This window comes from Pristiophorus japonicus, unplaced genomic scaffold, assembly GCF_044704955.1.
Source record: "Pristiophorus japonicus isolate sPriJap1 unplaced genomic scaffold, sPriJap1.hap1 HAP1_SCAFFOLD_497, whole genome shotgun sequence".
NCBI lineage: Eukaryota > Metazoa > Chordata > Chondrichthyes > Pristiophoridae > Pristiophorus > Pristiophorus japonicus.
In genome coordinates, this window is record NW_027254403.1 from 70987 (window position 1) to 141941 (window position 70955).

The 70955-nt window shown below is 52.5% G+C and overlaps 2 protein-coding genes across 2 annotated transcripts; one reads left to right on the forward strand and one right to left on the reverse strand.

The window, feature by feature from the left end:
- Window positions 1-14188: 14188 nt before the first annotated feature.
- emg1 (EMG1 N1-specific pseudouridine methyltransferase) lies at window positions 14189-33934 on the forward strand. Its single transcript, XM_070873508.1, has 6 exons — window positions 14189-14396; window positions 24198-24299; window positions 25750-25891; window positions 28094-28152; window positions 30184-30333; window positions 33035-33934. The coding sequence occupies exons 1-6, from the start codon at window positions 14214-14216 to the stop codon at window positions 33146-33148; spliced, it is 750 nt and encodes a 249-aa protein (XP_070729609.1). The 5' UTR covers window positions 14189-14213; the 3' UTR covers window positions 33149-33934.
- An 11926-nt stretch (window positions 33935-45860) lies between these two features.
- On the reverse strand, window positions 45861-59822 carry LOC139253672 (haptoglobin-like). Its single transcript, XM_070873509.1, has 7 exons — window positions 59818-59822; window positions 56896-56975; window positions 55854-55988; window positions 54697-54771; window positions 51832-51966; window positions 50207-50281; window positions 45861-46624 (listed from the first exon to the last, which is right to left on the reverse strand). The coding sequence occupies exons 1-7, from the start codon at window positions 59820-59822 to the stop codon at window positions 45861-45863; spliced, it is 1269 nt and encodes a 422-aa protein (XP_070729610.1).
- Window positions 59823-70955: the final 11133 nt, after the last annotated feature.

A 70955-nucleotide genomic window follows, 5' to 3' on the forward strand; every position in this document is an offset into this window, starting at 1 on the left:
GGACCAAGACCTAGCTCTGTCAGGCCCGTGTGGTGCCTGGTGTACAACGGTCACCCCACGTTAAAACAATCCACACACAGGCATCTCCCACCCCCTCAACTGGAGTTCAGGACTGGAGCATCGGGTCCTTCATTGCAACATCTGTCAACTCGTGGAAGCAAGTCATCCTCGTTCGAGGGAGCGCCTTATGATGATGATGTATTATCTTATCAACAAGAGCAGACATTGGCGACGAGATTCAACACCGCCTCCAGTGCGCCAGTGCAGCCTTCGGCCGCCTGAGGAACAGAGTGTTCGAAGACCAGACCCTCAAATCCACCACCCAGCTCATGGTCTACAGGGCTGTAGTGATACCCGCCCTCCTGTATGGCTCAGAGACATGGACCATGTACAGTAGGTATCTCACCCCCAGCTCATGGTCTACAGGGCTGTAGTGATACCCGCCCTCCTGTATGGCTCAGAGACACGGACCGTGAACAGTAGGTATCTCACCCCCAGCTCATGGTCTACAGGGCTGTAGTGATACCCTCCCTCCTGTATGGCTCAGAGACATGGACCATGTACAGTAGGTATCTCACCCCCAGCTCATGGTCTACAGGGCTGTAGTGATACCCGCCCTCCTGTATGGCTCATAGACACGGACCATGTACAGTAGGTATCTCACCCCCAGCTCATGGTCTACAGGGCTGTGGTGATACCCGCCCTCCTGTATGGCTCAGAGACATGGACCATGTACAGTAGGTATCTCACCCCCAGCTCATGGTCTACAGGGCTGTAGTGATACCCGCCCTCCTGTATGGCTCAGAGACATGGACCATGTACAGTAGGTATCTCACCCCCAGCTCATGGTCTACAGGGCTGTAGTGATACCCGCCCTCCTGTATGACTCAGAGACATGGACCATGTACAGCAGACACCTCAAGTCGCTGGAGAAATACCACCGACGCTGTCTCCGCAAGATCCTGCCAATCCCCCGGGAGGACAGACGCACCAACGTTAGCGTCCTCGACCAGGCCCAACATCCCCAGCATCGAAGCACTGACCACACTCGACCAGCTCCGCTGGGCAGGGCCACATCGTCCGCACGCCCCCCAGACACGAGACTCCCAAAGCGAGCGCTCGACTCGGAACTCCTTCACGGGCAAGCGAGCCCCAGGTGGGCAGAGGAAACGTTACAAGGGACACCCCCCTCCCTGATAAAGTGCGACATCCCCACCGACACCTGGGAGTCCCCGGGCCCAAAGACCAGTCCCGCCCCTAAGTGGAGGAAGTGCATCCGGGAGGGCGCTGAGCACCTCGAGTCTCGTCGCCGAGAGCGTGCAGAAAGCAAGCGCAGGCAGCGGAAGGAGCGTGCGGCAAACCAGTCCCACCCTCCCCTTCCCTCAACCACTGTCTGTCCCACCTGTGACAGGGACTGTGGCTCTCGTATTGGGCTGTTCAGCCACCTGAGGCCTCATGTTAAGAGTGGAAGCAAGTCTTCCTCGATTCCGATGATGATATTTCTCCTCTGTGTGTGTGTGTGTGTGTAAATGTCTCAGTCTGTGACGGCACTCATTCCTGTCTCTCCTTTCTCCCTCCGATAGTACAATGCAAGGACGACGTGACTTGTGCCCGCCTTGGTTTCAGTGCTTGCTTCAATCTCCAAGTCTACAACATCTGTCCCTTGCTGTGTCAACGCTGCCGTAAGTCGGCCCCTCTGGGGTAGAGAATTCCAAAGATCCACCACCCTCTGAGCGAAGAAATTCCTCCTCATCTCAGTCCTAAATGGCCGCCCCCTTATCCTGAGACTGTGTGACCCCTGGTTCTAGACTCCCCAGCCCCGGGGGAAACACCCTCCCTGTATCTACCCCGTCAAGCCCTGTCAGAATTGTGTATGTCTCAATGAGATCTTCGAAACTCCAGAGAATATCGGCCTAGTCCACTCAATCTCTCCTCATAGGACAATCCCCCCCCCATCCCAGGAATCAGTCTGGTGAACCTTCGCTGCACTCCCTCTGTGACAAGTATATCCTTCCTGAGGTAAGGAGACCCACACTGTGCACAATACTCCAGGTGTGGTCTCACCAAGGCCCTGTGTAACTGGAGTAAGACGTCTTTACTCATATACTCAAATCCTCTTGTAATAAAGGCCAACGTACCATTTGCTTTCTCAATAACTTCACATTTCTCTACATTATATTCCATTTGCCGTATTCTTGCCCACTCAATGAACCTGTCTGTATCCCCTTCAAGCCTTTGCATCCTCCTCAAAACTTACATAGCTTTGTGTCATGAGGCTAACTCGGCAACAGGCCCAGATTGAAGCCTGGGCACTTTCCTGCTCTGTACCCACACACACAAACAAACACACACTGGGCAAGGTTAGGCTAACTCGGCAACAGGCCCGGATTGGAGCCTGTGCACTTTCCTGCTCTGTACCCACACACACACTGGGCAAGGTTAGGCTAACTCGGCAACAGGCCCAGATTGAAGCCTGGGCACTTTCCTGCTCTGTACCCACACACACACACACTGGGCAAGGTTAGGCTAACTCGGCAACAGGCCCGGATTGGAGCCTGTGCACTTTCCTGCTCTGTACCCACACACACACACACTGGGCAAGGTTAGTCTAACTCGGCAACAGGCCCGGATTGAAGCCTGAGCCCTCTCCTGCACTGTACCCACACACACTGGGCAAGGTTCGTCTAACTTGGCAACAGGCCCGGATTGAAGCCTGAGCCCTCTCCTGCTCTGTACCCACACACAATGGGCAACGTTAGGCTAACTCGGCAACAGGCCCGATTGGAGCATGGCCCATAAGAACTTAAGAAATAGGAGCAGGAGTCGGCCATTCGGCCCCTCAAGCCTGCTCCACCATTTAATACCATCATGGCTGATCCGATCAGGGACTCAGCTCCACTTCCCTGCCCGCCCCCTTATCGGTTAAGGAACTGTCTATCTCTATCTTAAATATATTCAATGTCCCGGCTTCCACAGCTCTCTGAGGCAGCGAATTCCACAGATTTACAACCCTCTGAGAGAAGAAATTCCTCCTCATCTCAGTTTTAAATGGGCGGCCCCTTATTCTAAGACCATGCCCCCCTAGTTCTAGTCTCCCCCATCAGTGGGAACATCCTCTCTGCATCCACCTTGTCGAGCCCCCTCATAATCTTATACGTCTCGATAAGATCACCTCTCATTCTTCTGAATTCCAATGAGTAGAGGCCCAACCTCCTCGACCTTTCCTCATAAGTCAACCCCCTCATCCCCGGAATCAACAGAGTGAATATTTTTTCTGTATGCCCATTTCTCTACTTCAACCTTAACCGTGGTTAAGAAATGGCAGGCAGCATTGTTATTTTAAATGGTGAAAGACAGAAAGATTTCAGAGTGCATTTCAATCAAGAATAAATCAGAGACCGAGAGACGGAATGACCTAACCAGATACAGGAGCGTGTGAGAGAGGGGGGTGAGAGGGACCTCCCCAGATACAGGAGTGTGAGAGAGAGGGGGTTAGAGGGACCTCCCCAGATACAGGAGTGTGTGAGAGAGGGGGTTAGAGGGACCTCCCCAGATACAGGAGTGTGAGAGAGAGGGGGTGAGAGGGACCTCCCCAGATACAGGAGTGTGTGAGAGAGGGGGTTAGAGGGACCTCCCCAGATACAGGAGTGTGTGAGAGAGGGGGTTAGAGGGACCTCCCCAGATACAGGAGTGTGAGAGAGAGGGGGTGAGAGGGACCTCCCCAGATACAGGAGTGTGTGAGAGAGGGGGTTAGAGGGACCTCCCCAGATACAGGAGTGTGAGAGAGAGGGGGTGAGAGGGACCTCCCCAGATACAGGAGTGTGAGAGAGAGGGGGTTAGAGGGACTTCCCCAGATACAGGAGTGTGAGAGAGGGGTTAGAGGGACCTCCCCAGATACAGGAGTGTGAGAGAGGGGTTAGAGGGACCTCCCCAGATACAGGAGTGTGTGAGAGAGAGGGGGTTAGAGGGACCTCCCCAGATACAGGAGTGTGTGAGAGGGGATTAGAGGGACCTCCCCAGATACAGGAGTGTGAGAGAGAGGGGGTTAGAGGGACCTCCCCAGATACAGGAGTGTGAGAGAGGGGGTTAGAGGGACCTCCCCAGATACAGGGGTGTGTGAGAGAGGGGGTTAGAGGGACCTCCCCAGATACAGGAGTGTGTGAGAGAGAGGGGTTAGAGGGACCACGCAAGATATAGGAGTGTGTGAGAGAGGGGTTAGAGGGACCTCCCCAGATACAGGGGTGTGTGAGAGAGGGGGTTAGAGGGACCTCCCCAGATACAGGAGTGTGTGAGAGAGGGGGTTAGAGGGACCTCCCCAGATACAGGGGTGTGTGAGAGAGAGGGTTAGAGGGACCTCCCCAGATACAGGAGTGTGAGAGAGAGGGGGTTAGAGGGACCTCCCCAGATATAGGAGTGTGTGAGAGAGGGGTTAGAGGGACCTCCCCAGATACAGGAGTGTGTGAGAGAGGGGGTTAGAGGGACCTCCCCAGATACAGTAGTGTGTGAGAGAGGGGGTTAGAGGGACCTCCCCAGATACAGGGGTGTGTGAGAGAGGGGTTAGAGGGACCTCCCCAGATACAGGGGTGTGTGAGAGAGGGGGTTAGAGGGACCTCCCCAGATACAGGGGTGTGTGAGAGAGGGGGTTAGAGGGACCTTCCCAGATACAGGGGTGTGTGAGGGAGGGGGTTAGAGGGACCACGCAAGATATAGGAGTGTGTGTGAGATAGGGGGTTAGAGGGACCTCCCCAGATACAGGAGTGTGGAGAGAGGGGGTTAGAGGGACCTCCCCAGATACAGGAGTGTGAGAGAGGGGGTTAGAGGGACCTCCCCAAATACAGGGGTGTGTGAGAGAGGGGGTTAGAGGGACCTACCCAGATACAGGGTTGTGTGAGAGAGGGGGTTAGAGGGACATCCCCAGATACAGGAGTGTGAGAGAGAGGGTTAGAGGGATCTCCCCAGATACAGGAGTGTGTGAGAGTGGGGGTTAGAGGGACCTCCCCAGATACAGGAGTGTGTGAAAGGGGTTAGAGGGACCTCCCCAGATACAAGAGTGTGGGAGAGAGGGGGTTAGAGGGACCTCCCCAGATACAGGAGTGTGTGAGAGAGGGGGTTAGAGGGACCTCCCCAGATACAGGAGTGTGTGAGAGAGGGGGTTAGTGGGACCTCCCCAGATACAGGAGTGTGTGAGAGAGGGGGTTAGAGGGACCTGCGAGATACAGGAGTGTGTGAGAGAGAGGGTTAGAGGGACCTCCCCAGATACAGGAGTGTGTGAGAGAGGTGGTTACAGGGACCTCCCCACATACAGGAGTGTGTGAGAGAGGGGGTTAGAGGGACCTCCCCAGACACAGGAGTGTGTGAGAGAAGGGAGCCTCTTGCATCTTGCTAACTCACGATACAACGGGTATATACCAGGAGCGTTCCTGGTCACTGTGGCCCAACAGATCTCCGTTTCTAACACACTACTTCTCTTGACTACAGGTGAGAAACCAAATTCTGACGATGATTGGTTGGAGCCTAGCCAGATGCAAGGACACTTGCCCCTCTAATGGAAGAGCTATGCGACGGGGCAGGTCTGGGGCGGGGGTGGGTGCTTTTGCGTGCAGAAACTATGTCATGTAGTCACTGTTGCATTGTGGGAAACGCATCAGCCAATTTGCGCACAGCAAGCTCCCACACATAGCAATGTGATAATGACCCAGATCATCTGTTTTTTCGTTATGTTGATTGAGGGATAAATATTGGCCCCGGGACACCAGGGAGAACTCCCCTGCTGTTCTTCGAAATAGTGCCCCGGGATCTTTTACATCCACCCGAGAGGGCAGACGGGGCCTCGGTTTAATGTCTCATCCGAAAGATGGTATCTCCGACAGTGCAGGGCTCCCTCAGTACTGCCCCTCCGACAGTGCGGCGCTCCCTCAGTACTGCCCCTCCGACAGTTCGCACTCCCTCAGTACTGCCCCTCCGACAGTGCAGCGCTCCCTCAGTACTGCCCCTCCCACAGTGCGGCGCTCCCTCAGTACTGCCCCTCCGACAGTGCAGCACTCCCTCAGTACTGCCCCTCCGACAGTGCGGCACTCCCTCAGTACTGCCCCTCCGACAGTGCGGCACTCCCTCAGTACTGTCCCTCCGACAGTGCGGCGCTCCCTCAGTACTGCCACTCCGACAGTGCGGCACTCCCTCAGTACTGTCCCTCCGACAGTGCGGCGCTCCCTCAGTACTGTCCCTCCGACAGTGCGGCGCTCCCTCAGTACTGTCCCTCCGACAGTGCGGCGCTCCCTCAGTACTGTCCCTCCGACAGTGCGGCACTCCCTCAGCACTGCCCCTCCAACAGCGCAGTACGCCGCTCCCTCAGTACTGCCCCTCTGACAACGCAGTGCGGCACTCCCTCAGCACTGCCCCTCCGACAGCGCTCCGTCAGCACTGCACTGGGGGTGTCGGCCGAGATTTTTGTGCTCAAGTCCCTGGAGTGGGACTCGAACCCAAAACCTTCTGACTCAGAGGCGGGCGTGCTGCCCACTGAACCACGGCGGGCACTCTAAGTTAGCCTACTGCTCACCCCGAGCACTTGTGTGTGGCTCAGTCCCACACCGGGTGTGTGAGGATCAGGCTAACTCGGCACTAGGCCGGAAATGGAGCCTGGACCTTTCCTGCTCCGTGTGTGTGAAATTCTTCTGCTGTTGAAATCCTGCCTGTTTCTCTGGTTGTAAATCTTGTTGAATTAAAAAGTCCTCCGTTTGTGGAACTAAATCGGAGTCCTGTTTCGTTCTTTCAAACTCGACTGGTGCAAAATTGGTGTTGCCAACTGGTGGGATTTATTCCCTGGAGGTTTCATCGCGTGACCTCTCACCTCCGGACGCCCCACCTGGTCGGATAGCCATTCCCCCCGCCCCCCCCCCAAGAACTGAACGCAGTACTCCAGCTGTGGCCTGACCAGAGTATCCTACAGGGGACCAACTTTTATTTTTGCTACTCTTTTCCTTTATATATTGGATCTCAGGCTGGCAATCAGTAACTAGTGGGGTGTCGCAGGGATCAGTGCTGGGACCCCAACTATTTACAATCTATATTAACGACTTGGAAGAAGGGACTGAGTGTCACGTGGCCAAGTTTGCTGACGACACAAAGATGGGAGGAAAAGCAATGTGTGAGGAGGACACAAAAAATCTGCAGAAGGACATAGACAGGCTCAGTGAGTGGGCAAAAATTTGGCAGATGGAGTATAATGTTGGAAATTGTGAGGTCATGCACTTTGGCAGAAAAAAAATCAAAGAGCAAGTTATTATTTAAATGGAGAAAGATTGCAAAGTGCTGCAGTACAGCGGGACCTGGGGGTTACTTGTGCATGAAACACAAAAGGTTAGTATGCAGGTACAGCAAGTGATCAGGAAGGCCAATGGTATCTTGGCCTTTATTGCAAAGGGGATGGAGTATAAAAGCAGGGAAGTCTTGCTCCAGTTATACAGGGTATTGGTGAGGCCACACCTGGAGTACTGCGTGCAGTTTTGGTTTCCGTGTTTACGAAAGGATAGACTTGCTTTGGAGGCAGTTCAGAGAAGGTTCACTCGGTTGATTCCGGGGATGAGGGGGTTGACTTATGAGGAAAGGTCGAGGAGGTTGGGCCTCTACTCATTGGAGTTCAGAAGAATGAGAGGTGGTCTTATCGAAACGTATAAGATAATGAGGGGGCTCGACAAGGTGGATGCAGAGAGGATGTTTCCACTGATGGGGGAGACTAGAACTAGGGGGCATGGTCTTAGAATAAGGGGCCGCCCATTTAAAACTGAGATGAGGAGGAATTTCTTCTCTCAGAGGGTTGTAAATCTGTGGAATTCGCTGCCTCAGAGAGCTGTGGGAGCCGGGACATTGAATATATTTAAGACAGAGATAGACAGTTCCTTAACCGATAAGGGGATAAGGGGAGCGGGCAGGGAAGTGGAGCTGTGTCCATGATCGGATCAGCCATGATCGGTGGTCCCTCGAACGAGGATGACTTGTTTCCACGAGAGTTCACAGATGTTTCAATGAAGGACCCCATGTTCCAGTCCTGAACTCCAGTTGAGTGGGTGGAAGATGCCTGTGGGTGGATTGTTTTAACGTGGGGTGACCGTTGCACACCAGGCACCACACGGGCTTGACAGAGCTAGGTCTTGGTCCAGTGGCAAGAAACATCGAAACATAGAAAATAGGTGCAGGAGTAGGCCATTCGGCCCTTCGAGCCTGCACCACCATTCAATAAGATCATGGCTGATCATTCACCTCAGTACCCCTTTCCTGCTTTCTCTCCATACCCCTCGATCCCTTTAGCCGTAAGGGCCACATCTAACTCCCTTTTGAAATATCTAACGAACTGGCCCCAACAACTTTCTGCGGTAGGGAATTCCACAGGTTCACAATTATTTGAGTAAAGAAATTTCTCCTCATCTCGGTCCTAAATGGTCTACCCCTTATCCTTAGACTATGACCCCTGGTTCTGGACTTCCCCAACATCGGGAACATTCTTCCTGCATCTAACCTGTCCAATCCCGTCAGAATTTTATATGTTTCTATGAGATCCCCTCTCATCCTTCTAAACTCCAGTGAATAAAGGCCCAGTTGATCCAGTCTCTCCTCATATGTCAGTCCTGCCATCCCGGGAATCAGTCTGGTGAACCTTCGCTGCACTCCCTCAATAGCAAGAATGTCCTTCCTCAGATTAGGAGACCAAAACTGAACACAATACTCCAGGTGAGGCCTCACTAAGGCCCGGTACAACTGCAGTAAGACCTCCCTGCTCCTTTACTCAAATCCTCTCGCTATGAAGGCCAATATACCATTTGCCTTCTTCACCGCCTGCTGTACCTGCATGCCAACTTTCAATGACTGATGTACCATGACACCCAGGTCTCGTTGCACCTCCCCTTTTCCTAATCTGTCACCATTCAGATAATATTCAGCCTTCCTGTTTTTGCCCCCAAAGTGGATAACCTCACATTTATCCACATTATACTGTATCTGCCATGCATTTGCCCACTCACCGAACCTGTCCAAGTCGCTCTGCAGCCTCTTAGCATCCTCCTCACAGCTCACACTGCCACCCAGCTTAGTGTCATCTGCAAACTTGGCGATATTACACTCAATTCCTTCATCTAAATCATTAATGTATATTGTAAATAGCTGGGGTCCCAGCAGTGAACCAAGGATTAAGAACATAAGAACATAAGAAGTAGGAGCAGGAGTCGGCCATACGGCCCCTCGAGCCTGCTCCGCCATTTAATAAGACCATCGTGGGCCTTGCCGACCTGTGCGAGAACATGTCTGCAGGTCGGGGTTATAGAGAGAGCTGGAGCACCGGGCCCTGAAATATCGGGGCGGGGGTTCGACGAATGAGGGTACGGGGTCCAGAAGAGCCGAGGGCCCAGGGGGCAGCACGGGCCCAGCCCACACTGCAATATGTTGCGCGCACTAGGCTCGTGCAGCAGAGCTGGTCTCCAGTCGCCCTGGTTAACCCTTGACCCTGGACCAAGACCTAGCTCTGTCAAGCCCGTGTGGTGCCTGGTGTACAACGGTCACCCCACGTTAAAACAAGCCACACACAGGCATCTTCCACCCACTCAACTGGAGTTCAGGACTGGAACATGGGGTCCTTCATTGCAACATCTGTGAACTCTCGTGGAAGCAAGTCATCCTCGTTCGAGGGACCACCGATAATGGCTGATCCGATCATGGACTCAGCTCCACTTCCCTGCCCGCCCCCTTATCCCCTTATCGGTTAAGAAACTGTCTATCTCTGTCTTAAATATATTCAATGTCCCGGCTTCCACAGCTCTCTGAGGCAGCGAATTCCACAGATTTACAACCCTCTGAGAGAAGAAATTCCTCCTCATCTCAGTTTTAAATGGGTGGCCCCTTATTCTAAGACCATGCCCCCTAGTTCTAGTCTCCCCCATCAGTGGGAACATCCTCTCTGCAACCACCTTGTCGAGCCCCCTCGTAATCTTATACATTTCGATAAGATCACCTCTCATTCTTCTGAATTCCAATGAGTAGAGGCCCAACCTACTCAACCTTTCCTCATAAGTCAACCCCCTCATCCCCGGAATCAACCGAGTGAATCTTCTCTGAACTGCCTCCAAAGCAAGTCTATCCTTCCGTAAATATGGAAACCAAAACTGCACGCAGTACTCCAGGTGTGGCCTCACCAATACCCTGTATAACTGGAGCAAGACTTCCCTGCATTTATACTCCATCCCCTTTGCAATAAAGGCCAAGATTCCATTGGCCATCCTGATCACTTGCTGTACCTGCATACTATCCTTTTGTGTTTCATGCACAAGTACCCCCAGGTCCCGCTATGCTTTGTAATTTTTCTCCATTTAAATAATAACTTGCTCTTTGATTTTTTTTCTGCCAAAGTGCATGACCTCACACTTTCCAACATTATACTCCATCTGCAAAATTTTTTGCCCACTCACTTAGCCTGTCTGTGTCCTTTTACAGATTTTTTGTGTCCTCCTCACACATTGCTTTTCCTCCCATCTTTGTATCGTCAGCAAACTTGGCTACGTTACACTCAGTCCCTTCTTCCAAGTCGTTAATATAGATTGTAAATAGTTGGGGTCCCAGCACTGATCCCTGCGACACCCCACTAGTTACTGATTGCCAAACCGAGAATGAACCATTTATCCCAACTCTCTGTTTTCTGTTAGTTAGCCAATCCTCCATCCATGCTCATATATTACCCCCAACCCCGTGAACTTTTACCTTGTGCAGTTAACCAACACGACTGGAGACCAGCTCTGCTGCATCGACCTGCCTTTGGCCCCCGATCCCTCAGTACCTTCGGTGAACAAAAATCTATCAGTCTCTGATTTAACATAGACAGGCTCAGTGAGTGGGCAAAAATTTGGCAGATGGAGTATAATGTTGGAAAGGGTGAGGTCATGCACTTTGGCAGAAACAAAATCAAAGAGCAAGTTATTATTGAAATGGAGAAAGATTGCAAAGTGCCGCAGTACAGCGGGACCTGGGGGTACTTGTGCATGAAACACAAAAGGTTAGTATGCAGGTACAGCAAGTGATCAGGAAGGCCAATGGTATCTTGGCCTTTATTGCAAAGGGGATGGAGTATAAAAGCAGGGAAGTCTTGCTCCAGTTATACAGGGTATTGGTGAGGCCACACCTGGATACTGCGTGCAGTTTTGGTTTCCATATTTACGAAAGGATATACTTGCTTTGGAGGCAGTTCAGAGAAGGTTCACTCGGTTGATTCCGGAGATGAGGGGGTTGACTTATGAGGAAAGGTTGAGTAGGTTGGGCCTCTACTCATTGGAATTCAGAAGAATGAGAGGTGATCTTATCGAAATGTATAAGATTACGAGGGGGCTTGACAAGGTGGATGCAGAGAGGATGTTCCCACTGATGGGGGAGACTAGAACTAGGGGGCATGGTCTTAGAATAAGGGGCCGCCCATTTAAAACTGAGATGAGGAGGAATTTCTTCTCTCAGAGGGTTGTAAATCTGTGGAATTCGCTGCCTCAGAGAGCTGTGGAAGCCGGGACATTGAATATATTTAAGACAGAGATAGACAGTTTCTTAACCGATAAGGGGATAAGGGGGCGGGCAGGGAAGTGGAGCTGAGTCCATGATCGGATCAGCCATTATCGGTGGTCCCTCGAACGAGGATGACTTGTTTCCACGATAGTTCACATATGTTGCAATGAAGGACCCGATGTTCCAGTCCTGAACTCCAGTTGAGGGGGTGGAAGATGCCTGTGTGTGGCTTGTTTTAACGTGGGGTGACCGTTGTACACCAGCCACCACACGGGCTCGACAGAGCTAGGTCTTGGTCCAGGGTCAAGGGTTAACCAGGGCGACTGGAGACCAGCTCTGCTGCACGGGCCTAGTGCGCGCAACATATTGCAGTGTGGGCTGGCCCCGTGGTGCCCCCTGGGCCCTCGGCTCTTCTGGACCCCGTACCCTCATTTGTCGAACCCCAGCCCCAATATTTCAGGGCCCGGTGCTCCAGCTCTCTCTATAACCCCGACCTGCAGACATGTTCTCGCACAGGTCGGCAAGGCCCACGATGGTCTTATTAAATGGCGGAGCAGGCTCGAGGGGCCGTATGGCTGACTCCTGCTCCTACTTCTTATGTTCTTATGTTCTTAACCCTTGGTTCACCGCTGGGACCCCAGCTATTTACAATATACATCAATAATTTGGACGAATAAATTGAATGTAATATCTCCAAGTTTGCAGATGACACTAAGCTGGGTGGCGGTGTGAGCTGTGAGGAGGATGCTATGAGGCTGCAGGGTGACTTGGACAGGTTAGGTGAGTGGGCAAATGCATGGCAGATGCAGTATAATGTGGATAAATGTGAGGTTATCCACTTTGGTGGCAAAAACAGGAAGGCAGAATATTACCTGAATGGTGACAGATTAGGAAAAGGGGAGGTGCAACGAGACCTGGGTGTCATGGTACATCAGTCATTGAAGGTTGGCATGCAGATACAGCAGGCGGTGAAGAAGGCAAATGGTATGTTGGCCTTCATTGTGAGAGGATTTGAGTATAGGAGCAGGGAGGTCTTACTGCAGTTGTACAGGGCCTTGGTGAGGCCTCACCTGGAACATTGTGCTCAGTTTTGGTCTCCTAATCTGAGGAAGGACGTTCGTGCTATTGAGGGAGTGCAGCGAAGGTTCACCAGACTGATTCCCGGGATGGCAGGACTGACATATGAAGAAAGACTGGATCGACTGGGCTTATATTCACTGGAGTTTAGAAGGATGAGAGGGGATCTCATAGAAACATATAAAATTCTGACGGGACTGGACAGGTTAGATGCGGGAAGAATGTTCCCGATGTTGGGGAAGTCCAGAACCAGGGGACACAGTCTAAGGATAAGGGGTAAGCCATTTAGGACCGAGATGAGGAGAAACTTCTTCACTCAGAGAATTGTGAACCTGTGGAATTCTCGACCACAGAAAATTGTTGAGGCCAATTCACTAAATATATTCAAAAGGGAGTTAGATGAGGTCCTTACTACTCGGGGGATCAAGGGGTATGGTGAGAAAGCAGGAATGGGGTACTGAAGTTGCATGTTCAGCCATGAACTCATTGAATGGCGGTGCAGGCTAGAAGGGCCGAATGGCCTACTCCTGCACCTATTTTCTATGTTTCTATGTTATGCACATTATACTGCATCTGCCCACTCACCCAACCTGTCCAAGTCACCCTGCAGCCTCTTAGCGTCCTCCTCACAGCTCACACCGCCACCCAGCTTAGTGTCATCCGCAAACTTGGAGATATTACGCTCAATTCCATTCGAGCCTGCACCGCCATTCAATGAGTTCATGGCTGAACATGCAAGGGGTATGGAGAGAAAGCAGGAAAGGGGTACTGAGGTTGAATGATCAGCCATGGTCTTATTGAATGGTGGTGCAGGGCGGAATGGCCGACTCCCCGCACCTATTCTCTCTGTTTCGATGTTTCCCAGCACGGGACCAAGACCTGCCCCTGTCGAGCCCGTGTGGTGGCTGGTGTGCAACGGCCATCCCCACGTTAAAACAATCCAACGCACAGGGCACCTTCCACCCTTTAAGATTTAGTTTGGGATCTGGAATGTTCGGTCCTTCACTGAAACACCGGTGAACTCGTCCCCTTTAATTTTGGCCGTGGAAGCAAGTCATCCTCGTGCCGAGGGAGGGCCGAAGAAGATGGCGTCGGGCCGCAGATTGGCCGCGATCGCAGCGACTGGCGCCGCGGACTCGAGGGGCCGACAGGGGCCTGTCGGGCGGCATCCAATTAAAAACTTGGAGCCATGGTTCACCCCCTTTACAAAGATGGCGAGTGGCCCAGCATTGGGGGGGGGGGGGGGAAACAAGGTGCACCTTCACAAAGATGGCGCCCCCTCACAAAGATGGCGCCCCCTTCACCTCGCACTGTGAGTGTGTGCACATATATAATCACTGGCCGACTTGACCAAGATGGCGGACGCCAGCGTTGGGGGAAGGGGGCCATTGAGCGCCTTGACCAAGATGGCCGACGGCCAGCCTCACCCCGGGGGAGGGGGGGGGAAAAGAAAGCAGCACGCCCCTTTACAAAGATGGCCGGCGGGCCCCGCGTTAGAAGACGGGGATCGCCTTGACCAAGATGGAGGAAGGTGACGGTATAACACCGGAAGGAGCGCGTAAAACGTCCGCACCACATCCGGGAAGAAGCCCCCTTTTTTTTTCAAGATGGCGGGCAGCGGCAAGAAGCGGCCGCGGCAGCAGCAGCGGGCTGCAGGCGGCCCGGAGGGTCCGGAGAGCCGGGAGCGGGAGCGGGAGGAGGAGGAGCGGCCGGGGGTGAAGTTCCGGCGGCGGGGGGCCGAGCGGCGGCTGGTGGTGGTGCTGGAGGGCGCGGCGTTGGAGACGGTTAAGGTGAGCGGCGGCAGCAATGGCGGCCGCTTGGGGGGGAGAGAGAGAGAGAGAGAGGGGACGTGATGACGTCATGACGTCAAAGCATTGCTGCTCAAAGCAGGGGAGTTAGCAGAATGTAGGCGAATGATGGGAGTTAGCAGAATGTAGGCGAATGATGGGAGTTAGCAGAATGTAGGCGAATGATGGGAGTTAGCAGAATGTAGGCGAATGATGGGAGTTAGCAGAAAGTAGGCGAATGATGGGAGTTAGCAGAAAGTAGGCGAATGATGGGAGTTAGCGGAATGTAGGCGAATGATGGGAGTTAGCGGAATGTAGGCGAATGATGGGAGTTAGCAGAATGTAGGCGAATGATGGGAGTTAGCAGAATGTAGGCGAATGATGGGAGTTAGCAGAATGTAGGCGAATGATGGGAGTTAGCGGAATGTAGGCGAATGATGGGAGTTAGCGGAATGTAGGCGAATGATGGGAGTTAGCAGAATGTTGGCGAATGATGGGAGTTAGCAGAATGTAGGCGAATGATGGGAGTTAGCAGAATGTAGGCGAATGATGGGAGTTAGCAGAATGTAGGCGAATGATGGGAGTTAGCAGAATGTAGGCGAATGATGGGAGTTAGCAGAATGTAGGCGAATGATGGGAGTTAGCAGAATGTTGGCGAATGATGGGAGTTAGCAGAATGTAGGCGAATGATGGGAGTTAGCAGAATGTAGGCGAATGATGGGAGTTAGCAGAATGTAGGCGAATGATGGGAGTTAGCAGAATGTAGGCGAATGATGGGAGTTAGCAGAATGTTGGCGAATGATGGGAGTTAGCAGAATGTAGGCGAATGATGGGAGTTAGCAGAATGTAGGCGAATGATGGGAGTTAGCAGAATGTAGGCGAATGATGGGAGTTAACAGAATGTAGGCGAATGATGGGAGTTAGCAGAAAGTAGGCGAATGATGGGAGTTAGCAGAATGTAGGCGAATGATGGGAGTTAACAGAATGTAGGCGAATGATGGGAGTTAGCAGAATGTAGGCGAATGATGGGAGTTAGCAGAATGTAGGCGAATGATGGGAGTTAACAGAATGTAGGCGAATGATGGGAGTTAGCAGAATGTAGGCGAATGATGGGAGTTAGCAGAATGTAGGCGAATGATGGGAGTTAGCACGAATGATGGGAGTTAGCAGAATGTAGGCGAATGATGGGAGTTAGCACGAATGATGGGAGTTAGCAGAATGTAGGCGAATGATGGGAGTTAGCAGAAAGTAGGCGAATGATGGGAGTTAGCAGAATGTAGGCGAATGATGGGAGTTAGCAGAATGTAGGCGAATGATGGGAGTTAGCAGAATGTCGGCGAATGATGGGAGTTAGCAGAATGTAGGCGAATGATGGGAGTTAGCAGAATGTAGGGGAATGATGGGAGTTAGCAGAATGTAGGCGAATGATGGGAGTTAGCGGAATGTAGGCGAATGATGGGAGTTAGCGGAATGTAGGCGAATGATGGGAGTTAGCGGAATGTAGGCGAATGATGGGAGTTAGCGGAATGTAGGCGAATGATGGGAGTTAGCGGAATGTAGGCGAATGATGGGAGTTAGCGGAATGTAGGCGAATGATGGGAGTTAGCTGAATGTAGGCGAATGATGGGAGTTAGCGGAATGTAGGCGAATGATGGGAGTTAGCAGAATGTAGGCGTATGATGGGAGTTAGCAGAATGTAGGCGAATGATGGGAGTTAGCGGAATGTAGGCGAATGATGGGAGTTAGCAGAATGTAGGCGAATGATGGGAGTTAGCAGAATGTGGGCGAATGATGGGAGTTAGCAGAAAGTAGGCGAATGATGGGAGTTAGCAGAATGTAGGCGAATGATGGGAGTTAGCAGAAAGTAGGCGAATGATGGGAGTTAGCAGAAAGTAGGCGAATGATGGGAGTTAGCAGAAAGTAGGCGAATGATGGGAGTTAGCAGAATGTAGGCGAATGATGGGAGTTAGCAGAATGTAGGCGAATGATGGGAGTTAGCAGAATGTAGGCGAATGATGGGAGTTAGCAGAAAGTAGGCGAATGATGGGAGTTAGCAGAAAGTAGGCGAATGATGGGAGTTAGCAGAATGTAGATGAATGATGGGAGTTAGCAGAATGTAGGCGAATGATGGGAGTTAGCAGAAAGTAGGCGAATGATGGGAGTTAGCAGAATGTAGGTGAATGATGGGAGTTAGCAGAATGTAGGCGAATGATGGGAGTTAGCAGAATGTAGGCGAATGATGGGAGTTAGCAGAATGTGGGCGAATGATGGGAGTTAGCAGAAAGTAGGCGAATGATGGGAGTTAGCAGAATGTAGGCGAATGATGGGAGTTAGCAGAATGTAGGCGAATGATGGGAGTTAGCAGAATGTAGGCGAATGATGGGAGTTAGCAGAAAGTAGGCGAATGATGGGAGTTAGCAGAATGTAGGCGAATGATGGGAGTTAGCAGAATGTAGGCGAATGATGGGAGTTAGCAGAATGTAGGCGAATGATGGGAGTTAGCAGAATGTGGGCGAATGATGGGAGTTAGCAGAATGTAGGTGAATGATGGGAGTTAGCAGAAAGTAGGCGAATGATGGGAGTTAGCAGAATGTAGGCGAATGATGGGAGTTAGCAGAATGTAGGCGAATGATGGGAGTTAGCAGAATGTAGGCGAATGATGGGAGTTAGCAGAATGTAGGCGAATGATGGGAGTTAGCAGAATGTAGGCGAATGATGGGAGTTAGCAGAATGTAGGCGAATGATGGGAGTTAGCAGAAAGTAGGTGAATGATGGGAGTTAGCAGAAAGTAGGCGAATGATGGGAGTTAGCAGAATGTAGGCGAATGATGGGAGTTAGCAGAATGTAGGCGAATGATGGGAGTTAGCAGAATGTAGGCGAATGATGGGAGTTAGCAGAATGTAGGCGAATGATGGGAGTTAGCAGAATGTAGGTGAATGATGGGAGTTAGCAGAATGTAGGTGAATGATGGGAGTTAGCAGAATGTAGGCGAATGATGGGAGTTAGCAGAATGTAGGCGAATGATGGGAGTTAGCAGAATGTAGGCGAATGATGGGAGTTAGCAGAATGTAGGCGAATGATGGGAGTTAGCAGAAAGTAGGTGAATGATGGGAGTTAGCAGAATGTAGGCGAATGATGGGAGTTAGCAGAATGTAGGCGAATGATGGGAGTTAGCAGAATGTAGGCGAATGATGGGAGTTAGCAGAATGTAGGCGAATGATGGGAGTTAGCAGAATGTAGGCGAATGATGGGAGTTAGCAGAATGTAGGTGAATGATGGGAGTTAGCAGAATGTAGGCGAATGATGGGAGTTAGCAGAATGTAGGCGAATGATGGGAGTTAGCAGAATGTAGGCGAATGATGGGAGTTAGCAGAATGTAGGCGAATGATGGGAGTTAGCAGAATGTAGGCGAATGATGGGAGTTAGCAGAATGTAGGTGAATGATGGGAGTTAGCAGAAAGTAGGTGAATGATGGGAGTTAGCAGAATGTAGGCGAATGATGGGAGTTAGCAGAATGTAGGCGAATGATGGGAGTTAGCAGAATGTAGGTGAATGATGGGAGTTAGCAGAAAGTAGGCGAATGATGGGAGTTAGCAGAAAGTAGGCGAATGATGGGAGTTAGCAGAATGTAGGCGAATGATGGGAGTTAGCAGAAAGTAGTCGAATGATGGGAGTTAGCAGAATGCAGGCGAATGATGGGAGTTAGCAGAATGTAGGCGAATGATGGGAGTTAGCAGAAAGTAGGCGAATGATGGGAGTTAGCAGAATGTAGGCGAATGATGGGAGTTAGCAGAATGTAGGCGAATGATGGGAGTTAGCAGAATGTAGGCGAATGATGGGAGTTAGCAGAATGTAGGCGAATGATGGGAGTTAGCAGAAATTAGGCGAATGATGGGAGTTAGCAGAATGCAGGCGAATGATGGGAGTTAGCAGAATGTAGGCGAATGATGGGAGTTAGCAGAAATTAGGCGAATGATGGGAGTTAGCAGAAAGTAGGCGAATGATGGGAGTTAGCAGAATGTAGGCGAATGATGGGAGTTAGCAGAATGTAGGCGAATGATGGGAGTTAGCAGAATGTAGGCGAATGATGGGAGTTAGCAGAATGTAGGTGAATGATGGGAGTTAGCAGAATGTAGGTGAATGATGGGAGTTAGCAGAAAGTAGGTGAATGATGGGAGTTAGCAGAATGTAGGCGAATGATGGGAGTTAGCAGAATGTAGGCGAATGATGGGAGTTAGCAGAATGTAGGTGAATGATGGGAGTTAGCAGAAAGTAGGCGAATGATGGGAGTTAGCAGAAAGTAGGCGAATGATGGGAGTTAGCAGAATGTAGGCGAATGATGGGAGTTAGCAGAAAGTAGTCGAATGATGGGAGTTAGCAGAATGCAGGCGAATGATGGGAGTTAGCAGAATGTAGGCGAATGATGGGAGTTAGCAGAATGTAGGCGAATGATGGGAGTTAGCAGAATGTAGGCGAATGATGGGAGTTAGCAGAATGTAGGCGAATGATGGGAGTTAGCAGAATGTAGGCGAATGATGGGAGTTAGCAGAAATTAGGCGAATGATGGGAGTTAGCAGAATGTAGGCGAATGATGGGAGTTAGCAGAATGTAGGCGAATGATGGGAGTTAGCAGAAATTAGGCGAATGATGGGAGTTAGCAGAAAGTAGGCGAATGATGGGAGTTAGCAGAATGTAGGCGAATGATGGGAGTTAGCAGAATGTAGGCGAATGATTGGAGTTAGCAGAATGTAGGCGAATGATGGGAGTTAGCAGAATGTAGGCGAATGATGGGAGTTAGCAGAATGTAGGCGAATGATGGGAGTTAGCAGAATGTAGGCGAATGATGGGAGTTAGCAGAATGTAGGCGAATGATGGGAGTTAGCAGAAATTAGGCGAATGATGGGAGTTAGCAGAAAGTAGGTGAATGATGGGAGTTAGCAGAATGTAGGCGAATGATGGGAGTTAGCAGAATGTAGGCGAATGATGGGAGTTAGCAGAATGTAGGCGAATGATGGGAGTTAGCAGAATGTAGGCGCATGATGGGAGGCTTGAGCAGGTTACAGAGATAGGGAGGGGTGTAGGGGCTGGAGGAGGTTACAGAGATAGGGAGGGTGCAGGGGCTGGCGGAGGTTACAGAGATGGGAAGGGGTGCAGGGGCTGGAGGAAGTTACAGAGATAGGGAGGGGTGTAGGGGCTGGAGGAGGTTAGAGTTAGGGAGGGGTGTAGGGGCTGGAGGAGGTTACAGAGATAGGGAGGTGTGTAGGGGCTGGAGGAGGTTACAGAGATAGGGAGGGGTGCAGGAGCTGGAGGAGGTTACAGAGATAGGAAGGGGTGCAGGGGCTGGAGGAGGTTACAGAGATAGGGAGGGGTGCAGGAGCTGGAGGAGGTTACAGAGATAGGGAGGGGTGTAGGGGCTGGAGGAGGTTACAGAGATAGGAAGGGGTGCAGGGGCTGGAGGAGGTTACAGAGATAGGGAGGGGTGCAGGGGCTGGAGGAGGTTACAGAGATAGGAAGGGGTGCAGGGGCTGGAGGAGGTTACAGAGATAGGGAGGGGTGCAGGAGCTGGAGGAGGTTACAGAGATAGGGAGGTGTGTAGGGGCTGGAGGAGGTTACAGAGATAGGAAGGGGTGTAGGGGCTGGAGGAGGTTACAGAGATAGGGAGGTGTGTAGGGGCTGGAGGAGGTTACAGAGATAGGGAGGGGTGTGGGGGCTGGAGGACGTTAAATACGCTATATAAATTCATAGAATGTCCTTCCTCAAGTACGGAGACCAAAACTGTACACAATACTCCAGGTGTGGCCTCACCAAGGCCCTGTACAACTGTAGCAACACCTCCCTGCTCCTACACTCAAATCCCCTCGCTGTGAAGGCCAACATGCCATTTGCTTTCTTAACCGCCTGCTGTACCTGCATGCCAACCTTCAATGACTGATGTACCATGACACCCAGGTCTCATTGCACCTTCCCTTTTCCTAATCTGTCACCATTCAGATAATAATCTGTCTCTCTGTTTTTACCACCAAAGTGGATAACCTCACATTTATCCACATTGTACTTCATCTGCCATGCATTTACCCACTCACCTAACCTATCCAAGTCGCTCTGCAGCCTCATAGCATCCTCCTAGCAGCTCACACTGCCACCCAACTTTGTGTCATCTGCAAATTTGGAGATACTACATTTAATCTCCTCGTCTAAATCATTAATGTACAATGTAAACAGCTGGGGCCCCAGCACAGAACCTTGCGGTACCCCACTAGTCACTGCCTGCCATTCTGAAAAGTCCCCATTTACTCCTACTCTTTGCTTCCTGTCTGACAACCAGTTCTCAATCCATGTCAGTACACTACCCCCAATCCCATGTGCTTTAACTTTGCACATCAATCTCTTGTGTGGGACCTTGTCGAAAGCCTTCTGAAAGTCCAAATATACCACATCAACTGGTTCTCCCTTGTCCACTCTACTGGAAACATCCTCAAAAAATTCCAGAAGATTTGTCAAGCATGATTTCCCTTTCACAAATCCATGCTGACTTGGACCTATCATGTCACCTCTTTCCAAATGCACTGCTATGACATCCTTAATAATTGATTCCATCATTTTACCTACTACCGATGTCAGGCTGACCGGTCTATAATTCCCTGTTTTCTCTCTCCGTCCTTTTTTAAAAAGTGGGGTTACATTGGCTACCCTCCACTCCATAGGAACTGATCCAGAGTCAATGGAATGTTGGAAAATGACTGTCAATGCATCCGCTATTTCCAAGGCCACCTCCTTCAGTACTCTGGGATGCAGTCCATCAGGCCCTGGGGATTTATCGGCCTTCAATCCCATCAATTTCCCCAACATTTTCCCGGGGAATAAGGATTTCCCTCAGTTCCTCCTTCTCACTCGACCCTCGGTTCCCTCGTATATCCAGAAGGTTGTTAGTGTCCTCCTCAGTGAATACTGAACCAAAGTACTTGTTCAATTGGTCCGCCATTTCTTTGTTCCCCGTTATGACTTCCCTGATTCTGACTGCAGGGGACCTACGTTTGTCTTTACTAACCTTTTTCTCTTTACATACCTATAGAAACTTTTGCAGTCCGTCTTAATGTTCCCTGCAAGCTTCCTCTCGTACTCCATTTTCCCTGCCCTAATCAAACCCTTTGACCTCCTCTGCTGAGTTCTAAATTTCTCCCAGTCTCCGGGTTCGCTGCTATTTCTGGCCGATTTGTATGCCACTTCCTTGACTTTAATACTATCCCTGATTTCCCTTGATAGCCACGGTTGAGCCACCTTCCCTTTTTTATTTTTACGCCAGACAGGAATGTACAATTGTTGTAGTTCATCCATGCGGTCTCTAAATGTCTGCCATTGCCCATCCACAGTCAACCCCCTAAGTATCATTCGCCAATCTATCCTAACCAATTCACGCCTCATACCTTCAAAGTTACCCTTCTTTAAGTTCTGGACCATGGTCTCTGAATTAACTGTTTCATTCTCAATCCTAATGCAGAATTCCACCATATTATGGTCACTCTTCCCCAAGGGGCCTCGCACAATGAGATTGCTAATTAATCCTCTCTCATTACACAACACCCAGTCTAAGATGGCCTCCCCCCTAGTTGGTTCCGCGATATATTGGTCTAGAAAACCATCCCTTATGCGCTCCAGGAAATCCTCCTCCACCTTAGGGGGAATAATGGGGAGGGGGGTTGGGGGTATTCGGGGGAATGATGGGGAGGGGGGTTGGGGGTATTAGGGGGAATGTTGTGGGTATTAGGGGGGTTGGGGGTATTAGGGGGAATGATGGGGAGGGGGGTTGGGGGTATTAGGGGGAATGATGGGGAGGGGGGTTGGGGGCATTAGGGGGAATGATGGGGAGGGGGTTGGGGGTATTAGGGGAATGATGGGGGGTATTAGGGGAATGATTGGGGGGTATTAGGGGAATGATGGGGGTGTATTAGGGGAATGGTGGGGGGTGTATTCGGGGAATGATGGGGGGTGTATTAGGGGAATGATGGGGGGTGTATTAGGGGAATGATGGGGGGTGTATTAGGGGAATGATGGGGGGGTATTAGGGGAATGATGGGGGGGCATTAGGGGAATGATGGGGGGGCATTAGGGGAATGATGGGGGGGCATTAGGGGAATGATGGGGGGGCATTAGGGGAATGATGGGGGGGCATTAGGGGAATGATGGGGGGGCATTAGGGGAATGATGGGGGGGCGTTAGGGGAATGATGGGGGGGCGTTAGGGGAATGATGGGGGGGCGTTAGGGGAATGATGGGGGGGGGCGTTAGGGGAATGATGGGGGGCTATTAGGGGAATGATGAGGGGGGTTGGGGGTGTGCAGGAGATCGATGGCGGGGGTGTGTTGGAGAACGATGGTGGGGGGGGGGGGACTTAGGAGAACGATGGCGGGGAGGGTTTAGGGGAACGATGGGGGGGGTTTGGAGAATAATAAGAACATAAGAAATAGGAGCAGGAGTAGACCATTCGGCCCCTCGAGCCTGCTCCACCATTTAATACGATCATGGCTGATCCGATCATGGACACAGCTCCACTTCCCTGCCCGCCCCCTTATCGGTTAAGAAACTGTCTATCTCTGTCTTAAATTTATTCAATGTCCCGGCTTCCACAGCTCTCTGAGGCAGCGAATTCCACAGATTTACAACCCTCTGAGAGAAGAAATTCCTCCTCATCTCAGTTTTAAATGGGCGGCCCCTTATTCTAAGACCATGCCCCCTAGTTCTAGTCTCCCCCATCAGTGGGAACATCCTCTCTGCATCCACCTTGTCGAGCCCCCCTCATAATCTGATACATTTCGATAAGATCACCTCTCATTCTTCTCAATTCCAATGAGTAGAGGCCCAACCTCCTCAACCTTTCCTCATAAGTCAACCCCCTCATCTCCGGAATCAACCGAGTGAACCTTCTCTGAACCTCCAAAGCACGGAAACCAAAACTGCACGCAGTACTCCAGGTGTGGCCTCACCAATACCCTGTATAACTGGAGCAAGACTTCCCTGCTTTTATACTCCATCCCCTTTGCAACAAACGCCAAGATACCATTGGCCTTCCTGATCACTTGCTGTACCTGCATACTAACCTTTTGTGTTTCATGCACAAGTACCCCCAGGTCCCGCTGTACTGCGGCACTTGGCAATCTTTCTCCATTTAAATAATAACTTGCTCTTTGATTTTTTTTTTCTGCCAAAGTGCATGACCCCACACTTTCCCAACATTATACTCCATCTGACAAATTTTTGCCCACTCACTTAGCCTGTCTGTGTCCTACTGCAGATTTTTTGTGTCCTCCTCACACATTGCTTTTCCTCCCATCTTTGTATCGTCAGCAAACTTGGCTACGTTACACTCAGTCCCTTCTTCCAAGTCGTTAATATAGATTGTAAATAGTTGGGGTCCCAGCACTGATCCCTGCTGGGACCCCTGGACTTAGCACAATGTAGGAGAATGATGGGGTAGGTTAGGAGAATGACGTGGGGGGGGGGGGTGTTAGTCGAATGATGGGGGAGGGGTTGGAACAATGTAGGGGAGGGGACGGGATCAGTATCCTGGGGGAGGGACCATGGGGGGTGGGGGAGGAGGAGGAATCAGATATCTGGGGGGTTCGGAGTCAGCATCCTTGGGGGAGGGGTCAGGATCCCACGGAAGTGGGGGGAGGGGGGGATTAAGAAGTGAGGGGGCGGGGTCAGGACCCCCCCCATAGGGAGGAGTCAGAATACTGGGCGAGGTGTCACGACCCCTGAGGATTGTAGTCATACTGACGGTCGCTCTTTGACTTTTGAACTCCCCCAGGTCGGCAAGACATTCGAGCTGTTGAACTGCGACAAGCACAAGTCAATCATCTTGAAGCACGGACGGGATCCTGGGGCCATTCGGCCAGACATTACGCACCAGGTCAGCCCTGGATTCCGCCATTTTGGCCATTAGACGCAAGCCGACCCTTGACATCACCCCCACTCCCTATGTCTGTAAGCCCCTCCTGCCCCTACACACCTCCCTATCTCTGTAACCTCCTCCAGCCCCTACACCCCTCCCTATCTCTGTAACCTCCAGCCCCTACACCCCTCCCTATCTCTGTAACCTCCTCCAGCCCTTACACCCCTCCCTATCTCTGTAACCTCCTCCAGCTCTTACACCCCTCCCTATCTCTGTAACCTCCTCCAGCCCCTACACCCCTCCCTATCTCTGTAACCTCCTCCAGCCCTTACACCCCTCCCTATCTCTGTAACCTCCTCCAGCCCTTACACCCCTCCCTATCTCTGTAACCTCCTCCAGCCCCTACACCCCTCCCTATCTCTGTAACCCCCTCCAGCCCTTACACCCCTCCCTATCTCTGTAACCTCCTCCAGCCCCTACACCCCTTCCTATCTCTGTAACCTCCTCCAGTCCCTACACCCCTCCCTATCTCTGTAACCCCCTCCAGCCCTTACACCCCTCCCTATCTCTGTAACCTCCTCCAGCCCCTACACCCCTTCCTATCTCTGTAACCTCCTCCAGTCCCTACACCCCTCCCTATCTCTGTAACCCCCTCCAGCCCCTACACCCCCCCCATCTCTTGTAACATCCTCCAGCCCCTACAACCCTCAGTGCCGCCCCTCCGACAGTGATGCGCTCCCTCAGTGCAGCCCCTCCGACAGTGCGGCGCTCCCTCAGTGCCGCCCCTCCGACAGTGCGGCGCTCCCTCAGTGCAGCCCCTCCGACAGTGCGGCGCTCCCTCAGTGCAGCCCCTCCGACAGTGCGGCGCTCCCTCAGTGCAGCCCCTCCGACAGTGCGGCGCTCCCTCAGTGCAGCCCCTCCGACAGTGCGGCGCTCCCTCAGTGCAGTCCCTCCGACAGTGCGGCGCTCCCTCAGTGCAGCCCCTCCGACAGTGCGGCGCTCCTTCAGTGCTGCCCCTCCGACAGTGCGGCGCTCCTTCAGTACTGCCCCTCCGACAGTGCGGCGCTCCCTCAGTACTGCCCCTCCGACAGTGCGGCGCTCCCTCAGTACTGCCCCTCCGACAGTGCGGCGCTCCCTCAGTGCAGCCCCTCCGACAGTGCGGCACTCCCTCAGTACTGCCCCTCCGACAGTGCGGCGCTCCCTCAGTGCAGCCCCTCCGACAGTGCGGCGCTCCTTCAGTACTGCCCCTCCGACAGTGCGGCGCTCCCTCAGTACTGCCCCTCCGACAGTGCGGCGCTCCCTCTGTACTGCCCCTCCGACAGTGCGGCGCTCCCTCAGTACTGCCCCTCCGTGCTGCACGGGAGGTTTACATGCTCAGGTTCCTGGGCTGGGACTTGAACCCACAACCTTCTGACTGTACCTAAGCTGCCCGTTCTCTCTCCTCTCTCTCTCTCTCTCTCCAACGCAGAGCCTCCTGATGCTGATGGACAGCCCCCTGAACCGTGCCGGCCTCCTCCAGGTCTACGTCCGCACACAACGCAATGTCTTGATCGAAATCAACCCGCAGACCCGTATCCCGCGCACCTTTGACCGTTTCTGTGGGCTGATGGGTAAGTGTAAAATAGCCAAGTTTGGGTCATTGAATAAATTTAAGACCGAGATAAACAGCTTCTTAACCGATAAGGGAGTGAAGGATTATGGGGAGCGTGCGGGGAAGTGGACCTGAGTCCATGATCAGATCAGCCATGATCGTATTAAATGGCGGAGCAGGCTCGAGGGACCGAATGGCCTGCACCTCTTATTTATTATGTGTAGATGTCCCTAACGCAGCCTGCTTTTGATGTGATTCCGCCTACAAAAGTTTCTCTGTGCCAGCCTGGATTTCTGACTAATTAGAATGTAAGCTCATAAGGAGCAGGAGTAGGCCATTCGGCCCCTCGAGCCTGCTCCGCCATTTAATAAGATCATGGCTGACCTTCGACCTCAACTCCACTTTCCTGCACTGTCGTCATATCCCTCGATTCCCTTAATATCCAAAAATCTATCTCACCGACTGAGTTTCCACTGCTCTCTGGGGTAGAGCGTTCCAACGATTCACCACCCTCTTGAGCGAAGAAATTCCTCCTCATCTCAGTCCTAAATGGCCGCCCCCTTATCCTGAGACTGTGTGACCCCTGGTTCTAGACTCCCCAGCCCCGGGGGGGGGGGAAACACCCTCCCTGCATCTACCCTGTCAATCCCTGTCAGAATTGTGTCTGTTTCAATGAGATCCCCTCTCATTCTTCTAAACTCGAGAGAATATCAGCCCGGTCCGCTCAATCTCTCCTCGGAGGACAATCCCCCCATCCCAGGAATCAGTCTGGTGAACCTTCGTTGCACTCCCTCTATGGCAAGTGTATCCTTCCTTAGGTAAGGAAAGGTCAGTGTGGTTCGTCGGTTGAGGACAAACACAGATAAAAGATCACGGGGTTGGGGGTAATATATTAGCATGGATAGAGGATTGGCTAACTAACAGAAAACAGAGAGCCGGGATAAATGGTTCATTCTCGGGTTGGCAACCAGTAACTAGTGGGGTGCCGCAGGGATCAGTGCTGGGACCCCAACTATTTACAATCTATATTAACGACTTGGAAGAAGGGACCGAGTGTCACGTAACCAAGTTTGCTGACGATACAAAGATGGGAGGAAAAGCAATGTGTGAGGAGGACACAAAAAATCTGCAAAAGGACATAGACAGGCTAAGTGAGTGGGCAAAAATTTGGCAGATGGAGTAGAACGTTGGAAAGTGTGAGGTCATGCACTTTGGCAGAAAAAAAAAATCAAAGAGCAAGTTATTATTTAAATGGGGAAAGATTGCAAAGTGCCGCAGTACAGCGGGACCTGGGGGTTACTTGTACATGAAACACAAAAGGTTAGTCTGCAGGTACAGCAAGTGATCAGGAAGGCCAATGGTATCTTGGCATTTATTGCAAAAGGGGACGGAGTATAAAAGCAGGGAAGTCTTGCTCCAGTTATACAGGGTGTTGGTGAGGCCACACCTGGAGTACTGCGTGCAGTTTTGGTTTCCATATTTACGAAAGGATACACTTGCTTTGGAGGCAGTTCAGAGAAGGTTCACTCAGTTGATTCCAGGGATGAGGGGGTTGACTTATGAGGAAAGGTTGAGGAGGTTGGGCCTCTACTCATTGGAGTTCAGAAGAATGAGAGGTGATCTTATCGAAACATATAAGGTTCTGAGGGGGCTCGACAAGGTGGATGCAGAGAGGATGTTCCCACTGATGGGGGAGACTAGAACTAGGGGGCATGGTCTTAGAATAAGGGGCAGCCCATTTAAAACTGAGATGAGGAGGAATTTCTTCTCTCTGAGGGTTGTAAATCTGTGGAATTCGCTGCCTCAGAGAGCTGTGGAAGCCGGGACATTGAATAAATTTAAGACAGAAATAGACAGATTTTTGAACGATAAGGGAATAAAGGGTTACGGGGAGCGGGCGGGGAAGTGGAGCTGAGTCCACTCATACGATCATGGCTGAGTCCACATAATACAGCCATGATGGTATTAAATGGCGGAGCAGGCTCGAGGGGCCGTATGGCCGACTCCTGTTCCTAAATCTTATGTTCTTGTGTGTAGATGTCCCTGGTTTATGAGTGACTCCGCCTACAAAGAGCTGGAAAGTGGGATTCGGCTGGGTAGCTCTTTGTCGGCTGGCACGGACACGACGGGCCGAAATGTCCTCCTTGCGTGCTGTAAATGTCGATGATTCTATGACTTCCTCTCCCTGGTCTAACTGGCTCTTGCCCTCAATCTCTTCCAGTCCAGCTGTTGCACAAATTAAGCGTCCGAGCAGCAGACGGGCCACAGAGACTGCTGAAGGTACGTACCAACAACAATGTCCCTAACCGCTCGTGACGAAGGGGGCCCCGGGGCGTTCCTGCGAGATTTATCTTCAGCTTGCAGCCAATGTAGCTTTCCACATCCCTCACCCTCTTCCCACGCTCCCAGTGTGTTTTTTTTTTTCAACATGCGTGTTTCGTATGTAAACGTGTCACGCCGCAGCGCTGCCACTGGCGGGCGGGCGTAATTGCAGCGTGACGTTTACATAGGGAAATTTCCATTGTAAATACGACGGGGCTCTTGGCACCACTGTGCCGGCCAATGAGTTAGGGGCCAGGGCTAATGGCAACAAAAGTCGATGTTACGGCAAACAGAGTCTGTTTCGGGGCCGACTGGTCTGATTTATGGAAAGCAGAATCGGTGCATTTAGGGATAGGCTGAGGTGGTTCTCACTGGAACAGAGGAGGTTGAGAGGAGACCTCATTGAGGTGTACAAAATATTGAGGCGCCTGGACATGGTGGGTAGTAAGGGTCTATTTCCATTGGTGGAGGGGTCTATTACGAGGGGGTATAGTTTTAAGGTGGTTGGTGGAAGGTTTAGAGAGGATTTGAGGGGGGGGGCTTCTTTAAGCAGAGGGTTGTGGGGATCTGGAACTCGCTGCCTGGAAGAGTGGTGGATGCAGAAACCCTCACCACTTTGAAGAGATGGTTGGATGAGCCCTTAAAGTGCAGTAACCTGTAGGGTTACGGACCGAGAGCTGGTAATTGGGATTAGACTGGATGACCTCTTGTTGGCCGGTGCAGATATAATGGTCAGTACTGCAGGGAATCGAATACGGCCAGGGTGATCTCCTGGACTAGTGTCGATCGCCTGGATGGGTCGGAGAGGAATTTTCCCAGAATTTTTTCTTCCTAACTTGGCCAGGGTTTTTGCCTCTCCCAGGAGATCACACGGCTCTGGTTGGGGTGGAGTGTAGAATGTTTCAGTGTAAGGGGTGTTGCAGTTGTGTGGGGCGGACTGGTTGGGCTGGGTGCTCTTTACCTTTCCGCCATTGTTCGTAGGTTTATCTGTGACCTTCAGGGCTGCTGACCGAGGGCCGTGCGGCTCTTTGTCGGCCGGAGCGGACACGCTGGGCCGAAATGGCCTCCTTTCTATTTTATGGCAAACACGGCCTTAGACAGAGCCTGTCAGCAGCACCTTCAACAGAACCCGTGACTAAAACGGCGGAAGAGTCTCCCGATAACAGCGGGATTACTTCTCCGGCCTAGAGCGGTGGATCGACACGGCATTCAAAATACGGGCGTGGTATTGAGTCCTGATTACTTCCAGCACGCACGAGACCGACAGTGGGGTCGTGGGGGGAAAATTACCCGATCACCTCCATTCCGGACGATGGTATCTTGGCCTTTATTGCAAAGGGGACGGAGTATAAAAGCAGGGAAGTCTTGCTCCAGTTATACAGGGTATTGGTGAGGCCACACCTGGAGTACTGCGTGCAGTTTTGGTCTCCGTATTTACGAAAGGATATACTTGCTTTGGAGGCAGTTCAGAGAAGGTTCACTCGGTTGATTCCGGAGATGAGGGGGTTGACTTATGAGGAAAGGTTGAGGAGGTTGGGCCTCTACTCATTGGCGTTCAGCTGATCTTATCGAACGTGTAAGGTTATGAGGGGGGCTCGACAAGGTGGATGCAGAGAGGATGTTCCCACTGATGGGGGAGACTAGAACTAGGGGACATGGTCTTAGAATAAGGGGCCGCCCATTTAAAACTGAGATGAGGAGGAATTTCTTCTCTCAGAGGGTTGTAAATCTGTGGAACTCGCTGCCTCAGAGAGCTGTGGAAGCCGGGACATTGAAAATATTTAAGACAGAGATAGACAGTTTCTTAACCGATAAGGGGATAAGGGGGCGGGCAGGGAAGTGGAGCTGTGTCCATGATCGGATCAGCCATGATGGTATTAAATGGCGGAGCAGGCTCGAGGGGCCGAATGGCCGACTCCTGCTCCTATTTCTGATGTTCTTATCAATGTTGACGTGCTCCTCCCGACCAACCCACCTCCCCTCTGGCAGGTCATCAAGAATCCCGTGATTGATCACCTTCCCGTGGGTTGCCCGAAGATCGGGATGACCTTCCACACGGATGAGGTCGTGAGCCTAAGCGATCTCGTGCCTCAGGAAGATTCTGCCGTGTTCGTCGTTGGTGCCTTTGCCCACGGCTCGGTAAGCATTTGTCGATTTAAAAGCAGTTTGGCTCCCCGTAGCCCTGTATCAATCCCCAAACTAATCCCACTGCCCCGCTCTCTCCCCATAGTCCTGTATCAGTCCCCAAACTAATCCCACTGCCCCGCTCTCTCCCCATAGTCCTGTATCAATCTCCAAACTAATCCCACTGCCCCGCTCTCTCCCCATAGTCCTGTATCAATCTCCAAACTAATCCCACTGCCCCGCTCTCTCCCCATAGTCCTGTATCAGTCCACAAACTAATCCCACTGCCCCGCTCTCTCCCCATAGTCCTGTATCAATCTCCAAACTAATCCCACTGCCCCGCTCTCTCCCCATAGTCCTGTATCAGTCCCCAAACTAATCCCACTGCCCCGCTCTCTCCCCATAGTCCTGTATCAATCTCCAAACTAATCCCATTGCCCCGCTCTCTCCCCATAGTCCTGTATCAATCTCCAAACTAATCCCACTGCCCCACTCTCTCCCCATCGTCCTGTATCAATCCCCAAACTAATCCCACTGCCCCGTTCTCTCCCAATAGTACTGTATCAATCCCCAAACTAATCCCACTGCCCCGCTCTCTCCCCATAGTCCTGTATCAATCCCCAAACTAATCCCACTGCCCCTCTCTCTCCCCATAGTCCTGTATCAATCCCCAAACTAATCCCACTGCCCCACTCTCTCCCCATAGTCCTGTATCAATCCCCAAACTAATCCCACTGCCCTTCTCTCTCCCCATCGTCCTGTATCAATCCCCAAACTAATCCCACTGCCCCGCTCTCTCCCCATAGTCCTGTATTAATCCCCAAACTAATCCCACTGCCCCGCTCTCTCCCCATAGTCCTGTATCACTCCCCAAACTAATCCCACTGCCCCGCTCTCTGCCCGTAGTCCTGTATCAATCCCCAAACTAATCCCACTGCCCCGCTCTCTCCCCATAGTCCTGTATCAATCCCCAAACTAATCCCACTGCCCCGCTCTCTCCCCGTAGCCCTGTATCAATCCCCAAACTAATCCCACTGCCCCGCTCTCTTCCCGTAGTCCTGTATCAATCCCCAAACTAATCCCACTGCCTCGCTCTCTCCCCATAGTCCTGTATCAATCCCCAAACTAATCCCACTGCCCCGCTCTCTTCCCCGTAGCCCTGTTTCAATCCCCAAACTAATTCCATTGCCCCGGTCTCTCCCCACAGCCCTGTATCAATCCCAAACTAATCCCTCTGCCCCGCTCTCTCCCCATAGTCCTGTATCAGTCCCCAAACTAATCCCACTGCCCCGCTCTCTCCCCATAGTCCTGTATCAGTCCCCAAACTAATCCCACTGCTCCGCTCTCTCCCCATTGCCCTGTATCAATCTCCAAACTAATCCCACTGCCCCGCTCTCTCCCCATAGTCCTGTATTAATCCCACTGCCCCGCTCTCTCCCCATTGCCCTGTATCAATCCCAAACTAATCCCTCTGCCCCGCTCTCTCCCCATAGTCCTGTATCAGTCCCCAAACTAATCCCACTGCCCCGCTCTCTCCCCATAGTCCTGTATCAGTCCCCAAACTAATCCCACTGCTCCGCTCTCTCCCCATTGCCCTGTATCAATCTCCAAACTAATCCCACTGCCCCGCTCTCTCCCCATAGTCCTGTATTAATCCCACTGCCCCGCTCTCTCCCCATAGCCCTGTATCAGTCCCCAAACTAATCCCACTGCCCCGCTCTCTCACCATAGTCCTGTATCAATCCCAAACTAATCCCACTGCCCCGCTCTCTCCCCATAGCCCTGTATCAGTCCCCAAACTAATCCCACTGCCCCGCGCTCTCCCCATAGTCCTGTATCAATCCCCAAACTAATCCAATTGCCCCGCTCTCTCCCCATAGTCCTGTATCAATCCACAAACTAATCCCGCTGCCCTGCTCTCTCCCCATAGCCCTGTATCAATCCCCAAACTAATCCCGCTGCCCCGCTCTCTCCCCATAGCCCTGTATCAATCCCCAAACTAATCCCGCTGCCCCGCTCTCTCCCCATAGCCCTGTATCAATCCCCAAACTAATCCAATTGCCCCGCTCTCTCCCCATAGTCCTGTATCAATCCACAAACTAATCCCACTGCCCCGCTCTCTCCCCATAGTCCTGTATCAATCCCCAAACTAATCCCACTGCCCCGCTCTCTCCCCATAGTCCTGTATCAATCCCCAAACTAATCCAATTGCCCCGCTCTCTCCCCATAGTCCTGTATCAATCCACAAACTAATCCCACTGCCCCGCTCTCTCCCCATAGTCCTGTATCAATCCCCAAACTAATCCCACTGCCCCGCTCTCTCCCCATTGCCCTGTATCAATCTCCAAACTAATCCCACTGCCCCGCTCTCTTCCCCGTAGCCCTGTTTCAATCCCCAAACTAATTCCATTGCCCCGGTCTCTCCCCACAGCCCTGTATCAATCTCCAAACTCATCCCATTGCCCCGCTCTCTCCCCATTGCCCTGTATCAATCCCCAAACTAATCCCACTGCCTCGCTCTCTCCTCATAGTCCTGTATCAATCTCCAAACTAATCCCACTGCCCCGCTCTCTCCCCATAGTCCTGTATCAATCCCCAAACTAATCCCACTGCCTCGCTCTCTCCTCATAGTCCTGTATCAGTTCTGTCGGGGAGGTGGGGTGTGTGAGCCGTGAATATGTCCATTTGGTGATGCTCTTTGTGTCTGTTTTCACAGATCAACGTGGACTACACGGAAAGGCGGGTGTCCATCAGTAACTATCCCCTTTCTGCTGCACTGACCTGCTCGAAGATCTGCACTGCCTTTGAGGGGGCATGGGGTGTGGTCTGACAACTGCCGACCTCTCCCTCCCTCGCCCTTCAGTTTCTGGGGGGGCGGGGAATGAGAGTAGTGGCTTGGACTTCCCTCGTCCCCTCTCCTTGGACCACCTCCATCTCCCCCCCACCCCACCCCACCCCAGCCAATTGGTGACCTCCCACCTCTCCCTCCCCACCCCCAGCCGGCATTAGGTGCGGAGTGTGTGTCGTACAGCCCAGAGAAATTTCATCCTTCCTGCTACGGCTCCGGATCCAGGGGTTGCGCGAAGCCTACCGCAGAGGAAGAGCAGGTCCGCCGATCGCTGCCCGATGGGTCCACACGTCCAGAGGGAACCCAGAAACTCACCCAACACCCCCCTCCCCCTCCCCAGGCGAGAGATGGGGGTGGGGTGGTGAAGGATTGGGTTCGCAGCCGGTGAAAGAGGCCCGCCACAGCCGAATATCTGCCCTGGTGCTCGCCTCGCCCGATGCGTCGAGAGAGCCGGAGGGGCCCCATGGACACCGGCTCCCACAGCCAAGAGAGGGAGAGCGAGCTGTGATGCCGGCCACAGTTGAATAGTCAACCTGACGCTCGAGCGGCTGATACATCACGATACACCGAGACCCTGCGACACCATAGGGAAGGGGGCGAAGCTGACCGTTTTTCGGGCGAGTGGCGGGTGTTTTGATTTTGGGGGCTATTTGTCCGGGACAGTCGTCGCTTAACAAACCTCGAGTTTATGTTCTGTAATGGCGGTATTTTTTTTTAAAGTGATGCATTTTTGATAGATATTAAAAATGAAATTATTTCTTCACCCTAGCTGTGTACTTGATACTGGTCAATCAAACTAACTGGTGGGGCCCTCCCAAGTGGGTATGGGGTTGAGTCACACATCAGCTAGGATCTCATTGAATGGCAGAACAGGCTCGAGGGGCTGAACGGCCTCCTCCTGTTCCTGTGTAACAGGCTCGAGGGGCTGAATGGGCCTCCTCCTGTTCCTGTGTAACAGGCTCGAGGGGCTGAATGGGCCTCCTGTTCCTGTGTAACAGGCTCGAGGGGCTGAATGGGCCTCCTCCTGTTCCTGTGTAACAGGCTCGAGGGGCTGAATGGGCCTCCTGTTCCTGTGTAACAGGCTCGAGGGGCTGAATGGGCCTCCTGTTCCTGTGTAACAGGCTCGAGGGTCTGAATGGGCCTCCTGTTCCTGTGTAACAGGCTCGAGGGTCTGAATGGGCCTCCTGTTCCTGTGTAACAGACTCGAGGGGCTGAATGGGCCTCCTGTTCCTGTGTAACAGGCTCGAGGGGCTGAATGGGCCTCCTGTTCCTGTGTAACAGGCTCGAGGGGCTGAATGGGCCTCCTGTTCCTGTGTAACAGACTCGAGGGGCTGAATGGGCCTCCTGTTCCTGTGTAACAGGCTCGAGGGGCTGAATGGGCCTCCTGTTCCTGTGTAACAGGCTCGAGGGGCTGAATGGGCCTCCTGTTCCTGTGTAACAGGCTCGAGGGGCTGAATGGGCCTCCTCCTGTTCCTGTGTAACAGGCTCGAGGGACTGAATGGGCCTCCTCCTGTTCCTGTGTAACAGGCTCGAGGGGCTGAATGGGTCTCCTCCTGTTCCTGTGTAACAGGCTCGAGGGGCTGAATGGGCCTCCTGTTCCTGTGTAACAGATTCGAGGGGCTGAATGGGCCTCCTGTTCCTGTGTAACAGGCTCGAGGGGCTGAATGGGCCTCCTGTTCCTGTGTAACAGGCTCGAGGGGCTGAATGGGCCTCCTGTTCCTGTGTAACAGACTCGAGGGGCTGAATGGGCCTCCTGTTCCTGTGTAACAGATTCGAGGGGCTGAATGGGCCTCCTGTTCCTGTGTAACAGGCTCGAGGGGCTGAATGGGCCTCCTGTTCCTGTGTAACAGGCTCGAGAGGCTGAATGGGTCTCCTGTCTCTGTGTAACAGGCTCGATGGGGCTAAATAGCCACAGTTTGGTGGGGGGATGAGGAGTCCCCACAGTTTGAAGACGAGTTGGGATTGGAGAGGGAGATTTATGAACCCACCAGACCACTGTAGAGTAAGGGATGGAAGTGAACGGGCATATTTAGCAATGTCTTGGTGTCTCTCTCTCGCTCACTTGATATCTCTTGCTCTTTCTCTCTCACACTCTGTCTCTCTCTGTTTCTCTCGGCCTGACTTACTCCCTATCCACTTCCCGTGCTCGTTCTCTCTCTCTCTCTCTCTCTCTCTCTCCTTTCTGATCACCCCCCCCCCCCGCCTTTTCCATCTGCATCGCTCCTTCTCCCGAATTCTCCACCCCCCCCCTCCCTCATAACTCTCGCTCTCCCTCGCACTCCCCTCTCTGTCCCTTGCCCCTGCAACTCTCGCCCAATCTCTTCAGTCAGCTCATCGATTGAATCCCATCCTCCCGACTTTTCCCGTCCGATATTCTCTACCCTCCCAACCTCCCTCCTTCACTTCTCTTCCCAACGTGAGGCTTCCCAGAGTGCCAGTCGACATCGTCTTCATAGACAATCCCTCGGAATCGAGGAAGACTTGCTTCCACTCTAAAGGTGCTTCCTGAGGTGGCTGAACAGCCCAATACGAGAGCCACAGTCCCTGTCGCAGGTGGGACAGACAGTGGTTGAGGGAAGGGGAGGGTGGGACTGGTTTGCCGCACGCTCCTTCCGCTGCCTGCGCTTGCTTTCTGCACGCTCTCGGCGACGAGACTCGAGGTGCTCAGCGCCCTCCCGGATGCACTTCCACCACTTAGGGGCGGGACTGGTCTTTGGGCCAGGGACTCCCAGGTGTCGGTGGGGATGTTGCACTTTATCAGGGAGGGGGGTGTCCCTTGTAACGTTTCCTCTGCCCACCTGGGGCTCGCTTGCCGTGAAGGAGTTCCGAGTCGAGCGCTCGCTTTGGGAGTCTCGTGTCTGGGGGGCGTGAACAATGTGGCCCTGCCCAGCGGAGCTGGTCGAGTGTGGTCAGTGCTTCAATGCTGGGGATTTTGGTCTGGTCGAGGACGCTAACGTTGGTGCGTCTGTCCTCCCGGGGGATTTGCAGGATCTTGTGGAGACATCGTCGGTGGTATTTCTCCAATGACTTGAGGTGTCTACTATATATTTTTTGAGGATGTAACTAGTAGAGTGGACAAGGGAGAACCAGTGGATGTGGTGTATTTGGACTTTCAAAAGGCTTTTGACAAGGTCCCACACAAGAGATTGGTGTGCAAAATCAAAGCACATGGTATTGGGGGTAATGTACTGACGTGGATAGAGAACTGTTTGGCAGACAGGAAGCAGAGAGTCGGGATAAACGGGTCCTTTTCAGAATGGCAGGCAGTGACTAGTGGGGTGCCGCAGGGCTCAGTGCTGGGACCCCAGCTATTTACAATATACATCAATGATTTTAGATGAAGGAATTGAGTGTAATATCTCTAAGTTTGCAGATGACACTAAGCTGGGTGGCGGTGTGAGCTGTGAGGAGGATGCTAAGAGGCTGCAGGGTGACTTGGACAGGTTAGGTGAGTGGGCAAATGCATGGCAGATGCAGTATAATGTGGATAAATGTGAGGTTATCCACTTTCGTGGTAAAAACAGGAAGGCAGAATATTATCTGAATGGTGACAGATTAGGAAAAGGGGAGGTGCAACGAGACCTGGGTGTCATGGTTCATCAGTCATTGAAAGTTGGCATGTAGGTACAGCAGGCGGTGAAGAAGGCAAATGGCATGTTGGCCTTCATAGCGAGAGGATTTGAGTATAGGAGCAGAGAGGTCTGACTGCAGTTGTACAGGGTCTTAGTGAGGCCTCACCTGGAATATTGTGTTCAGTTTTGGTCTCCTAATCTGAGGAAGGACATTCTTGCTATTGAGGGAGTGCAGCGAAGGTTCACCAGACTGATTCCCGGGATGGCAGGACTGACATATGAGGAGAGACTGGATCAACTGGGCCTTTATACACTGGAGTTTAGAAGGATGAGAGGGGATCTCATAGAAACATATAAAATTCTGACGGGACTGGACAGATTAGATGCAGGAAGAATGTTCCCGATGTTGGGGAAGTCCAGAACCAGGGGACATAGTCTAAGGATAAGGGGTAGGCCATTTAGGACCGAGATGAGGAGAAACTTCTTCACCCAGAGAATTGTTAACCTGTGGAATTCCCTGCCGCAGAGAGTTGTTGGGGCCAGTTCATTGGATATATTCAAGAGGGAGTTAGATGTGGCCCTTACGGCTGAAGGGATCAAGGGGTATGGAGAGAAAGCAGGAAAGGGGTACTGCGGTGATGATCAGCCGTGATCTTATTGAATGGTGGTTGTAAGGGGTTTTCTCGGAGTGTTGTTGTGCCTTGGGTGTCTCTCTCTGGGCTTCTGCCCTCACAGCCTATGCCTGGCCTGTGAGGTACCCTGAGTGCTGCAAGAGCACCCCTGGAGAGACTGTGTCCACAGCTTATGAAGGGGGTTTTGCGACTCGTGCGTCCCCACAGCTTATGCCTAGCCTGTGAGGCACCTGTGAATGTCAAACACTCCTAACCCCTTCTTCCCTAGCCTGTGACACACAGTTGAGCGTTTTCGAGGCGCTCCTAGCTTCCCTTACACGGTTCTGACATAAGACTCACGATCAGGAGATGTAATACAATAGAACTGAGACAAGGTGATTCCAAGAGGAACTTTAGGCTTCCAGTGTATTTGACAAGGTGTAACTCAACAAACAGCAATACACCAACAAAACAATCCCCCTAAATCCCACTAAAACAGACCCAACGAAAATCTTTACACCAGTTTAGCAGTACAATGCCCAACCTCCCACCTTTCCTGGCCTAACTGAGTTGGGAGTTCCGGGGACCAGAAGTTATACTCACTACTGTGCCTTCCGCAGTCTGGTGGTTTGTTTCTTCTATCTTCGGTGTCTTCGGACACCGGTTTTCCTTCAGCGTCGAGAGTCTTGCTGGTTGTTGGATGACGAGGGCAGGGAATAACCGCACTACGTCAGAAACCCCTTTTGAAAGCCAGATTATCCAGTCCGCCTCTCCTGCTGAAATCGATTCTGCCCATTGGTGGGCTTTGTGATTTTGAAAAATGCAGCAGTTTTAGATAATTACGGGTTTTTTCCACTGATGTTAACCTACTCAAGGTTTGAGTGGGTGTTGATTGCGTTGGCCTCCTGTACCCATTGTGTAGGTGCTTGGTTTGTTTTGGGTTCCCTAGTTTTCTGAAGATCTGCATAATTTTCCTTCCATAGTGTAAACATGGGGAAGACAATAGCCCGATAATGGCTGTGAGTCAGTCCCACAGTTTGAGCAAGTGCTCTCCCATTGGCTTGAAAGCCCCATGCTTGGGGCTGACTCTGTCTCACCATTGGCCCTCCGGTGTCCTCCCCCGTCCAATCACTGCTCTGCCACGGTCAAACTGTTATCGGTTTCAAATCACAGCACAGACTGATCCCACAGCCCTTTTCCTTCTGGGTAAAATGAGGGGTTTTTCGTCCTCTCCTACATGGTGCAGGCTCAAAGGGCCGAATGGCCTACTCCTGCACCTATGTTTCTATATGGTCCACGCAAGTCGACGGAAATGCCGAGGAAAGCTGAAGGGGTTCAAATGGATAATTGGAACCTTGAAGCCAATTCCTGGGTGATCAGTGACGTATCTGGGGGGTCGACGAGAGATGATCGAGAGTTCGATATGATTGTGCAATGCGGTCAATTTATTGTGGACCCAGCTAGATGTGCAACGTGGCCAAGAGATTAGGAGGACACGCAAGATAAGATGTAACGAACAGGGTGGATGAAGGGGAACCAGTGGATGTGGTGTATTTGGACTTCCAGAAGCCATTTGACAAGGTGCCACATAAAAGGTTACTGCACAAGATAAAGGTTCACGGGGTTGGGGGTAATATATTAGCATGGATAGAGGATTGGCTAACTAACAGAAAACAGTCGGGATAAGTGGTTCATTCTCGGGTTGGCAACCAGTAACTAGTGGGGTGCCGCAGGGATCAGTGCTGGGACCTCAACTATTTACAATCTATATTAACGACTTGGAAGAAGGGACTGAGTGTCACGTAGCCAAGTTTGCTGACGATACAAAGATGGGAGGAAAAGCAATGTGTGAGGAGGACACAAAAAATCTGCAAAAGGACACAGACAGGCTAAGTGAGTGGGCAAAAATTTGTCAGATGCAGTATAATGTTGGAAAGTGTGAGGTCATGCACTTTGGCAGAAAAAAAAATCAAAGAGCAAGTTATTATTTAAATGGAGAAAGATTGCAAAGTGCCGCAGTACAGAGGGACCTGGGGGTTACTTGTGCATGAAACACAAAAGGTTAGTATGCAGGTACAGCAAGTGATCAGGAAGGCCAATGGTATCTTGGCCTTTATTGCAAAGGGGATGGAGTATAAAAGCAGGGAAGTCTTGCTACAGTTATACAGGGTATTGGTGAGGCCACACCTGGAGTACTGCGTGCAGTTTTTGTTTCCATATTTACGAAAGGAGATACTTGCTTTGGAGGCAGTTCAGAGAAGGTTCACTCGGTTGATTCCGGAGATGAGGGGGTTGACTTATGAGGAAAGTTTGAGGAGGTTGGGCCTCTACTCATTGGAATTCAGAAGAAGGAGAGGTGATTTTATCGAAATAGTAAATGGGTGACCAACAGGAAGAGCAGTGCAAGGAAGGTAGTGCAGGGGTTCCCTGTGGTCATCCCCCTGCAAAACAGATACACCGCTTTGGGTACTGTTGAGGGGGATGACTCATCAGGGGAGGGCAGCAGCAGCCAAGTTCATGGCACCGTGGCTGGCTCTGCTGCACAGGAGAGCAGGAAAAAGAGTGGGAGAGCGATAGTGATGGGGGATTCAATTGTAAGGGGAATAGATAGGCGTTTCTGCGGCCGCAACCGAGACTCCAGGATGGTATGTTGCCTCCCTGGTGCAAGGGTCAGGAATGTCTCGGAGCGGGTGCAAGATATTCTGAAAAGGGAGGGTGAACAGCCAGTTGCCGTGGTGCATATAGATACCAACGATATAGGTAAAAAACGGGATGAGGTCCTACGAGAAGAATTTGGGGACCTTGGAGCCAAATTTTAAAAGTAGGACCTCAAAAGTAGTAATCTCAGGATTGCTACCAGTGCCACGTGCTAGTCAGAGTCGGAATTGCAGGATAGCTCAGATGAATGCGTGGCTTGAGAAGTGGTGCAGCAGGGAGGGATTCAAATTCCTGGGACATTGGAACCGGTTCTGGGGGAGGTGGGACCAGTACAAACCGGACGGTCTGCACCTGGGCAGGACCGGAACCAATGTCCTCGGGGGAGTGTTTGCCCGTGCTGTTGGGGAGGAGTTAAACTAATATGGCAGGGGGATGGGAACCTATGCAGGGAGGCAGAGGCAAAAGATAGAAAGGAGAACAGTAAAAGTGGGCAGAGAAACCCAAGGCAAAAAATAAAAAGGGCCACATTACAGTAAAATTCTAAAGGGGCAAAGGGTGTTAAAAAAGACAAGCCTGAAGGCTCTGCCTCAATGCGAGGAGTATTCGGAATAAGGTGGACAAATTAACTGCGCAGATAGCACTTAACGGATATGATGTAATTGGCATCACAGAGACATGGCTCCAGGGTGACCAAGGCTGGGAACTCAACATCCAGGGGTATTCAACATTTAGGAAGGATAGACAGAATGGAAAAGGAGGTGGGGTGGCATTTCTGGTTAAAGAGGAAATTAACGCAATAGTAAGAAAGGACATTAGCTTGGATGATGTGGAATCGGTATGGGTGGAGCTACGGAATACCAAAGGGCAGAAAATGCTAGTGGGAGTTGTGTACAGACCACCAAACAGTAGTAGTGAGGTTGGGGACAGCATCAAACAAGAAATAAGGGATGTGTGCAATAAAGGTACAACAGTTATCATGGGTGACTTTAACCTACATATTGATTGGGCTAACCAAACTGGTAGCAATGTGGTGGAGGAGGATTTCCTGGAGTGCATTAGGGATGGTTTTCTAGACCAATATGTCGAGGAACCAACTAGAGAGCTGGCCAGCCTAGGCTGGGTGATGTGTAATGAGAAGGGACTAATTAACAATCTTGTTGTGCGAGGCCCCTTGGGGAAGAGTGACCATAATATGGTAGAATTCTTTATTAAGATGGAGAGCGACACAGTTAATTCAGAAACTAGGGTCCTGAACTTAAGGAAAGCTAACTTCGATGGCATGAGGCGTGAATTGGCTAGAATAGACTGGCAAATGATACTTAAAGGGTTGATAGGCAATGGCAAACATTTAAAGATCACATGGATGAACTTCAACAATTGTACATCCGCCTGGAGTAAAAATAAAATGGGGAAGGTGGATCAACCGTGGCTAACAAGGGAAATTAAGGATAGTGTTAGATCTAAGGAAGCGGCATATCAATTGGCCAAAAAAAAGCAGCAAACCTGAGGACTGGGAGAAATTTAGAATTCAGCAGAGGAGGACAAAGGGTTTAATTAGGAAGGGGAAAATAGAGTATGAGAGGAAGCTTGCTGGGAACATAAAAACCAACTGCAAAAGCTTCTATAGATATCTGAAGAGAAAAAGATTAGTGAAGACAAATGTAGGTCCCTTGCAGTCGGATTCGGGTGAATTTATAATGGGGAACAAAGAAATGGCAGACCAATTGAACAAATACTTTGGTTCTGTCTTCACGAAGGAAGACACAAATAACCTTCCGGATGTTCTAGGGGACCGAGGGTCTATAGAGAAGGAGGAACTGAAGGATATCTTTATTAGTCAAGAAATTGTGTTGGGGAAATTGATGGGATTGAAGGCCGATAAATCCCCGGAGCCTGATTGTCTGCATCCCAGAGTACTTAAGGAAGTGGCCCTAGAAATAGTGGATGCATTGGTGATCATTTTCCAACAGTCGATCGACTCGGGATCAGTTCCTATGGACTGGAGGGTAGCTAATGTAACACCACTTTTTAAAAAAGGAGGGAGAGAGAAAATGGGTAATTATAGACCGGTTAGCCTGACATCAGTAGTGGGGAAAATGTTGGAATCAATTATTAAAGATGAAATAACAGCGCATTTGGAAAGCAGTGACAGGATGGATCCAAGTCAGCATGGATTTATGAAAGGGAAATCATGCTTGACAAATCTTCTGGAATTTTTTGAGGATGTAACTAGTAGAGTGGACAAGGGAGAACCAGTGGATGTGGTGTATTTGGACTTTCAAAAGGCTTTTGACAGGGTCCCACACAAGAGATTGGTGTATAAAATTAAAGCACATGGTATTGGGGGTAATGTACTGATGTGGATAGAGAACTGGTTGGCAGACAGGAAGCAGAGAGTCGGGATAAACTGGTCCTTTTCAGAATGGCAGGCAGTGACTAGTGGGGTGCTGCAGGGCTCAGTGCTGGGACCCCAGCTCTTTACAATATACATCAATGATTTAGATGAAGGAATTGAGTGTAATATCTCCAAGTTTGCAGATGACACTAAGCTGGGTGGCGGTGTGAGCTGTGAGGAGGATGCTAAGAGGCTGCAGGGTGACTTGGACAGGTTAGGTGAGTGGGCAAATGCATGGCAGATGCAGTATAATGTGGATAAATATGAGGTTATCCACTTTGGAGGCAATAACACAAAGGCAGAATATTATCTGAATGGCAGCAGATTAGGAAAAGGGGAGGTACAACAAGACCTGGGTGTCATGGTACATCAGTTATTGAAAGTTGCAGGTACAGCAGGCGGTGAAGAAGGCAAATGGTATGTTGGCCTTCATAGCGAGGGGATTTGAGTATAGGAGCAGGGAGGTCTTATTGCAGTTGTACAGTGCCTTGGTGAGGCCTCACCTAGAATATTGTGTTCAGTTTTGGTCTCCTAATCTGAGGAAGGACGTTCTTGCTATTGAGGTAGTGCAGCGAACGTTCACCAGACCGGTTCGAGGGATGGCTGGACTGACATATGAGGAGATACTGGATTAACTGGGTCTTTATACATTGGAATTTAGAAGGATGAGAGGGGATCTCATAGAAACGTATAAGATTCTGACGGTACTGGACTGGTTAGATGCGGGAAGAATGTTCCCAATGTTGGGGAAGTCCAGAACCAGGGGACACAGTCTAAGGATAAGGGGTAAGCCATTTAGGACCGAGATGAGGAGAAACTTCTTCACTCAGAGAGTTGTTAACCTGTGGAATTCCCTGCCGCAGAGAGTTGTTGATGCCAGTTCACTGGATATATTCAAGAGGGAGTTAGATGTGGCCCTTACGGCTAAAGGGATCGAGGGGTATGGAGAGAAAGCAGGAAAGGGGTACTGAGGTGAATGATCAGCCATGATCTTATTGAATGGTGGTGCAGGCTCGAAGGGCCGAATGGCCTACTCCTGCACCTATTTTCTATGTTTCTATGAAACGTATCAGGTTATGAGGGGGCTTGACAAGGTGGATGCAGAGAGGATGTTCCCACTGATGGGGGAGACTAGAACTAGGGGGCATAATCTTAGAATGAGGGGCCGCCCATTTAAAACTGAGATGAGGAGAAATTTCTTCTCTCAGAGGGTTGTAAATCTGTGGAATTCGCTGCCTCAGAGAGCTGTGGAAGCCGGGACATTGAATATATTTAAGACAGAAATAGACAGTTTCTTAACCGATAAGGGGATAGGGGGCGGGCAGGGAAATGGAGCTGAGTCCTATTTCTTCTGTGTCGATGTCCCTAACGCTGCCTGCTTTTGATGTGACTCCAATTACAAAAGTTTCTCTGTGCCAGCCTGGATTTCTGACTAATTAGAATGTAAGCTCATAAGGAGCAGGAGCAGGCCATTCGGCCCCTCGAGCCTGCTCCGCCATTTAATAAGATCATGGCTGACCTTCGACCTCAACTCCACTTTCCTGCACTGTCGTCATATTCCTCGATTCCCTTAATATCCAAATATCTCTCTTTCATACACTCAACGACTGAGTTTCCACAGTGCTCCGGGGATAGAGAGTTCCAACGATTCACCACCCTCTGAGTGAAGAAATTCCTCCTCATCTCAGTCCTAAATGACTGCCCCCTTATCCTGAGACTGTGTGACCCCTGGTTCTAGACTCCCTAGCCTGGGGGGGAAACACCCTCCCTGCATCTATCCTGTCAAGCCCTGTCAGAATTGTGTCTGTTTCAATGAGATCCTCTCTCATTCTTCCAAACTCCAGAGAATATCGGCCCGGTCCGCTCAATCTCTCCTCATCGGACAATCCCCCCATCCCAGGAATCAGTCTGGTGAACCTTCGCTGCACTCCACCAGTGACTAGTATATCTGTCCTTCGGTAAGGAGAGGTCGATTTGGTCAGTGGGTTGAGATGGCTGTCATGTATTTTCTTCATGGGTTTTTTTTGCTCAAGAATTCACAGCGACACATTGCTATTACGAACTCGTTGGTTTATTCGCAACAGGTTTAACAATCACTGCACATTACCAGTTCATCCACCAGGCTCACAACCACCTGCCCCATCGTGGATCCCCCGAACCCAGCTGGCTGGGGTTTTATTGAGTCTTGTGAACAACACGTGACTGGCTAAGCCACTCCCAGCTCAACAGCTCGACAACTGTTTTAAAGTTACTTTAAATTGAGTGTCCCCTTTTGTCAGGGTGCAAAAATCCACAAGTTAGCCGCTAAACATTAAAGAGAACCGTACAACTCGAATTAAGTTAACGTTGTGTTCCGTGTTGCCATGACGCACTCCAGCTCCCTCTGGTGCCCACCCCTCGGGGAAGGCCGCGAGCGTTCTATGTTTCTATGTACCGGTGGACGCCATGTGCTCCGTCTCCAGGGCCGCCCGTAGCCCGCGGGGAAGAGAGGCGGGTTTGAACGACCCCCTCGACCGCCCGCTGCCTGGACCGATCAATGGCCGACCTTGGCCAGGCCCAGGAGCGGTCGCCGAGGAAGCCCTCCGACCTGCCCGCAACCCCCTCCACCGTCCCTCCGCACCGGGTGCCCAAAGATTGGGAGGGCGGGGACTGGTCCTCACCCTAAATGCAACAGAAATCGAGGAGTGGCCTCTTCAAATGATGGAAAAGGCCTTCAACAGCCTGTCCAGGTCAGGGCATACATTGCCATGGTGGCGTGGTCAATGGTGGATTGGGAGTCAACACGGATAGATCTTGATGTGATTAATGTATTGGGAGGACACAGATAGATGGAGATCGGATCAATGGATTGTGGACACAGATAGATGGAAATCGGATCAATGTATTGGGAGGACACAGATAGATGGAGCTCGGATCAATGGATTGTGGACACAGATAGATGGAAATCGGATCAATGTATTGGGAGGATGCAGATAGGTGGAGATCGGATCAATGGATTGTGGACACAGATAGATGGAAATCGGATCAATGTATTGGGAGGATGGAGATCGGATCAATGGATTGTGGACACAGATAGATGGAAATCGGATCAATGTATTGGGAGGATGCAGATAGGTGGAGATCGGATCAATGGATTGTGGACACAGATAGATGGAGATCGGATCAATGTATTGGGAGGATGCAGATAGGTGGAGATCGGGTCAATGGATTGTGGACACATAGATGGAGATCGGATCAATGTATTGGGAGGATGCAGATAGGTGGAGATCGGATCAATGGATTGTGGACACATAGATGGAAATCGGATCAATGTATTGGGAGGATGCAGATAGGTGGAGATCGGATCAATGGATTGTGGACACAGATAGATGGAGATCGGATCAATGTATTGGGAGGATGCAGATAGGTGGAGATCGGGTCAATGGATTGTGGACACAGATAGATGGAACGAGTGTTGCTTAGTGATTTTCTATGATCGTTTTGATCCACGCGCGGGATTTGAACACGTCGGTGTAGACGTCGTATTTTTCATTCTGGCAGGCTTTGTCGTAGGAGGCCACGCCAGCCACGTAGAAGGTGCCCTTGTCGTTGACCACGAAGGGCGCCCCCGTGTCTCCCTCGCAGAGGCCCACGCCCTCTTGCAGGTGCTCAGTGCAGAAGTCGTCGCCAAAGTCTTCGGGTAAGAGATGCGGGTGCAGGGCCTCCAGTTCCTGCTGGCACTCGGTGGTGTTGGCCACGGGCAGGGCCACGTAGTGGAGGTGGGACTGCGCCGTGGACAAGAACCAGCCCGCCACGAAGCCCACCTGGCCGACCTCGGTGTAGCTGTGCTCGGGCAAGCAGACGGGCATGATGTGATTGCCGAAGACAACTTCTTCCTTCAGCTTGATCAGGGCCAGGTCATCGGCGTACTCCAGGCTGCCCGGCATCCTTTTGTTGTAGATGATGTACTGGATGTGGAACTCGTGGGCCGAGTTGAGGTCCTTTGAGTCCTCCGCCCCCAAGTAGACCCTCAGCCCCTCCCGGATCTCCTCCGAGGTGTGGTTGCTGTCCACGGCATGGAAGCTGCTCAGAACCCAGTGGTTATTGATCAGCACTCCGTTGCTGAAGTTGCCCTCCAGGTTCTTCAACACCACGCTCCAGGGAGAGGCCCCATGGACGACCGAAATCCCTCCGATCACCCTCTGCGCTTCGTGAAACTGCTCCAATGGCTGGCCACACGTCACTGAGGGAGGGTAAGCGGGGTGGGGCGAGAGAGAGAGAGAACGCGAAAGACTGTGAAGGAATTCTACCTTGGAACTTCTTTCAAAAGCACACGCTAACTTTTATCGTTTTTACGTTTTTAAATCAAGTGCCCCCACCCCCCCCCCCCTTGTACTTTTCTCTCCGAGGGCACCAAAAACGCGTGGCCGCCCCTTCCCCCCCCCCCCCCCCCGGGCTAAAAGTGAGGGGCGGGGCACTAAAACCGACAAATTAAACTTTAGATATTGTGGGTCAAATGAAAGTTTGGTTGCCAACGGGGTGATAGAAACAGAAACATAGAAAGTTGGTGCAGCATTGGGCCATTCGGCCCCTCGAGTCTGCTCCCGCCATTTAATACCATCATGGCTGATCCGATCATGGACACAGCTCCACTTCCCTGCCCGCCCCCTTATTGGTTAAGGAACTGTCTCTCTCTGTCTTAAATATATTTAATGTCCCGGCTTCCACAGCTCTCTGAGGCAGCGAATTCCACAGATTTACAACCCTCTGAGAGAAGAAATTCCTCCTCATCTCAGTTTTAAATGGGCGGCCCCTTATTCTAAGACCATGCCCCCCTAGTTCTAGTCTCCCCCATCAGTGGGAACATCCTCTCTGCATCCACCTTGTCGAGCCCCCCTCATAATCTGATACGTTTCGATAAGATCACCTCTCATTCTTTTGAATTCCAATGAGTAGAGGCCCAACCTCCTCAACCTTTCCTCATAAGTCAACCCCCTCATCCCCGGAATCAACCGAGTGAACCTTCTCTGAACTGCCTTCAAAGCAAGTCTATCCTTTCGTAAATACGGAAATCAAAACCTGCACACAGTACTCCAGGTGTGGCCTCACCAATACCCTGTATAACTGGAGCAAGACTTCCCTGCTTTTATACTCCATCCCCTTTGCAATAAAGGCCAACATTCCATTGGCCTTCCTGATCACTTGCTGTACCTGCATACTAACCTTTAGTGTTTCATGCACAAGTACCCGCTGTACTGCGGCACTTTGCAATCTTTCCCCATTTAAATAATAACTTGCTCTTTGATTTTTTTCTGGCAAAGTGCATGACCTCACACTTTCCCACATCATACCCCACCTGCCAAATTTTTGCCCACTCACTGAGCCTGTCTATGTCCTTCTGCAGTTTTTTTGTGTCCTCCTCACACATTGCTTTTCCTCCCATCTTTGTATCGTCAGCAAACTTGGCTACGTTACACTCAGTCCCTTCTTCCAAGTCGTTAATATAGATTGTAAATAGTTGGGGTCCCAGCACTGATCCCTGCGACACCCCACTAGTTACTGATTGCCAACCAGAGAATGAACCATTTATCCCGACTCTCTGTTTTCTGTTCGTTAGCCAATCCTCCATCCATGCTAATATATTACCCCCGACCCAGTGAACCTTTATCTTGTGCAGTAACCTTTTGTGTGGCACCTTGTCAAATGCCTTCTGGAAGTCCAAATATACCACATCTACTGGTTCCCCCTTATCCACCCTGTTCATTACATCCTTAAAGAACTCCGGCAAACATGACTTCCCCTTCATAAATCCATGCTGACTCTGCCTGACCGAATTTTGCTTTTCCAAATGTCCTGCTCCTGCTTCTTTAATAATGGACTCCAACATTTTCGCAACTTATCTCTACCAAGCGCCGTTAACATAGTGAAACAGCGCAAGATGCTTCACAGGAATATTATCAGATTTGACACCAAGCCACATAAGAAGAAATGACGGCAAATAACTGGTCGGGTAGGCAGAGCAGTGGCAAGTGCAGTTCAATCCGGAGAAGTGTGAGGTAACGCATTTGGGGAGGGCTAACAAGGCGAGGGAACACACATTAAATGGTAGGACACTGAGAAGTGTAGAGGTACAAAGGGACCTTGGAGTGCAGGTCCACAGATCCCTGAAGGTAGCAGGCCAGGTGGATAAGGTGGTTAAGAAGGCAAACGGAATACTTGCCTTTATTGGCCGAGGCGTGGAATACAAGAGCAGGGAGGTTATGCTTGAACTGTATAAAACACTGGTTAGGCCACAGCTGGAGTACTGCGCGCAGTTCTGGTCACTGTATTACAGGAAGGATGTGATTGCACTGGAGAGGGTACAGAGGAGATTTACCAGGATGTTGCACTGGAGAAGGTACAGAGAGGATTTACCAGAATGTTGTGTTGGAGAGGGTAGAGAGGAGATTTACCAGGATGTTGCACTGGAGAAGGTACAGAGAGGATTTACCAGAATGTTGTGTTGGAGAGGGTACAGAGGAGATTTACCAGGATGTTGCACTAGAGAGGGTACAGAGGAGATTTACCAGGATGTTGCACTGGAGAGGGTACAGAGGAGATTTACCAGGATGTTGCACTGGAGAGAATACAGAGGAGATTTACCAGGATGTTGCACTGGAGAGGGTACAGAGGAGATTTACCAGGATGTTGCACTGGAGAGAGTACAGAGAAGATTTACCAGAATGTTGCACTGGAGAGGGTACAGAGGAGATTTACCAGGATGTTGCACTGGAGAGGGTATAGAGGAGATTTACTAGGATGTTGCCTGGAGAGGGTACAGAGGAGATTTACCAGGATGTTGCACTGGAGGGGGTGCAGAGGAGATTTACCAGGATGTTGCACTAGAGAGGGTACAGAGGAGATTTACCAGGATGTTGCACTGGAGAGGGTACAGAGGAGATTTACCAGGATGTTGCACTAGAGAGGGTACAGAGAAGATTTACCAGAATGTTGCACTGGAGAGGGTATAGAGGAGATTTACTAGGATGTTGCCTGGAGAGGGTGCAGAGGAGATTTACCAGGATGTTGCACTAGAGAGGGTACAGAGGAGATTTACCAGGATGTTGCACTAGAGAGGGTACAGAGGAGATTTACCAGGATGTTGCACTGGAGAGGGTGCAGAGGAGATTTACCAGGATGTTGCACTGGAGAGGGTACAGAGGCGATTTACCAGGATGTTGCACTGGAGAGGGGACAGAGGAGATTTACCAGGATGTTGCACTAGAGAGGGTACAGAGGAGATTTTCCAGGATGTTGCACTGGAGAGGGTACAGAGGAGATTTACCAGGATGTTGCCAGGACTGGAGAATTTTAGCGATGAGGAAAGATTGGATAGGCTGGGGTGGTTCTCTCTGGAACAGAGGGGGCTGAGGGGAGACCTGACTGAGGTGTATAAAATGATGAGGGGCCTGGATAGAGTGGATAGGACAGACCTGTTTCCCTGGGCAGAGGGGTCAACAACCAGGGGGCTTGGATTGAAAGTAATTGGGGGGGAGGTTTAGAGGGGATTTGAGGGGAGAGGGTGGAGGGGGGGGGTCTGGGGCAGGGTCTGGAACTCACGGCCTGAAAGGGTGGTAGAGGCAGAAACCCTCCCCACATTTGGCAGGCAGTGCACCTTGAAGTGCCGTAAGCTACAGGGCTACGGACCCAGAGCGGGAAAGTGGGATTAGGCCGGGGGGGGGGGCTCTTGGTCGGCCGGCGCGAGGCGGACACGATGGGCCGAAATGGCCTCCTTCCGCGCTGTCAATCTCTCTGATTCCTAAGTTGATGAAATGTGGAACATTACCTTTATCACAGGTTGGCAATTCCTCCCCCATGTCGGTGTTTCTCCATTTGCCTTCAGTCGTGCACACATACACACCTGGGGAAGGAATATTAACACACCGCTTAATAGCATAGAAACATAGAAAATAGGTGCAGGAGCAGGCCATTCGGCCCTTCGAGCCTGCACCGCCATTCAATGAGTTCATGGCTGAACAGCCAATTTGCTGAGGGCAACAGGCCATCGCCCATCCCTTCGTCCCAACACACCTTCGCCCAATCCTCCCCTTTCCTTTCCCTCTCTCTCCTCTCCTCTCCACTTCTCCCTCTCTTTGTCCCCCCCTCTCCCTCCCTCCGTCTCCCAACTCCTCTCTCTTTCACCCTCCCCCACTCCCTCTCCCTCTGTCTCCCAGCCTCTCCATTTGGACCTCCCTCCTTCACATTCTGTCTCCTTCCCTCGCTCCGTCCACCTCCCTCTGCTTTTTCTGCTTTTCAACACCATCTCTCTCTCTCCCAGTCCCTCTCTCCGTTCTGACCCCCTCCCACCTCCGCTCTTCCCATCTCGTTTCCTCCCTTTCCACTCCCTCTCTTCTTTGCCTTTTCCTTTCTCATCCCTCTCTCTTCCCCGCTCCTTACATCTCCCTCTGCCTCCCTCTCTCCTTCCCTCTCCCTCTCTCCTTCCCCCTCCCTCTCTCAATCCCTCTCCCTCCCTCTCACTCTCTCTCCGACAGTGCGGCACTCCCCCAGTAACGCCCCTCCGACTGTGCGGCACTCCCTCAGTACCGCCCCTCCGACAGTGTGGCGCTCCCTCAGTACTGCCCCTCCGACAGTGCGGCACTCCCTCAGTACTGCCTCTCCTACAGTGTGGCGCTCCCTCAGTACTGCCCCTCCGACAGTGCGGCGCTCCCTCAGTACTGCCCCTCCGACAGTGTGGCGCTCCCTCAGTACTGACCCTCCGACAGTGCGGCACTCCCTCAGTACCGCCCCTCCGACAGTGCGGCGCTCCCTCAGTACTGACCCTCCGACAGTGCGGCACTCCCTCAGTACCGCCCCTCCGACAGTGCGGCGCTCCCTCAGTACTGACCCTCCGACAGTGCAGCGCTCCCTCAGTACTGCCCCTCCGACAGTACGGCACTCCCCCAGTACCACCCCTCCGACAGTGCGGCACTCCCTCAGTACCGCCCCTCCGACAGTGTGGCGCTCCCTCAGTACTGCCCCTCCGACAGTGCGGCGCTCCCTCAGTACTGCCCCTCCGACAGTGCGGCACTCCCTCAGTACTGCCCCTCAGACAGTGAAGCACTCCCTCAGTACCGCCCCTCCGACAGTGCGGCACTCCCTCAGTACTGCCCCTCCGACAGTGCGCCACTCCCTCAGTACCGCCCCTCCGACAGTGCGGCACTCCCTCAGTACTGCCCCTCCGACAGTGCGGCACTCCCTCAGTACTGCCCCTCCGAAAGTGCGGCACTCCCTCAGTACTGCCCCTCCGACAGTGCAGTGCTCCCTCAGTACTGCCCCTCCAACAGTGCAGCGCTCCCTCAGTACTGCCCCTCCGACAGTGCGGCACTCCCTCAGTACTGCCCCTCCGACAGTGCAGTGCTCCCTCAGTACTGCCCCTCCAACAGTGCAGCGCTCCCTCAGTTCCAAACTCACCCTCATCACTGAAATGGTGCTCATAGTAGTTAGCATCGCAGGTGTATTTGACCACCGAGAGATAATTTGGCTCGTCGGGGGTAGTCAGATAGTCAAAATGGCCATGATCAATGGTCTTTGGTGGTTCGCAATGTGCTGAGGAGAAAGTTGAAATTCAGTCAGGAGAAACTCTTAGCAGGCGGCAGAATGCGTACTGAGTGTGACTGAGCACGACGGTCTCTGTCTCGAACCCCACAGAGCTCGCAGCACAGAAACGGGCCGTTCGGCCCAACTGCTTCCAGCGTACGGGCCAGTGGGTATGCTCACGGGTTTAAGAACATCGGAAATAGGAGCAGGAGTCGGCCATACGGCCCCTCGAGCCTGCTCCGCCATTTAATCCGGTCATGGACTCAGCTCCACTTCCCTGCCCGCCCCCTTATCTGTTAAGAAATTGTCTATCTATGTCTTAAATTTATTCAATGTCCCGGCTTCCACAGCTCTCTGAGGCAGCGAATTCCACAGATTTACAACCCTCTGAGAGAAGAAATTCCTCCTCATCTCAGTTTTAAATGGGCGGCCCCTTATTCTAAAACCATGCCCCCTAGTTCTAGTAATAGATAAAAACATAGAAAATAGGTGCAGGAGTAGGCCATTTTTGCCCTTCTAGCCTGCACCGCCATTCAATGAGTTCATGGCTGAACATGCAACTTCAGTACCCCATTCCTGCTTTCTCGCCATACTCCTTGATCCCCCTAGTAGTAAGGACTTCATCTAACTCCTTTTTGAATATATTTAGTGAATTGGCCTCAACTACTTTCTGTGGTAGAGAATTCCACAGGTTCACCACTCTGTGGGTGAAGAAATTTCTCCTCATCTCGGTCCTAAATGGCTTACCCCTTATCCTTAAGACTGTGACCCCTGGTTCTGGACTTCCCAAACATTGGGAACATTCTTCCTGCATCTAACCTGTCTAAACCCGTCAGAATTTTAAACGTTTCTATGAGATCCCTCTCCCCCATCAGTGGAACCATCCTCTCTGCATCCACCTTGTCAAGCCCCCTCATAATCTTATATGTTTCGATAAGATCACCTCTCATTCTTCTTAATTCCAATGAGTAGAGGCCCAACCTCCTCAACCTTTCCTCATAAGTCAACCCCCTCATCCCTGGAATCAACCGAGTGAACCTTCTCTGAACTGCCTCCAAAGCAAGTGTATCCTTTCGTAAATATGGAAACCAAAACTGCACGCAGTACTCCAGGTGTGGCCTCACCAATACCCTGTATAACTGGAGCAAGACTTCCCTGCTTTTATACTCCATCCCCTTTGCAATAAAGGCCAAGATACCATTGGCCTTCCTGATCACTTGCTGTACCTGCATACTAACCTTTTGTGTTTCATGCACAAGTTCCCCCAGGTCCCGCTGTACTGCGGCACTTTGCAATCTTTCCCCATTTAAATAATAACTTGCTCTTTGATTTTTTTTCTGCCAAAGTGCATGACCTCACACTTTCCCACATTATACTCCATCTGACAAATTTTTGCCCACTCACTTAGCCTGTCTGTGTCCTTTTGCAGATTTTTTGTGTCCTCCTCACACATTGCTTTTCCTCCCATCTTTGTATCGTCAGCAAACTTGGCTACGTGACACTCGGTCCCTTCTTCCAAGTCGTTAATATAGATTGTAAATAGTTGGGGTCCCAGCACTGATCCCTGCGACACCCCACTAGTTACTGATTGTCAACCCGAGAATGAACCATTTATCCCGACTCTCTGTTCTCGGTTCGTTTGTAGCGCTGGTGCAGCGGAGGGGGAGCAGGAAGGTCGGAGGGCCTCCTCATGGGACTGCTCCTAGGCCTGGCCAAGGGGGCCATTAGCGGGTCCAGACAAGATGGTCGTTTGGCCGAACTGCCTGCCTCTTTTCCGCGGCTACGCTCGTGCCCTCAAATCCGCCACCAAGCTCATGGTCTACAGGGCTGTAGTGATACCCGCCCTCCTGTATGGCTCAGAGACATGGACCATGTACAGTAGGTATCTCACCCCCAGCTCATGGTCTACAGGGCTGTAGTAATACCCGCCCTCCTGTATGGCTCAGAGACATGGACCATGTACAGTCGGTATCTCACCCCCAGCTCATGGTCTACAGGGCTGTAGTGATACCCGCCCTCCTGTATGACTCAGAGACATGGACCATGTACAGTAGGCACCTCAAGTCGCTGGAGAAATACCACCGACGATGTCTCCGCAAGATCCTGCAAATCCCCTGGGAGGACAGACGCACCAACGTTAGCGTCCTCGACCAGGCCAACATCCCCAGCATCGAAGCACTGACCACACTCGACCAGCTCCGCTGGGCAGGGCCACATCGTCCGCACGCCCCAGACACGAGACTCCCAAAGCGAGCGCTCGACTCGGAACTCCTTCACGGCAAGCGAGCCAAAGGTGGGCAGAGGAAACGTTACAAGGGACACCCCCCTCCCTGATAAAGTGCAACATCCCCACCGACACCTGGGAGTCCCTGGGCCCAAAGACCAGTCCGCCCCTAAGTGGAGGAAGTGCATCCGGGAGGGCGCTGAGCACCTCGAGTCTCGTCGCCGAGAGCGTGCAGAAAGCAAGCGCAGGCAGCGGAAGGAGCGTGCGGCAAACCAGTCCCACCCTCCCCTTCCCTCAACCACTGTCTGTCCCACCTGTGACAGGGTCTGTGGCTCTCGTATTGGACTCATTTTAAGAGTGGAAGCAAGTCTTCCTCGATTTCGAGGGACTGCTGATGATGACGATGGTGATATCTCAACCATTGTCCTGCTTTAGGAAGTTAATAAAGTTACTTATCAAGGGTCAGCCCTTGAAGGTGTTCTTGCAGATTCAGTGGTCTGTGAGATCTTGCTTACCTTTGACGCACACTGGGAGCTGTTCACCCAAAACCGCATTTGCCCACTTGCCGTTCCAGGTGCAGATGTAGATACCTGTCGGAAGGGAAGAGACCAAAGCTTAGAGAAGGCATTCCGTCATCAGCTCCCCGCGCCCTATTGCATACCACACACATCCCAGAGCAAGGAGATGTTCACGACCGAGTGTTGCAGACTGGCGCAATCCATGGTCCAACAGTTCATAAGAACATCAGAAATAGGAGCAGGAGTCGGCCATTCGGCCCCTCGAGCCTGCTCCGCCATTTAATACCATCATGGCTGATCCGATCATGGACTCAACTCCACTTCCCTGCCCGCCCCCTTATCCCCTTATCGGTTAAGAAACTGTCTATCTCTGTCTTAAATATATTCAATGTCCCGGCTTCCACAGCTCTCTGAGGCAGCGAATTCCACAGATTTACAACCCTCTGAGAGAAGAAATTCCTCCTCATCTCAGTTTTAAATGGGCGGCCTCTTATTCTAAGACCATGCCCCCTAGTTCTAGTCTCCCCCCATCAGTGGGAACATCCTCTCTGCATCCACCTTGTCGAGCCCCCTCATAATCTGATACGTCTCGATAAGATCACCTCTCATTCTTCTGAATTCCAATGAGTAGAGGCCCAACCTCCTCAACCTTTCCTCATAAGTCAATCCCCTCATCTCCGGAATCAACCGAGTGAACCTTCTCTGAACTGCCTCCAAAGCAAGTCTATCCTTACGTAAATACGGAGACCAAAACTGCACGCAGTACTCCAGGTGTGGCCTCACCAACACCCTGTATAACTGGAGCAAGACTTCCCGGCTTTTATACTCCATCCCCTTTGCAATAAAGGCCAAGATACCATTGGCCTTCCTGATCACTTGCTGTACCTGCGTACTAACCTTTTGTGTTTCATGCACAAGTAACCCCCAGGTCCCGCTGTACGAGAGTGGGAGAGGTCCCGAGGGGGGGGGCGAGTTCCTGCTGGAGGTGGGCTTCCCAAATGCCTCATATTCGGCCTAAGGCTAACACAGCACCAACGGCCCCCCCCAAAATCTACCCTCCCCCCCCACCCACTCTGACCCCGACACTCTGCCCTTGACAACACGAGCCCCGCCCCTCAGCCCCAACCCCGCCAAGAGGGACAGGCCGAACTTACTGGCATTACTCTGCATGAGCGTGTAGATGGGATCGTCGCAAACGTACTGGATGACATCCAAGTAAACATCATCGTCCGCCTTGGTGAGGTAATGGATGTGGCCATGTGTGATGTTCTGTGGATCTCCGCAGTGAACTGGAGGAGGGCAAGAGGTGAGACACGATTGCTTCAGCAGTCACGTTGAGGTTTGTATCCCTCTCGTGCTCCCACTTCACCACCCCCTCCCTCAGTCCCGCCCCTCCGACAGCGCAGTGCGGCGCTCCCTCAGTACTGCCCCTCCGACAGCGCAGTGCGGCGCTCCCTCAGTCCCGCCCCTCCGACAGCGCAGTGCGGCGCTCCCTCAGTACTGCCCCTCCGACAGCGCAGTGCGGCGCTCCCTCAGTACTGCCCCTCCGACAGCGCAGTGCGGCGCCCCCTCAGTACTGCCCTTCCGACAGCGCAGTGCAGCGCTCCCTCAGTCCTGCCCCTCCGACAGCGCAGTGCGGCGCTCCCTCAGTCCCGCCCCTCCGACAGTGCGGCACTCCCTCAGTACTGCCCCTCCGACAGTGCGGCACTCCCTCAGTACTGCCCCTCCGACAGTGCGGCACTCCCTCAGTACTGCCCCTCTGACAGTGCGGCACTCCCTCAGTACTGCCCCTCCGACAGTGCGGCACTCCCTCAGTACTGCCCCTCCGACAGTGCGGCGCCCCCTCAGTACTGCCCCTCCGACAGTGCGGCACTCCCTCAGTACTGCCCCTCCGACAGTGCGGCGCTCCCTCAGTACTGCCCCTCCGACAGTGCGGCGCTCCCTCAGTACTGCCCCTCCGACAGTGCGGCGCTCCCTCAGTACTGCCCCTCCGACAGTGCAGCACTCCCTCAGTACTGCCCCTCCGACAGTGCGGCGCTCCCTCAGTACTGCCCCTCCGACAGTGCGGCACTCCCTCAGTACTGCCCCTCCGACAGTGCAGCACTCCCTCAGTACTGCCCCCCCGACCCACGATGTTTCTGACTCAGAGACAAGAGACAGAGAGATACCGCTGTCCCCCATGTTACGCTGACTTACCGTTCGAGGTATCGGGTTCGTGATGTTGAACCGACGAGGTCACCAGGCAACAAAGAACAATCGATTGTATGAGAGCAACCCTGGAAGTGTACGGGGAAGAAGTGAGATCAGTGGCAGACCCAGAATCGCTTGATTTTCTGCATCGATATTTGTCGTATGACACCCTCTGCTCTTCCACCTGGCACCCGCTCCGTCCGCAACACCTCCCCGGCAAAAGGCTCTGGGACTGAGGTTCCAAATGGTTAGAAAATAACACCGCGCTGTCGGAGCGGCAGTAGTGAGGGAGTGCCGCACTGTCGGAGGGGCAGTAGTGAGGGAGCGCCGCGCTGTCGGAGGGGCAGTACTGAGGGAGCGCCGCACTGTCGGAGGGGCAGTACTGAGGGAGTGCCGCACTGTCGGAGGGGCAGTACTGAGGGAGTGCCGCACTGTCGGAGGGGCAGTACTGAGGGAGTGCCGCACTGTCAGAGGGGCAGTACTGAGGGAGTGCTGCACTGTCGGAGGGGCAGTACTGAGGGAGTGCCGCACTGTCGGAGGGGCAGTACTGAGGGAGTGCTGCACTGTCGGAGGGGCAGTACTGAGGGAGCGCCGCACTGTCGGAGGGGCAGTACTGAGGAAACGCCGCACTGTCGGAGGGGCAGTACTGAGGGAGCGCCGCACTGTTGGAGGGGCAGTACTGAGGAAACGCCGCACTGTTGGAGGGGCAGTACTGAGGGAGTGCTGCACTGTCGGAGGGGCAGTACTGAGGGAGTGCTGCACTGTCGGAGGGGTGGTACTGAGGGAGCGCCGCACTGTCGGAGGGGCGGTACTGAGGGAGTGCTGCACTGTCGGAGGGGTGGTACTGAGGGAACGCCGCACTGTCGGAGGGACAGTACTGAGGGAGCGCCGCACTGTCGGAGGGGCGGTACTGAGGGACCGCTGCACTGCGCAGTCGGAGGGGTGGTACTGAGGGAGCACCGCACTGCGAGAAGAGCCAAGGAATTGTTTCTCTGAACTAACTGTTGGATTAACCGGTTATTGGAACCTTGCTGTCTGTGGGATCTTGCAGTGCCGCATTTTCTTACATTACAACAGTGACTAAATTTCTGAAGTACTTTGTTTATTGTGAAGGGCTTTGGGACATACTGAGTGCCATAGAAATGCAAGTCTTTCTATTTTCTGATTCCCCACTGAAGGGGGCCCAGAGGTAAAGTTGGACAAAATTCAACAGGACATGTTCCAATTATGAACTCAGTCAGAGGTCATTGACCTCAAACTGTCTGATGACTACATTGCTCAAGTCGCTGGAGAAATACCACCGACGCTGTCTCCGCAAGATCCTGCAAATCCCCCGGGAGGACAGACGCACCAACGTTAGCGTCCTCGACCAGGCCCAACATCCCCAGCATCGAAGCACTGACCACACTCGACCAGCTCCGCTGGGCAGGGCCACATTGTCCGCACGTCCCCAGACACGAGACTCCCCAAAGCGAGCGCTCGACTCGGAACTCCCTCACGGCAAATGGGCCCCAGGTGGGCAGAGGAAACGTTACAAGGGACACCCTCCTCCCTGATAAAGTGCAACATCCCCACCGACACCTGGGAGTCCCTGGGCCCAAAGACCAGTCCGCCCCTAAGTGGAGGAAGTGCATCCGGGAGGGCGCTGAGCACCTCGAGTCTCGTCGCCGAGAGCGTGCAGAAAGCAAGCGCAGGCAGCGGAAGGAGCGTGCGGCAAACCAGTCCCATCCTCCCCTTCCCTCAACCACTGTCTGTCCCACCTGTGACAGGGTCTGTGGCACTTGTACTGGGCTGTTCAGCCACCGAAGGACTCGCTTCAGGAGTGGAAGCAAGTCTTCCTCGATTCCGAGGGACTGCCTATGGTGAGGACATCGCTCACAAGGTAATGAACTTCAGGCAGTGTCAGCCCAGTTGTATATTGGCAATTGTCCCAGAGAAAGACTGGGTAATAGCTCACGAATTAGTGTGTAGTTCATAATACACTGTCCCATCAAACACTCCCAGGGCAGGTACAGGGGGTTAGATACAGAGTAAAGCTCCCTCTACACTGTCCCATCAAACACTCCCAGGGCAGGTACAGGGGGTTAGATACAGAGTAAAGCTCCCTCTACACTGTCCCATCAAACACTCCCAGGGCATGTACAGCACAGGGTTAGATACAGAGTAAAGCTCCCTCTACACTGTCCCATCAAACATTCCCAGGGCAGGTACAGCACGGGGTTAGATACAGAGTAAAGCTCCCTCTACACTGTCCCATCAAACACTCCCAGGGCAGGTACAGGGGGTTAGATACAGAGTAAAGCTCCCTCTACACTGTCCCATCAAACACTCCCAGGGCAGGTACAGGGGGTTCGATACAGAGTAAAGCTCCCTCTACACTGTCCCATCAAACACTCCCAGGGCAGGTACAGGGGGTTAGATACAGAGTAAAGCTCCCTCTACACTGTCCCATCAAACACTCCCAGGGCAGGTACAGCATGGGGTAAGATACAGAGTAAAGCTCCCTCTACACTGTCCCATCAAACACTCCCAGGGCAGGTACAGGGGGTTAGATACAGAGTAAAGCTCCCTCTACACTGTCCCATCAAACACTCCCAGGGCAGGTACAGGGGGTTAGATACAGAGTAAAGCTCCCTCTACACTGTCCCATCAAACACTCCCAGGGCAGGTACAGCACGGGGTTAGATACAGAGTAAAGCTCCCTCTATACTGTCCCATCAAACACTCCCAGGGCAGGTACAGGGGGTTAGATACAGAGTAAAGCTCCCTCTACACTGTCCCATCAAACACTCCCAGGGCAGGTACAGCACGGGGTTAGATACAGAGTAAAGCGCCCTCTACACTGTCCCATCAAACACTCCCAGGGCAGGTACAGCACGGGGTTAGATACAGAGTAAAGCTCCCTCTACACGTGAAAGCTAGGCTTACCACATGATGCCGCCTTGCCAGTAGAATGCCTTCGTTCTGCGCGATGAGGGGGACGGGAGTTCTTCCCAAGGCGAAGAGCTAACCTGTTCCGTCTGGAGTCTCCGGGGGACGAAGGTAGGTTTTTATAGAGGTGCCCTGTCCCGTCTTTCCAAACACTTGTAACTTTCCAGCTGGCTGCTGTCAGGATCAGTAAACCCAATCGATCGCCCTGCCACCCCTCCACAGCGGCCGCCCACCTCTTTCACCACTCCAAACTGCCCATGAACTTGGGAGAACACACAACCTGAGCTGATACTGAGTGGGTGGACTGTGCAAAGTCTCTACCAGGCTATCCAAACGGAGTCTTGGCCGATCGAGGGCAGCGCAAACAACAGCGAACAACAGCCAGCGTCCTTGGGAGCTGACTGCTTTAACCCCTGCACCACCTTCCCTCGCACCCTGCCAAAAAGGACTCGACAGTTGTCGGCCATCATCATCGGCAGTCCCTCGAAGGGAGGATGACTTGCCTCCACGCCAAAAAATTAAGCGTCTGCAGGTGTTTCAATGAACGACGTAAGAAACAGGAGCAGGAGTCGGCCATTCGGCCCCTCGAGCCTGCTCCGCCATTTAATACCATCATGGCTGATCCGATCATGGACACAGCTCCACTTCCCTGCCCGCCCCCTTATCCCCTTATCGGTTAAGGAACTGTCTATCTCTGTCTTAAATTTATTCAATGTCCCGGCTTCCACAGCCGCCACGGGATCAAGAGGGGCAGAGCTCGGTGACTGGGACAGACGACCCGAACCGCTCCCAAGGCCTCGGCCTAGCATGGCCAACTTAATAAGAACATAAGAAACAGGAGCAGGAGTCGGCCATTCGGCCCCTCGAGCCTGCTCCGCCATTTAATACCATCATGGGCTGATCCGATCATGGACTCAGCTCCACTTCCCTGCCCGCCCCCTTATCGGTTAAGAAACTGTCTACCTCTGTCTTAAATATATTCAATGTCCCGGCTTCCACAGCTCTCTGAGGCAGAGAATTCCACAGATTTACAACCCTCTGAGAGAAGAAATTCTTCCTCATCTCAGTTTTAAATGGGCGGCCCCTTATTCTAAGACCATGCCCCCTAGTTCTAGTCTCCCCCATCAGTGGGAACATCCTCTCTGCATCCACCTTGTCAAGCCCCCCTCAGAATGTTTACAGCGCGACAGTGCGGCACTCCCTCAGTACTGCCCCTCCGACAGTGCGGCACTCCCTCAGTACTGCCCCTCCGACAGTGCGGCGCTCCCTCAGTACTGCCCCTCCGACAGTGCGGCACTCCCTCAGTACTGCCCCTCCGACAGTGCGGCGCTCCCTCAGTACGGCCCCTCCGACAGTGCGGCGCTCCCTCAGTACTGCCCCTCCGACAGTGCGGCGCTCCCTCAGTACGGCCCCTCCGACAGTGCGGCGCTCCCTCAGTACTGCCCCTCCGACAGTGCGGCACTCCCTCAGTACTGCCCCCTCCAACAGTGCGGCGCTCCCTCAGTACGGCCCCTCCGACAGTGCGACGCTCCCTCAGTACTGCCCCTCCGACAGTGCGGCGCTCCCTCAGGGGCCGAATGGCCTACTCCTGCTCCTATTTCTGATGTTCTTATTGGGGAAAGTTCTTTCCCCTCAACCACTGTCTGCCCCACCTGTGACAGGGACTGTGGCTCTCGTATTGGACTGTTCAGTCACCTGAGGACTCGATGTTCGAGTGGAAGCAAGTCTTCCTCGACTCTGAGGGAGAAGGGAGGAAGGCAGAGGAGATTAACTGACAAAAGAGTTGATGGGGCAAGGCTGAAGGAGGTGATAATGGGAACAGATTAAGGACAAAAGATGGGTGTGGAACGAGGGGACATGGGAATATGACCAGTCTCAGCAACAGATCTCGTCTGAAAAAATAGGGACAGAGGTTCATCAATCGTTCTAACGGGATCATCAGGTCATAGGTTATAGGAGCAGGAGTAGGCCATTCGGCCCCTCGAGCGTGCTCCGCCATTTAATACCATCATGGCTGATCCGATCATGGACTCAGCTCCACTTCCCTGCCCGCCCCCTTATCCCCTTATCGGTTAAGAAACTGTCTATCTCTGTCTGAAATATATTGATCACTTGCTGCACCTGCATCGGGAATATTCCAGGTCCCGAGCTACAGGGTGGAAGATGCCTGTGCGTGGTTTTTTTTATCGTGCCGTTGTACACCAGCCACCACAAGGGCCTGACCGAGCTAGGCCTTGGTCCAGGGTCAAGGGTTAACCAGGGCGACTGGAGACCAGCTCTGCTGCACGGGCCTAGTGCGCGCAACATATCGCACAGTGTGGGCCGGGCCCTGGGCCCTCGGCTCTTCTGGGCCCCGATCACGTCCCTCGACAATCTCTCGCCGCTCCTTCGCCCCGACCTCGTCGCTCCTGCTGTACCTGCCCACTCTCCAATCGCCGACCTGGACCTTGATGATGTCCCTCTTCGCTGCCGTTGCATCCGGACACCAGCTCGCGCTGCTTCTTGAAGTAGTATGCCTCAACGCCGCGCCCCGGGGCCTCCGCCCTGCTCCCCGAGGCCGCTCAATAGTACAAGGGAGACAGACCCCCCCCCCTATTTGTCGCCACAATCCCACGCCCTTCCACCACCTCTCCCGACGCACCCCCCTCCCCCATCTCCGCATCCTACTCCAGCCGCTGAAACCCTCCGAGATCGTGGCTCAGCGGGCAGCGCCCTCGTCTCCGAGTCAGAAGGTTGTGGGTTCGAGTCCCACTCCCGAGACTCGAGCACGTAAATCTAGGCTGGCACAACCCAGTGCAGTGCTGAGGGAGCGCCGCACTGTCGGAGGGGCGGTACTGAGGGAGCGCCGCACTGTCGGAGGGGCGGTACTGAGGGAGCGCCGCACTGTCGGAGGGGCGGTACTGAGGGAGCGTCGCACTGTCGGAGGGGCGGTACTGAGGGAGTGCCGCACTGTCGGAGGGGCAGTACTGAGGGAGTGCCGCACTGTCGGAGGGACAGTACTGAGGGAGTGCCGCACTGTCGGAGGGGCAGTACTGAGGGCGTGCCGCACTGTCGGAGGGGCGGTACTGAGGGAGCGCTGCACTGTCGGAGGGGCAGTACTGAGGGAGCACCGTACTGTCGGAGGGGCAGTACTGAGGGAGTGCCGCATTGTCGGAGGGGCAGTGCTGAGGTACATAGAAACATAGAAAATCGGTGCAGGAGTAGGCCATTCGGCCCTTCGAGCCTGCACCACCATTCAATAAGACCATAGCTGATCATACCTTCAGTACCCCTTTCCTGCTTTCTCTCCATACCCCTTGATCCCTTTAGCCGTAAGGGCCATATCTAACTCCCTTTTGAATATATCCAATGAACTGGCCTCAACAACTCTCTGTGGTAGAGAATTCCACAGGTTAACAACTCTCTGAGTGAAGAAGTTTCTCCTTATCCCGGTCCTAAATGGCTTATCCCTTATCCTTAGACTGTGTCCCCTGGTTCTGGACTTCCCCAACATCGGGAACATTCTTCCCGCATCTAACCTGTCCAGTCCCGTCAGAATTTTATATGTTTCTATGAGATCCCCTCTCATTCTTCTAAACTCCAAGTGAATAGAGGCCCAGTCGATCCAGTATCTCTTCATATGTCAGTCCTGCCATCCTGGGAATCAGTCTGGTGAACCTTCGCTGCACTCCCTCAATAGCAAGAATGCCCTTCCTCAGAATAAGAGACCAAAACTGAACACAATATTACAGGTGTGGCCTCACTAAGACCCTGTACAACTGCAGTAAGACCTCCCTGCTCCTATACTCAAATCCTCTCGCTATGAAGGCCAACATACCATTTGCCTTCTTCACCGCCTGCTGTACCTGCATGCCAACTTTCAATGACTGATGTACCATGACACCCAGGTCTCGTTGCACCTCCCCTTTTCCTAATCTGTCGCCATTCAGATAATATTCTTCCTTCGTGTTTTTGCCACCAAAGTGGATAACCTCACATTTATCCACATTATACTGCATCTGCCATGCATTTGCCCACTCACCTAACCTGTCCAAGTCACCCTGCAGCCTCTTAGCATCCTCCTCACAGCTCACACCGCCACCCAGCTTAGTGTCATCCGCAAACTTGGAGATATTACACTCAATTCTCTCATCCAAATCATTGATGTATATTGTAAATAGCTGGGGTCCCAGCACTGAGCCCTGCGGCACCCCACTAGTCACTGCCTGCCATTCTGAAAAGGGCCAGTTTATCCCGACTCTCTGCTTCCTGTCTGCCAACCAGTTCTCTTATCCACGTCAGTACATTACCCCCAATACCATGTGCTGTAATTTTGCACACCAATCTCTTGTGTGGGACCTTGTCAAAAGCCTTTTGAAAGTCCAAATACACCACATCCACTGGTTCTCCTTTGTCCACTTTATTAGTTAGCTCCTCAAAAAATTCCAGATTTGTCAAGCAGGATTTCCCTTTCATAAATCCATGCTGACTTGGACCGATCCTGTCACTGCTTTCCAAATGCGCTGCTATTTCATCTTTAATAATTGATTCCAACATTTTCCCCACTACTGATGTCAGGCTAACCGGTCTATAATTACCTGCTTTCTCTCTCCCTCCTTTGTTAAAAAGTGGTGTTACATTAGCTACCCTCCAGTCCATAGGAACCGATCCAAAGTCGATTGACTGTTGGAAAATGATCACCAATGCATCCACTATTTCTAGGGCCACTTCCTTAAGTACTCTTGGATGCTGACTATCAGGCCCCGGGGATTTATCTGCCTTCAATCCCATCAATTTCCCTAACACAATTTCCCGCCTAATAAGGATTTCCTTCAGTTCCTCCTTCTCACTAGACCCACTGTCCCCTAGTACTTCCGGAAGGTTATTTGTGTCTTCCTTTGTGAAGACAGAACCAAAGTATTTGTTCAATTGGTCTGCCATTTCTTTGTTCCCCATTATAAATTCACCTGAATCTGACTGCAAGGGACCTACGTTTGTTTTCACGAATCTTTTTCTCTTCACATATTTATAGAAGCTTTTGCAGTCTGTTTTTATGTTCCCGGCAAGCTTCCTCTCATATTCTATTTTCCCCCTCCTAATTAAACCCTTTGTCCTCCTCTGCTGAATTCTAAATTTCTCCCAGTCCTCAGGTTTGCTGCTTTTTCTGGACAATTTATTTGCCACTTCCTTGGATCTAACACTATCCCTAATTTCCCTTGTTAGCCACGGTTGAGCCACCTTCCCCGTTTTATTTTTACTCCAGACAGGATGTACAATTGTTGAAGTTCATCCATGTGATCTTTAAATGTTTGCCATTACCTATCCACCGTCAACCCTTAAAGTATCATTTGCCAGTCTATTCGAGCCAATTCACGTCTCATACCATCGAAGTTACCTTTCCTTAAGTTCAGGACCCTAGTTTCTGAATTAACTGTGTCACTCTCCATCTTAATAAAGAATTCTACCATATTATGGTCACTCTTCCCCAAGGGGCCTCGCACAACAAGCTTGCTAATTAGTCCCTTCTCCATTACACATCACCCAGTCTAGGATGGCCAGCTCCCTAGTTGGTTCCTCGACATATTGGTCTAGAAAACCATCCCTAATACACTCCAGGAAATCCTCCTCCACTGCATTGCTACCAGTTTGGTTAGCCCAATCAAAATGTAGATTAAAGTCGCCCATGATAACTGCTGTACCTTTATTGCACGCATCACTTATTTCTTGTTTGATGCTGTCCCCAACCTCACTACTACTGTTTGGTGGCCTGTGCACAACTCCCACCAGCGTTTTCTGCCCGTAGCTCCACCCATACCGATTCCACATCATCCAAGCTAATGTCCCTCCTTACTATTGCATTAATTTCCTCTTTAACCAGCAATGCCACCCCGCCTCCTTTTCCTTTCTGTCTATCCTTCCTAAATGTTGAATACCCCTGGATGTTGAGTTCCCAGCCTTGGTCACCCTGGAGCCATGTCTCCGTGATGCCAATTACATCATATCCGTTAAGTGCTATCTGCGCAGTTAATTTGTCCACCTTATTCCGAATACTCCTCGCATTGAGGCACAGAGCCTTCAGGCTTGTCTTTTTAAACACACTTTGCCCCTTTAGAATTTTGCTGTAATGTGGCCCTTTTTGCTTTTTGCCTTGGGTTTCTCCGCCCTCCACTTTTACTTTTCTTCTTTCTATCTCTGTCCCCATTCTACTTCCCTCTGTCTCCCTGCATAGGTTCCCATCCCCGTGCCATATTAGTTTAACCCCTCCCCAACAGCACTAGCAAACACTCCCCTCGAGGACATTGGTTCCAGTCCTGCCTGGTTTGTACTGGTCCCACCTCTCCCAGAACCGATTCCAATGTCCCAGAAATTTGAATCCCTCCCTTCTGCACCACTGCTCAAACCACGTCTTCATCTGAGCTATCCTGTGATTCCTACTCTGACTAGCACGTGGTACTGATAACAATCCTGAGATTACTACTTTTGAGGTCCTATTTTTTTAATTTAGCTCCTAGCTCCCTAAATTCGTCTCGTAGGACCTCATCCCGTTTTTTTACCTATATCGTTGGTACCTATATGCACCATGACAACTGGCTGTTAACCCTCCCTTTTCAGAATGTCCTGCACCCGCTCCGAGATATCCTTGACCCTTGCACCAGGGAGGCAACACACCATCCTGGAGTCTCGGTTGCGGCCGCAGAAACGCCTATCTATTCCCCTTACAATCGAACCCCCTATCACTATAGCTCTCCCACTCTTTTTCCTGCCCTCCTGTGCAGCAGAGCCACCCACAGTGCCATGAACTTGGCTTCTGCTGCTCTCCCCTGATGAGTCATCCCCCTCAATAGTACCCAAAGCGGTGTATCTGTTTTGCAGCGGGATGACTGCAGGGGACCCGTGCACTACCTTCCTTGCGCTGCTCTTCCTGTTGGTCACCCATTTACTATCTGTGTACCCTTTACCTGTGGTAAGACCAACTCGCTAAACGTGCTGTTCACGACACCCTCAGCATCGTGGATGCTCCAGAGTGAATCCACCCGCAGCTCCAGTGCCGCAATGCGGTCTGTCAGGTGCTGCAGGCGGATACACTTCCCGCACACGTGGTCATCAGGGACACTGGAAGCGTCCCTGACTTCCCACATATTACAGGAGGAGCATAACACGTGTCCGAGCTTTCCTGCCATGACTTAACCCTTAGATTAACTTAGTTTGGCAACAACAATGATAAAAGGTTACTTACCAATCACCAGCCAATCACTTACCCCCTTGGCTGTGACATCACGCTTCGATTGCATTCTACTTTTATGCCTCCCTGCTGCAGCTGCAATGGCTAGCCTCCGCCTCGATGCTGGGCCTTTTGGAGGCCACTCCGACGTCTCGCTCCGCATCCTCGACTCACCGCACTGTCGGAGGGGCAGTACTGAGGGAGCGCCGCACTGTCGGAGGGACAGTACTGAGGGAGTGCCGCACTGTCGGAGGGGCGGTACTGAGGGAGCGCCGCACTGTCGGAGGGGCAGTACTGAGGGAGCGCCGCACTGTCGGAGGGGCGGTACTGAGGGAGTGCCGCACTGTCGGAGGGGCAGTACTGAGGGAGCGCCGCACTGTCGGAGGGGCAGTACTGAGGGAGCGGCGCACTGTCGGAGGGGCAGTACTGAGGGAGTGCCGCACTGTCGGAGGGGCAGTACTGAGGGAGTGCCGCACTGTCGGAGGGGCAGTACTGAGGGAGCACCGTACTGTGCTGTCGGAGGGACAGTACTGAGGGAGCACCGTACTGTGCTGTCGGAGGGGCAGTACTGAGGGAGCACCGTACTGTGCTGTCGGAGGGGCAGTACTGAGGGAGCACCGTACTGTGCTGTCGGAGGGGCAGTACTGAGGGAGCACTGTACTGTGCTGTCGGAGGGGCAGTACTGAGGGAGCACCGTACTGTGCTGTCGGAGGGGCAGTACTGAGGGAGCACCGTACTGTGCTGTCGGAGGGGCAGTACTGAGGGAGCACCGTACTGTGCTGTCGGAGGGGCAGTACTGAGGGAGCACCGTACTGTGCTGTCGGAGGGCAGTACTGAGGGAGCACCGTACTGTGCTGTCGGAGGGGCAGTACTGAGGGAGCGCCGCACTGTCGGAGGAGAGGTAGTGAGGGAGCGCCGCACTGTCGGAGGGGCAGTACTGAGGGAGCGCCGCACTGTCGGAGGGGCAGTACTGAGGGAGCGCCGCACTGTCGGAGGGGCAGTACTGAGGGAGCGCTGCACTGTCGGAGGGGCAGTACCGAGGGAGTGCCGCACTGTTGGAGGGGCAGTACTGAAGGAGCGCCGCACTGTCGGAGGGGCAGTACTGAGGGAGCGCTGCACTGTCGGAGGGGCAGTACTGAGGGAGTGCCGCACTGTCGGAGGGGCAGTACCGAGGGAGCGCCGTACTGCGCTGTCGGAGGGGCAGTACTGAGGGAGTGCTGCACTGTTGGAGGGGCAGTACCGAGGGAGCGCCGTACTTCGCTGTCGGAGGGGCAGTACTGAGGGAGCGCCGCACTGTCGGAGGAGAGGTAGTGAGGGAGCGCCGCACTGTCGGAGGAGAGGTACTGAGGGAGCGCCGCACTGTCGGAGGGGCAGTACTGAGGGAGCGCCGCACTGTCGGAGGAGAGGTACTGAGGGAGCGCCGCACTGTCGGAGGGGCAGTACTGAGGGAGCGCCGCACTGTCGGAGGGGCAGTACTGAGGGAGCGCCGCACTGTCGGAGGGGCAGTACTGAGGGAGCGCCGCACTGTCGGAGGGGCGGTACTGAGGGAGCGCCGCACTGTTGAAGGAGAGGTAGTGAGGGAGCGCCGCACTGTCGCAGGGGCCGTACTGAGGGAGCGATGCGCTGTCGGAGGGGCAGTCCTGCGGGAGCGCCGCACTGTCAGAGATACTGTCTTTCGGATGAGACGTTAAACCGAGGCCCCGTCTGCCCTCTCGGGTGGATGTAAAAGATCCCACGGCCACTATTTCGAAGAAGAGCGGGGGGCGTTCTCCCCGGTGTCCTGGGTCCAATATTTATCCCTCAATCTACGTGACAAATAAACAGATTATCTCGTAATTTTCACGTTGGCGTTTATGGGAGCTTGCTGTGCGCAGATTGGCTGCTGCGTTTCCCACAATGCATCCACCAGACAGCCAATGACGTAACTTTTGGAGTGTGCTGACTGTTGCATTGTGGGAAACGCAGCAGCCAAATTGGGCACAGCAGGCTCCCACACACAGCAACGTGATCATGATCCAGATAATCTGTTTTGTTGATTGAGTGATAAATATTGGCCCCAGGACAAACTTATAGTCACTGACCTACATTGGCAACCGGTTAAGCAAAGTCTTGATTTCAAAACTCTCGTCCGTGGCCACTCGCCCCCTCACTCTGTAATCTCCTCCAGACCCACAACCCCCGCACCGCCCCCCCCGAGATGTCTGCGCTCCTCTAATTCGGCCCTGCTGACCATCCCTGATTATAATCGCTCCACCATCGGTGGCCGTGCCTTCTGTTGCCTGGGCCCCAAGCTCTGGAACTCCCTCCCTAAACCTCTCCGCCTCTCTTTCATCACATAAGATGCTGCTTCAAACATGCCTCATTGATGACAATCACAAATCGAGGAAGACTTGCCTCCACTCTAAGCGCGAGTTGTCAGGTGACTGAACAGTCCAATACGGGAACCACAGTCCCTGTCACAGGTGGGACAGACAGTGGTTGAGGGAAGGGGAGGGTGGGACTGGTTTGCCGCACGCTCCTTCCGCTGCCTGCGCTTGCTTTCTGCACGCTCTCGGCGACGAGACTCGAGGTGCTCAGCGCCCTCCCGGATGCACTTCCTCCACTTAGGGCGGACTGGTCTTTGGGCCCAGGGACTCCCAGGTGTGGGTGGGGATGTTGCACTTTATCAGGGAGGGTGTCCCTTGTAACGTTTCCTCTGCCCACCTGGGGCTCGCTTGCCGTGAAGGAGTTCCGAGCAGAGCGCTTGCTTTGGGAGTCTTGTGTCTGGGGAGCGTGCGGACAATGTGGCCCTGCCCAGCGGAGCTGGTCGAGTGTGGTCAGTGCTTCGATGCTGGGGATGTTGGGCCTGGTCGAGGACGCTAACGTTGGTGCGTCTGTCCTCCCGGGGGATTTGCAGGATCTTGCGGAGACAGCGTTGGTGGTATTTCTCCAGTGACTTGAGGTGCCTACTGTACATGGTCCATGTCTCTGAGCCATACAGGAGGGCGGGTATCACTACAGCCCTGCAGACCATGAGCTGGGGGTGAGATACCTACTGTACATGGTCCATGTCTCTGAGCCATACAGGAGGGCGGGTATCACTACAGCCCTGTAGACCATGAGCTGGGGGTGAGATACCTACTGTACATGGTCCATGTCTCTGAGCCATACAGGAGGGTGGGTATCACGACAGCCCTGTAGACCATGAGCTGGGGGTGAGATACCTACTGTACATGGTCCATGTCTCTGAGCCATACAGGGAGGGCGGGTATCACTACAGCCCTGTAGACCATGAGCTGGGGGTGAGATACCTACTGTACATGGTCCGTGTCTCTGGGCCATACAGGAGGGCGGGTATCACGACAGCCCTGTAGACCATGAGCTGGGGGTGAGATACCTACTGTACATGGTCCGTGTCTCTGGGCCATACAGGAAGGCGGGTATCACTACAGCCCTGTAGACCATGAGCTGGGGGTGAGATACCTACTGTACATGGTCCGTGTCTCTGGGCCATACAGGAGGGCAGGTATCACTACAGCCCTGTAGACCATGAGCTGGGGGTGCGATACCTACTGTACATGGTCCGTGTCTCTGAGCCACACAGGAGGGCGGGTATCACTACAGCCGTGTAGACCATGAGCTGGGGGTGAGATACCTACTGTACATGGTCCGTGTCTCTGGGCCATACAGGAGGGCGGGTATCACTACAGCCCTGTAGACCATGAGCTGGGGGTGAGATACCTACTGTACATGGTCCATGTCTCTGAGCCATACAGGAGGGCGGGTATCACTACAGCCCTGTAGACCATGAGCTGGGGGTGAGATACCTACTGTACATGGTCCATGTCTCTGAGCCATACAGGAGGGCGGGTATCACTACAGCCCCGTAGACCATGAGCTTGGTGGTAGGTTTGACCAAGTTTTTGGTCACTTGTCCTGATATTCCGTGTCGACC

Bases quoted from the DNA above. Each gene is read 5' to 3' on its own strand.
- emg1 (XM_070873508.1), top strand. From the start codon at position 14,214: ATGGCGGGCAGCGGCAAGAAGCGGCCGCGGCAGCAGCAGCGGGCTGCA. The intron at 14,397-24,197 runs GTGAGCGGCGGC...GAACTCCCCCAG, and splicing joins CGGCGTTGGAGACGGTTAAG to GTCGGCAAGACATTCGAGCT. The intron at 28,153-30,183 runs GTACGTACCAAC...CCCCTCTGGCAG, and splicing joins GGCCACAGAGACTGCTGAAG to GTCATCAAGAATCCCGTGAT.
- LOC139253672 (XM_070873509.1), bottom strand. The intron at 54,772-55,853 runs GTAAGTTCGGCC...CCCTTCCGACAG, and splicing joins GCTCATGCAGAGTAATGCCA to GTATCTACATCTGCACCTGG. The intron at 46,625-50,206 runs GTAATGTTCCAC...ACCCTCCCTCAG, and splicing joins ATTGCCAACCTGTGATAAAG to TGACGTGTGGCCAGCCATTG.